Source organism: Lactuca serriola, chromosome 5, assembly GCF_051521515.1.
Source record: "Lactuca serriola cultivar US96UC23 chromosome 5, Lser_US96UC23_V15, whole genome shotgun sequence".
Lineage (NCBI taxonomy): Eukaryota > Viridiplantae > Streptophyta > Magnoliopsida > Asterales > Asteraceae > Lactuca > Lactuca serriola.
In genome coordinates, this window is record NC_136412.1 from 221701566 (window position 1) to 221773654 (window position 72089).

At 38.2% G+C, this 72089-nt stretch overlaps 1 protein-coding gene, 2 long non-coding RNA genes and 1 pseudogene across 4 annotated transcripts; 1 reads left to right on the plus strand and 3 right to left on the minus strand.

Annotated features, from left to right (window-relative positions):
• Nucleotides 1-26470: 26470 nt before the first annotated feature.
• Nucleotides 26471-27317, minus strand: LOC145051461 (uncharacterized). Its single transcript, XR_013683633.1, has 3 exons — nucleotides 27233-27317; nucleotides 26818-27022; nucleotides 26471-26681 (listed from the first exon to the last, which is right to left on the minus strand). It is a non-coding gene; the product is annotated as an uncharacterized LOC145051461 (long non-coding RNA).
• A 24-nt stretch (nucleotides 27318-27341) lies between these two features.
• On the minus strand, nucleotides 27342-28823 carry LOC145050207 (bZIP transcription factor 29 pseudogene; annotated as a pseudogene). Its single transcript, XR_013683379.1, has 3 exons — nucleotides 28318-28823; nucleotides 28132-28207; nucleotides 27342-27506 (listed from the first exon to the last, which is right to left on the minus strand). The product of XR_013683379.1 is annotated as a bZIP transcription factor 29 pseudogene (transcript).
• Nucleotides 28824-28971: 148 nt separating this feature from the next.
• On the minus strand, nucleotides 28972-29462 carry LOC145051462 (uncharacterized). The gene is made up of 3 exons (XR_013683634.1): nucleotides 29363-29462; nucleotides 29184-29282; nucleotides 28972-29017 (listed from the first exon to the last, which is right to left on the minus strand). It is a non-coding gene; the product is annotated as an uncharacterized LOC145051462 (long non-coding RNA).
• Nucleotides 29463-68110: 38648 nt separating this feature from the next.
• Nucleotides 68111-69072, plus strand: LOC145053632 (uncharacterized). Its single transcript, XM_079001703.1, has one exon. The coding sequence runs from the start codon at nucleotides 68219-68221 to the stop codon at nucleotides 68810-68812; it is 594 nt and encodes a 197-aa protein (XP_078857829.1). The 5' UTR covers nucleotides 68111-68218; the 3' UTR covers nucleotides 68813-69072.
• Nucleotides 69073-72089: the final 3017 nt, after the last annotated feature.

Below are 72089 nucleotides of genomic sequence, written 5' to 3' on the forward strand. Positions count from 1 at the left end.
AGAGCTCGAGAGCTTCCTTGAAGTCTGCAACTTTCCTGATGTCTTTCTTGAAGAGCTTCCGGGAATTCCTCCTGAGCGCCAAGTCGAGTTTCGCATCGACTTAATCCCTGGAGCTACTCCTGTAGCTAAATCTCCTTACCGTCTAGCGCCAGCTGAAATGCAAGAATTATCCAGCCAACTCAACGAGCTGCTCAGCAAAGGATTCATCAGACCGAGTTCCTCACCCTAGGGAGCCCCGGTTTTATTTGTGAAAAAGAAGGATGGATCTTTTCGGATGTGTATCGACTATCGCGAAATGAACAAGCTCACTGTCAAGAACCGTTACCTTGTTCCTCAGATCGACAACTTATTCGACCAACTATAAGGAGCGAGCTACTTCTCCAAAATAAACCTTAGATCGGGGTACCATCAGTTCTGAGTCCACGAGAGTGATGTTCCTAAAATAGCATTTCGGACTCGATATGGTCACTACGAGTTTGTAGTAATGCCCTTCGGTCTAACCAACGCACCAGCAGTATTCATGGACCTGATGAATCGGGTGTGTCGTTCTTTCCTGGACAAGTTCGTCATCGTATTCATCGACGATATACTTGTCTATTCCAGAAGTGAAAAAGATCACAGACGCCACTTGAGATTGGTGCTGGAAACTCTAAGGACGGAGAAGCTATACGCGAAATTCTCCAAGTGCGAATTCTGGATTTGAAAAGTAACTTTCCTAGGTCACGTGGTAAGCGAGGAAGGCATACACGTGGTCCCCTCCAAAATCAAGGCGATAGAGAACTGGTCAGCACCGAGGACGCCCACGGAAATCCGTCAGTTCTTGGGTCTCGCTGGCTATTATCGCAGGCTTATCCAGAATTTCTCCAGAATTGCCAAACCTTTAACCACTCTGACACAAAAAGGTATACCCTTTTATTGGAGTGAAAAACAAGACACTGCGTTTCAGACATTGAAACGGGCCCTATGCAGCGCACCTATCTTGTTTCTACCCAAAGGGACGGAGGACTTCGTAGTCTTCTGTGATGCATCCAATCAAGGCTTAGGTTGTGTGCTTATGCAGCAAAGAAAAGTTATTGCTTATGCCTCAAGGCAGCTAAAGGCACACGAAGTCAATTATATAACTCACAACCTAGAGTTGGGAGCAGTGGTCTTCGCTTTAAAGATATGGAGACAGTACCTCTACGGAACCAAGTGCACGATCTTCACTGACCATAAAAGCATGCAGCACATTTTCGACCAGAAGGAGTTGAACATGAGACAACGGCGATGGGTAGAACTACTCAGCGATTATGAGTGCGAAACATGCTACCATCCCGGCAAGGCCAATGTGGTAGCAGATGCCCTCAACCGAAAAGAGTACCCATGTCGCTGTGTGAAAGCACTAACTATGACCATCCATTCCCACTTATCCGCACAAGTCAGAGAGGCTCAGTTAGAAACCTTGAAACTAGAGAACGTGGTGGATGAAGCTCTAAGAGGAATGGATAAAAACTTAGAGATCAAGGGAGACGGAGTCTACTATTTCATGAGCCGGATCCGGACCCCAAAGCTCGGAGGATACAGAGAGGTTGTCATGAATGAAGCTCACAAGACCAGATACTCCGTTCACCCAGGTTCAGACAAGATGTACCTTGATCTCAAGAAACTATATTAGTGGCCAAACATGAAAGCAGAGATTGCTACCTTCATGGGCAAGTGCCTGACTTGCGCCAAGGTGAAGGTCGAATATCAAAAGTCCTCATGTTTGCTTCAACGGCCAAAGATACCTGAGTGGAAGTGGGAGAGGATTACCATGGATTTCATTACTAAATTACCCAAATCTCCGAGTGGGTATGACACCATCTGGGTAATAGTCGATCGATTGACTAAATCCGTTCACTTCCTGCCCATCAAAGAAACATTCAAAATGAAAAGGCTCACATGAATCTATATTCAAGAAATAGTTCAACTGCACGGAGTGCCTATGTCCATTATCTCCGATCGAGATAGCAAGTTCACATCGAGCTTTTGGCAGTCACTATAGAAATCTCTTGGAACTAAGCTGGATATGAGTACAGCTTACCATCCATAGACAGATGGGCAGAGTGAGAGAATTGTAACGCCCATGTTTTTAGGCTAGGCATTAATGATGATGTAATAGTCTAGGTCAACCTTTATAACTCATTTTTGAATAATAAAGATGTATTATTTGATTATTATTTGTTTATTGCTTAATTATTATGATTTAATGAATTAATGATAAAAATAAGCGTCAAAAATAAACGTTAGATAAACCCAATATCTATGAAGAAAGTTCTAGTGGTTGAAACAAGGATTCCAGAGATATAAAGAATACCAATATTCGAGTTATAACGAAGAAGTTATGACTTGTCGAAGTTTCACAATAGAACCAACATGACGTTGTATGACGTGAAAAGTGAATTTACGATAAAGTGCTTTTTAGTCTTAGCGGTCTAAATCAAAGTCGTAGTATTCATTAAACCGAGAGCATGCATAAAGAAATGTTCAAATCTGATTTTGTATGAGGAAGTTATGAAATTTCTAAGATTTGGCATAGTAGTATGCAGCCCAAACTTGAATTTTAGATCGAGTGATTTTTAGCCGAAACAAACTAAACGAGAATTGAAGATCTTGTCAATTATAGTTTAATGGTAAAAAGACAGACGAAAATGGACATCGGATGAAGTAGTTATCAATTTTTAACGGACTTTTTCTGTCCCGGCCTATTAAAATATAACTTTAAAAATAAAGTCAAAATCATCCAACGGAGTCTAAACGAAAGTTGTATGGCATGGTCATACCTACGTGTGGATATAAAGAACGTCAAAACGGAGTTTGTATGTGAAAGTTATGAATTTTTAAATTTTAGGGCACAAACTTTGAGGTTAGTCCGGGGGAGTACGCCCAGCGTACAGAAGGAGTACTCCCAGCATACTCCTGTAAGTGTTCTGAAGTCTGTCACCCTCCCTACTCCTTCGCATGAGAGCCACGTGTCGTAGCCTTGACGCGTTCGAGTTGATCCGCTTCGTACGCCTAGCGTACGAAGTTACGCCCAGCAAAGAGGTGTGCGAGGCAGTACGCCCCGTATGCTAAGGTGCTTCGGTCTCATATAAATAGGAACCGAAGCCAGCCAAATATTGTTAACATAAATTCAATACTTTCACCCTCTACTTTCTTCTATATTGCAAAAATTACCCCAAACCAATTTTATCATCTTAACATCATAAGCAAACCCCGAAGAGCCTGAAGATCCCGAGAAAAAGAGTTTTCGAGCCGAAACTTTGCCAACGTGAAGCCCGGTTTTTGAGAAAACATCCCGGTTGCATCGAAGAATATAATTTTAAGAAACGAAGAATTGCCCGATTATCGTTAAATCAAGTGAGTGTGTAGTTACTTTCATTTTACACATAAAAATGAAGTATTTTCTACAAAATACGTGCTATGTATATATTTATTGGTTATTTATTTGAGCGGGATGTTGAATGAATGTTTTATACAGGTTTTAAAATGATTTATACTGTATATGTATTTTTATCTACAAATATGTTGGGTATAACATGGGTAGATAATATAGTTGGTGTGTGTTAAAATGATGAGAGACCTCGATGTTGTTGTTGTTGTTGTAGTCATCTGGTGGAGTATAGATGACGACCACGGACCTTTCTAGACAGTCCAGTGGAACGCTACCAGGCTCGCAACCTGTAGGTGTTGGTGAACTATATGTTCGCTGGTGTACTCTATCCCCCTCATGGTTTCCTTATGGACATATATGGTTGAGGAATCCCCTTAGCAGTAAAGTCCATCCCGATGATGATCCTTAGGCTAGGTCCCTTATGATAGGTGTTTAGGGACGTAAAGTGAGGATAACGGAAACGGGTAATTAGGGTTATTTTTGGTTGATGAAATTAACAAATTTATTGTTGGTCGATGAAATTAATAAATTTATTATTATTTGTGGGTTGAAAACTCTATATGCTCACCAGGCTCCCAAGCCTGACCCACTCAGCTTTTTATATTATAGGTAGTGGACCTAAAGCATAGTTTGGATGATGAAAAGGGATTTTTGGATTATAGGCCAGTACTTGTAAATAACTGTTGTAAGGCTTATGATGTACTGTTTATGCTTTTGGTCTGTATCGGAACATGACATCCCGAGGTTTTGATATATAATGAAAATACATATTTCTTTAAGAAATGTTTTGATAAATTTTTATCATGTTTTGTTTTGGGGACAAATTCTGCAACATCTTTTAAAAGACTACTCTGATTTTATGTTAAAAGCATAAATTAAATCGGTCTTTTCTGGCTGAGAAATTTGGAGATGTCACAATATTAATGTGCGAGAGGTGGTGGTTAGGCACAGGGTGCTAGTGGCAGCAGTCTTTGACCGGGACATTCGATTCACATCTAGATTCTAGAGGAAGTTCCACGAGGAACTAGGCACTCAGTTGCATTTCAGCACGGCATACCACCCCCAGACAGATTGGCAAAGCAAGAGGATGATCCAGACAATCTAGGATATGCTTCGGGCATGTGTGGTAGACTTTGGAGCTAGTTGGGAAACATACCTCCCATTAACAGAATTTTCATATAACAATAGTTACCATGCTAATATCGACCGACCTCCGTTTGAGATGTTGTATGGTTGGAGATGTAGGACCCCGGTTTGTTGGGGAGAGGTGGGAAACCGAGTCATGTGGAACACCGAAGTAGTGCTTAAGACTATCAGATTGATTCAGTAGGTGCGCGACCGGCTACGAGTAGCACATAGCTGTCAGAAAAGCTATGTTGATCGGTGGCGATCGGACATTGATTTCCAGGTGGGAGACTTTGTGTTACTGAAGGTGTCCCCATGGAAGGGAGTCGTCAGATTCTGGAAGAGGGGCAAGCTAGGGCCCCTATATATTGGACCGTTCAGGATTTTGGCCCGAGTGGACAAGGTGGCTTACCGTCTGGGTCTTCCGAACAAGCTTAGCTAGATACACAACACCTTCCATGCGTCTCAGCTCCGAAAGAGTGTCACAGACGAGGCCTCGGTCGTTTCTCTGGACGACATTCAGGTGGACGAGAGCCTGAACTACATTGAGAGGCCTGTTGCGATTTTGGATAGGAAGACCAAGGTTCTTCAGAACAAGGAAGTGAAGCTAGTAAAGGTGCAATGGCAGCACCGAAGGGGCTCGGAATGGATATGGGAGCGGGAAGAGGAGATGCGAGATCACTATCCGTACTTGTTCACGTTAGCATAATTCTAGGACGAAGTCTAGTTCAAGTAGAGATCATTTATGTGGACACGGGATTTAGATCCTACTCGACGAATCGGAAGGCTCCGACTCGACAAGTAGGCGCTGTAAAGGAAACCCCTAATTTTTAGGGTTTGCACCATATATAAAGGACTTAATCCGCCTCTTGTGGCCTCCCTTACCACTTCACTACCCAGAGAAGAGATCATAAGTTGTTCTTAGCTATTCAATAAACTTTAGAGGCTAACAGAGGGTTTTTGGTGCATTTTGTTGAAGGAGTATGAAGGTTGAGAAGCTTGGAACGGGAAGGAGATTGTAGATCCATCATCTAAGACGTTTGGGCACTCATATGAAGGTAACAAGTTGTTACATTGACCATTCTAGCATTAGATCCTCTTTTTCATGGGTTTTAGCCATTTTTAGTAAGTTTGTGAAGCTTTTTGGATGTTGGGTAAGAGTTGCAACTTCAGATCTTGACTCCTCTAAGTCCTTAGAGTTGTAAAGTCACTAAATTTATCAAGCATTGTCCCTTCTCTTTGGCAAAAACCCCTCCCTTAGCTTGGTTTTGACACTTAAGAGCTTGTATGCACGTAAAGCTTGCAACTTTACATGGAAACCATGCCTTACGAGGCTAGATCTACAATCTGGAGCTTTATGGTAGCTTAAAAAGGTTCGAACACAAAAGGATTAAAGGAACTTGTCGAGTCCCTTAGCCAACTCGACGAGTCGGGTAAGGTTTACCCATTTTTCGAGATTCCAAGTGATTTCTGTGAAGGATTGGAGTATTCGGTCTACATGGGTTTTTGGTTTTCTAGACATTGAGGAACTCGACGAGTTACACGCATAACTCGGCGAGTTGATGAGTTACTCAGGCAAATTGACGAGTTGTTGGATGCTCTCGACGATTTGAGGTCAACATGGACTGTTGACCTTGACTTTGACCAGGGTTGACCAAGGTTGACTTTGAGGATATTTATGGTATTCTGAGATTGTGACAAGTTAATCAGATAATGACTATACGCAGTTGAGTTGGAGCAGCGCATGGGATTTATCTGATCTTAGCTTGTCAGTTCAGCATTCACGAGAAGTGAGTCTCCTCACCATACCATTGGGTCGAACGCATCAAGGCCAACCCATTTTATGATATGTGGTATACTAACTGAATTTATGTTATGAGGCATGATAATTGGTTATGTGCTAGGAAGTATGTTAGTTGTATATGTGGTATGTTTGTATAGAAGACCATCGGAGAGCCCATGACACCTGGATTTAAGACCATACGGAGAGCCCATGGCTTTCCAACAAAAGACCATGGGAGAGCCCATGGCAACCGGAAGTAAAACCATGTGGAGAGCCCGTGGCTTTCCTATTAAAGACCATGGCAGAGCCCATGACACCCTGGAGTAAGACCCTGGGGATGAGCCTACGACATCCCTATATGTTGTATGCATGGCTTATGTGGTATATATAGCTTCTGTAGCTAATATGATATGTGTTTATGTGGATTATGTGTGGGGAATGCTCTGGGGAACTCACTAAGCATTAGCTTACAGTTTTTGGATTTTTTTTTCAGGCGCATCTGAGCCCAAGGACAAGAGCAAGGCTTGATGACACGACATGCACTCTCTCTCAGGCGTTTAATGGGACACTCTGATGATTTGAAATAATATTGTTATTGTGTATTGAGATTTTATGGCTTATGGTAAATTTGTTGACAATTTAAAAATGAAAATTTTCTTTTGAAAATTTGGTTCGTTACATTATAAATATGGTGCATTTATTTTCAAAGCTTCTCCTTGTAATGGTGTGTATGAAACTATTGTGTGCATAAATGAACTTGGAAATTGTGTTTATAATATTGATTCTTCCAGTAATTTGTACAAAGTATCCTTATAGCATTGTCGTCTTGGGCATATAAACAATATACACATTACCTATGTCCAAAAGGATGGAGTGTTGGAATCATTTGACCTAAAATCAAACGATCAATGTGATTCTTGTATATTACAAAATATGACCAAGTATCCCTTCAGTGGTCCGTGTGAAAGAGGTGAATGATTGTTGGACCTAATACATACAGATGTATACAGCCTTTCAGATCCACCACAAGAGACACAAATCGCTACTACGTGATGTTTACTGATGATTATAGTAGATATGGGTATATATATTTAATCAAGCATCAATCAAAAACCTTTGAAAGGTTCAAAGAGTTTAAGCATGAAGTAGAGAATCAGTTAGGCATGAAGATAAAGATGCTCTGATCTGAAAGAGGCTGAGAATATCTTCGTATTGAGTTCAACGACTATCTTAAGGAATGTGGGATTGTTTCAACATTGTCGCCAACCAGAGCACCACAAGCCAATGGTGTGGATGAAAGATGAAATCGGACCTTGCTTGACATGTTTCATTCCATAATGAGTTGTGATTTGCTTCCTATATGATTATGGGGGTATCCCTTAGAGATAGCCACCCATATCTTTAATCTTGTTCCAACCAAGAAGGTTGCCAAAACACCTCATGGGATGTGGACAGGGAAACCTCCCTCACTTGCACATATCAAGGTTTGGGGGTGTGAGGTCTTAGTTAGACACAAAACCCAAGACAAAATGGAACCCAGAGCCGAGAAGTGGATTTTCATTGGTTACCCACAAAATTCATTTGGATAATTGTTCTACAAAACAAGTGACAACGTTGTCTTTGTAGCTCGAAGAGGATTCTTTCGCAAGAGAGGCAGAGAGAAAGACAGAGAGAGAGAGAGAGAGAGTGTGTGTGTGTGTGTGTGTGTGTGTTAATATCCAAGGAGACAATGGGAGCACTATTGATCTGGAAGAGGTTCAAGGGTCACCTAATGAAGTAACCTTTGACGGCACTGGCTCTCAACCTAAGAATGAAACTGTTGAGCCCATTGACAATTCAATGCGTCTTTGTCGGTCTAGTAGAGTTAGCGTGCCACCTTCATTTTATTGTTTCCATATAATGACAGATGGGGACACGATTATCATTGATATTTGATAGTACACTGGTAAATTTGGATGAGCCATCTAACTATAAGGAAGTGATGATACGACACGAGGCTGCTAAATAGAAAGAGGCAATGGATAGCGAGATTCAATCCAAGTATGATAACCAAGTATGGAATTTGGTTGGTCAGGCTCCTGGTTTAAAGACATTAGGTTCCAAATAGATCTTCAAGAAGAAGATCGACATGGATGATAATATACAAAGTCTAGTAGCAAAAGGCTTTACTCAAACCCAAGGGGATGAATATGATGACACCTTTTCACTAGTTGCCAAGATTAAGTCAATTAGAGTAATGCTTGCCATTGCTTCTGATCATAATTATGAAGTCATATGGATGTTAAAACTGCTTTCCTTAATGGGAAACTGGTAAAGGATATATACATGGATCAGGCAGAAGGTTTTGAACATGCTAAATTCCATAATATGGTGTGCAATCTTGAGAAGTCCATCTACGTACTGAAATAAGCATCTCGCAACAAGCATCTCTGCTTCCATGAAAAGGTCAATGAGTTTGGAATTTCAAGAAATAAGGATGGCCAGTGGGAGTATATCGATATTTCTAGTTTTTTATGTTGACAACATAATGCTTATAGGAAATGTCATTCCAACTTTGCAAGAGGTTAAGTCTTGGCTTGGAAAGTGTTTCGCTATGAAGGATTTGGGAGAGGCCACATTCATACTTGGGATAAGAATTAACAGAGATAGGTAGAAACGATTGATTGGACTAAGCTAGAGTAGTTAATCGGATAAGATATTAAAAGGTTCAATATGGAAATTTCCAAGAAAGGGGACTTACCCATGCATCATATTGTTAAGTTGAGCAAGGCTCAATGTCATATTAGTGATAAGGAAATAGATATGACAAGTCAAGTCCCATATGCTTTAGATATAGGATCAATCATGTAGGTTATGACATGTACTCGACCGGATGTAGCCTTTGCTTTGAGCATGGTTAGCAGATATTAGGGAAATCTTGGTATGACTTATTGGAGAGCAGTAGAGAATATACTTAAGTATTTATGAAAGAAGAAATATATGATTTTAGTCTCGTGTAGCAAAGATGAACTTAAAGTGAGTGGATATAGTGATGCCTGTTTTCAAACAGGTCAAGAATGGTGGAGCAGTTACTTGGAAGAGTTCCAAGCAATATACAGTGGTTAATTCTACTTGTGAATCAGAGTACATCGCAACAAGTGAAGCAGTGAAGGAAGTAGAATGGTTAACAAATTTATTGGGGATCTTGGAGTTGTTCCTTAAATCCAAGAACCAATAGACGTTTTCTGTAACAATGAAGGTATGATTGCTTTGACCAAATAACCAAAAGATCATGGTAGATCAAGGCATATCAACAGAAAATATCATTACATTCGGCATCGAATAGAAGAAGGAAAAATAATGGTGAATCAAATATCATCTGATGATAATCCTATCGATCCTCTCACAAAGGGATTAAGCAAGATCAATCACTTAGAGCATGCTAAGAGTATTGGGCTAAGAGACGGTTTTAGATTTTAGATTTTAGTAGTTAGTTGATAATTTTTGAAACAATATAACATTAATAAATATATTTGAATGGTGATTAATTAATGGAAAATTATTTATGTTCAATTTGGTTGAATCTATTTGTCGATTAGTTTAATCTTGTGTTTCATTTTCCAAGTTTTACTTCCTAAGTATTAACTTACTCAAATTACCACAGTCTCCCATACTTGCAGGAAATTGGTACTTATTCAAGACTATCACAAATCGTTTGTAGAATGTACATAGGGATTAAACATTGCATACAGATTGCTACAATATTCATGGGTACTTAGAAAATGGGGATTTTGAGTATTGGTTAAACTTGGGCTTAGAGATTACTTCATGGACATGAGAAGAGTTGAAGAGTGAGCACGAGATGTGAATGACAAGAGATGGGAAAGCATGGGTGAGATAGATTAAGAGTTAAAAAAGATAAGATTACAGTTAAATAATATAAGAAAAGAACTGATGGAGTATAGAAAGAAAGATAAAAATAGAAGTAGAGTATGATTACATGAAAACAGAGTATGATATAACTAACCATACATGTGGTCTGATGTTGTATATTTATCATGTATTGCAGGTTCTAGTAGTAGCCGTTTTATGAGAGGATATAAGAGCACATAGAGTTGCACTAGATGTAATTTCCTTTTAGTATACCATTGTTGTTTTAAATTACGTTTATAATTATATTGTAAACCCTAAGTAACCTGGGATGTTAGTTTCTTTTTAATGTTAGAATTCCACACTTCATAGAAACTCTGATAATCCGTAGAATATTTAGAGTATAAAATTTGGGTTATTACAGTTGATATCAGAGCCATAGTTTAAGAAAATTACGTTTGGTATGTCCACACCTAGACTTTAACTGTGGGAGAAGTAAAGAACCAGATTGTTTAGGACCACTAATAGTGATGAGCACTTAGGTCTTGTATGTTGCCAAGTTAGTGTTGTTGTACATAACTAAGAGGTAGAGTATGAATTGGTTTCATAATAAACCATATTATGAGATTGAGGTACACGATTATATTTATGTGTAGATAAAGAAGCAAATAGTATGATTTAGTAGTTGGACAGCCTGTAAGGATTTGGGTCAAGAATGTTAAGAAGAAAGAATGAATGGTAATTTTTGTGAAATGACATAAGAGTATGGCTCTATATGTAAAGAGATATTATATGTTTAAAGAGAATGAGAACATGTTTATCATGATAAAGAGACGTGTTAAAGATTATGTGTCCTAGAAAGTGGAAAATAGTTAGGTTGTGTGTCCTTAAAGAGATAGGGATAAAGATGTAGAGATAGAGGTAGAAAGAAAGGACCAGGTTGAGTAGAAAGGGTAAAAGAGTAAGTATGCACATAAAATGAGAAAGTGAGAAAAGAGTGGAGAAAGAATATAGGAAATAGATAATGAACTCGTGAATAGAAGAAAAGAGGGAAGGATAATAATAATAGGGAGATAGAGAGAAAACGGTTCAAGAATTCTATGGAAGTAAGATATAGCGCACTTAGTGTAAATGGAAATATGTTGATAATGTGTCCTTAGAAGAAAGTTTAAACAAGTGAAAAAAGAAAGAGATGGAGTTATAACTCGTATAGTAAGAAAATTTTGATCTATAAGATTATGTGGATAAGTGTATGTTATGTAGTATGTACAATTCATTTGTGAGGAACTGTTAGAGAAAAAAGAGAATTGACGCTTATATGTAGTAAGGGATAGTTAAAGAAAGATTGTGAAGTTGCATAGAATAACGAGAAGATAGTGGACTCATGAAAAGAGTCTAAGGTTAGGTATAGTGTCCTAATGGAGAATGTGATGAGCAAGTGTCATATAGAAATGAGAAGGTACAAAACATTAGGAGTGTGTGACGTCCCGATATAAGAGTGTAACATTGTTAGGTCATAATTTGTTGGTTTGGGCTAAGCATCTATCTTTATAAGTCTGATAGGGTTTCGGTCATGTAATAGGTGTTTGCGGCTGGTGTTCACGGTTGTAAGGTGTTCACGGCTGTGAACCCGTTTGCGGTTGGTCGTGTCCTATAAATAGTGTGCCAGTGTATCAGGGTTACTGTTGGCTGTTAGACGAGTGTGTGTGTGTGTGTGTGTTCCAAGTGTACTTGACGTTTACTGCTAATAGAACGTGTGCATTGTTGGAACTTATTTGCTTCTACTCCTTTTAATTCTTATCGTTTTGCATCTTGATTGGGTTTGATCACTGGTTGGTTCACGTTTGTGGGACTTTACAATTGTTTTATAGCTTTCTTTTCTAATTGACCCAACAAACATCCCAAAAATATAGTCCAAAAATTTTGTTTTAAAAATCATTTAAGAAAACCATAACCCATCAAACATCATAATAAAATTGTAAGTTATGTATCTCAAATCATCATACAAAATGTTTTATCAAAATCATGTCTCAAAATATCAGAGTCTAAATATCCCACGCTGCAAGAATGGTGTGTGCACGTCAATCATCCCGAGCTCTTCCCTTTGCTACCAGAAGTACCTGAAACCAAAACTGAAAACTGTAATCACGAAGCTTATTGAGTGTCCCCAAACTACCACATACTATACACATAAACACATAATAGCATACATTAGGCCTTGCCCACTACATCATGCCTCTCCCGACATTGGACGAATCTGGCATCGGGCCTCGCCCGACAATAGACCGAAGTCTGGTATACATATAACATATCAACAAGCATATAACACAAACATATAAGCTAAACCTTCCTCCGGCTTGCCCCGGCATCGGACCGAAGCCCGAAACTTTTAACATATAACATATTAACTTAACATTCCTCGGGCTTGCCCCGGCATAGGACTAAAGTCCAGAACACGTAAACAAACACATGCAAGAATCACGAAGACATAAAGCATAGAACCATTCCACGGGCTTGCCCATGCATCATACCGGAGTCCGGAACATATAATCTACATCGGGCTAACCCCGACATCGGACCTAAGTCTGGCATATGCTAACATACATAAACGGGCCGGCATTGGTGCCTTCGACTCGTTCCTACTGGAGGAAAACTCACCTCTCAACCTGGCTGCTGAAATCTCGAGTGAGGAATCTCTGAAGGTTGTTCCAACGACTCCCGGGCTATAATTTTCACAATAAACACTTAGTCAAAAATTGAGAATCCTTCTAATGGTAAAATGGCTATTTCACCCCTGGTCAAAGTCAACATTATAGGTTGACCCAATTCACCGAGTTGCTCCATCAACTCGTCGAGCCCTAGTACCCTGAAATCGCGATCTAACTCGCCTAGTCACTTCCCTAACTCACCGAGTTCGCTGGCTACTCATAGTCGCGATTTGGCGAATCAACTCGTTGAGTCCCTTCAAAGACTCATCGAGTTCTATCTTAAGCTGAAACGGGACAATACGACTCAACTCTTCGAGTTCCTCTATGGACTTAATGAGTTTTCCTATCTGTTTGGGCCGCCTTAATGGGTTGAGCCCCTACTCTTCAGATCTAAGCTTCTTATTTCATCTACACCCTGGAAATGCCCTTTTAAGGGTAAAGTTTCCAACTTTACCCGCTAATAATCCTTCTTAGTGGGTTTAACAAAAACCCTAGTTCCTTAGGACATAGATCTTTATCCAAAAGCCTTATTACTCCAACCCAAAGCATGAAAACCGAGATCTAGGTCCTAAACACCCAATAAACATCTTAAAGCTTGCATTGGGCTTCCATGGTCATAAAGTTTGCACCTTTATGACATGAAACCCCTTCTAGATCCCAGATCTAAAATGTAAGCCACTTGGGACGTCCATGTCCCAAAGATCAAGATTCTTGAACCAAACCACTCATAAAATGGAACTAAGGAGATCTAATGAACTAATAGCCAAGTTAGATACTTGATTACCAGGAAATGATGAGAATGGAAGGAAGTCTCTGGATCTACTATCTTCTCCTTGAACCTTTTAGCTCCTTCTTTTTCCTCAAGCTTCAAGAACACACAAAGATTACTCAAGAATGGCTCACACACTCACAAAATGCTCTAGGGTTTCGTGGATTAGTGTTTCAGACTTGGAGGCTGAAAATGAGGTCATAATTTAAGGATTAAGATGCTTAAATAGGGTGCAAAACCCCGAAATTAGGGTTTCACTCTAGCAGACCTACTCGCCGAGTTGAGGGATCTCAACTCATCGAGTAGATTGCTTAAACCCCACGTCCAATCATGTTTCTACTCGACGAGTCTAGGGCTTCCAACTCATCGAGTAGCTCTACAAAAATAAATAAATTATAATTAAATGCGCATCAGGAATCAAGTGTTACAAAGAGATGAGTATATATGTTGAAATACATCCTTTGATGTATCAGTTATAGAATTGGTAAAAACTAGTGTGAAAGTGATAGCAGATGGCCTTATAAGCAGCTGATAGTTAGAGAAATAAATACCCAAGAATTTTCATGTAGAGAAATTTAGGTTGAGAGAAAAAAGTTAGAAAACTTTTGAATTGGGGAATGGAATTGTGGAATTGAAACTAAATAAGTATAGTGTGCATGCAATGTATGGGCGCTGCAGACACATGATACCTATTGTGATTCAATGGAATTATAAAGTTACATCAGGATCGAGTGGTTTGGGATGAGAAATTCTAACATGGTGTTTGGAAGAAATTTCCATATCTAGATTGAGACTTTATGTGTTGTGAATAGGAGAGAGATAGAAGTAAAATTTCGGTTCACGAACATTAAGAGATTGTTGAGAAAAAAAGTTGTGGTTCGATGCGACAGTTAGAATGAATGTGAAGTGAGTAGATATGATACTTCACTTAGAACTTAGAATAAAGTTAAAACAATGGTGGTGTAGCCACATGTTGTAGAGTCAGAGTAGCGCAGTGGAAGCATGGTAGGTTTGTAACGTATTTCTTTGAATGAAATGTGTGCACAAGTTTGCACAATAATGGTGTTGGTACTATACTATATTGCATAAAAGTGAGAAATAACGATCTACGTAACCTTGAAAAAGGACAATAAAATTAGGAATGCTAGAAGATATTATAAGAACACTAGTAATAAGCTAGTGAACAAACATTACATCAAAACAGTGGATGAAATAGGATTATGAAGCCAAGAACTTCAACTTAACTTGGCTTTTCTACACCTATTAGAAATCCAAAAAACGTCATGTAGACAACATTATCAAAAAGCAAAGATTTCCTAGGAATAGTCATTCCAAAAACCATGGGATTTCTCATAATCACAGCAACAAAGACCTTATGTTGACCACCTCTCAACGTAACAGAATCTGACCACGTAATAAGCGAATCAACAGAAATCTGATCTGGATTTGGACTCCCCACCAAATAGAATTACGAGAGAAAATATGAATCAGGTTGGTACATCCTAGAAAAAAATGGTCAATTGTCTCAACTGTACAGTAATATATAGGGTATAAAACTGAGTCCATCATAATACCCATGTCAGAAGGTCTCTCTCTAATGGGTATACTAAGTAACCGAATTCTTCATAAAAGAATATTGAGCTTGATAGGAACACAATCATCCCACCGAGTCTAAACACCTACAACATAAAGCATATTACCATCTAGAAAAAGATGAGCAGAAGAGAAGGAGAAAGTATCTCAGACATCTATAATCTATCCCAACCTATCTGGAGTCTATTGCAACTGAAAATTCTGTAAAAGAGAAAAGAGACCATCCTACTGCTCCTACACAACACCACCTCTAGGAGTACGTCTAAGAGTGTCTGGATCCCAACTTGCGGTCATCATATCTCTGACTGAAACATGTCTAATAGCATCCAAAGCTAAAACTCTATGAAAAATGACAGCTAGAGTCTCCTTCCCCCTCCACACATCATTACAGAATAAAGTATAACAACCATCTCCAATCCTAATAGAGCATAGTGACCGAATATCGATACTTCTATCATGAAACTGAGTAAAAGAAGCATAATGGCCATCTCCAAAATGAATTTACAATTAAAGGTCGGACAATTTACCACTAAAGATTCTATATTTTAAATCCATGATTGAAGATTTTGTAGAATATTAACTAATTATGTATTAGTCAGACAAATTATCATTGTATTTTTAAGTTATTTGTTTTTTTTAAATACTAATATCTTATATTTATTAAAATAACTATTATATCATCCTCATTACTAAATAGAATGCATAGAAGAGACAAGTGATTAATGATTTTTTTATAAAAATTTAAATTACAAAAAACTAACCGGAGGCATCATAGCAAACAACATGAACTTAAAAATATTGAGAAAATTCAACCAAAATTTACGATTGTTTTGGAATTTTTCAGGTTTATGAAAACTTGTTAAAGGATTTTGGTTGGATTGGTTCGCTTAGTCAATGTTCCAACATACAAGATGTGTACAACAAATTCCGTTATTTGATTTAGATACAGATCCAAAAACAAATTAACCAAAATAAGTTTTTGAGGGACTAGTTCAGTTTTGTCAATCCAACCGAATTTAAATGGATCACACTCTACATGTTTGGAACCGGATAAAGACTAAACAAGTAAAAGTAATAACGAATAGAACCGGTGAAAATTTGAAAAAAAAAAAATATTGAAAATCAGATTAGACCGGTTACAAACCGCTCACATTGATTCACACTTTCTTAGGGTAAAGCCGGTTTTGTATCATTGTATGCCTCTACTAGTAGACTCTACTATTTCTAATATTTTTTAATTAAACTTTTTCCTGTATTTTAAACGAAAAAGTGTGTTATTCCAAGCAAGTGGGAAATGCAATGCGTTGGCTTCAAGCCTTCAACGCCAAAGGGTCAACTAAAATCAACTTGGCCCTTCAAATACTCTTCTTGGTTGACCCGTTCCACTTTCTCTATTGGCGGACGTCTTTGGAACCTCCTTTATGAACCCTTCCTTTAAGAATGCTTCCATAAGAATCAAATAAAGAAAGAATATTTAGAAATTTTATATTATTCAATTCTATTCTTAATCTTTAATAATAGTATCATTATTATTTTGTTATAAGTTATGACTTAGTTATTAAATATTGAACTTAAAATAGTTGTACCATGTTCTTTTACTCTCGTATTTGGGTGATTTACTTATATTAAAATTTGTTCTTTTTATGAAATTGAAATAAATATGTTTATATAGTGATTCCAATTATTTCATATTCATGAAGTATAGAAAGTTATACAATATTATATGATGATATTAGCTAGTTCGAGAACAAAGCAACAATTCTCATATCGAGAACAATATAGCTATAATGACTTGTACATTAAGTATCATCACTTGTATCAAAAAAATGGACTATGTCAGTGGTCTCCACTCTACATGAGGGTTCCAGAAAAGCACCAAATAAAACTGGGCTAAAACTGCGAGCCTACGAGAAGGGCCCACCAAACACTTTCTATATTTTATCAGAATGAAACTATTCAAAGTTGGAAATGTTTTAATGTTTTAAGTTACCATTATTAAGTTATTATGATGGTGATTATTCTTATATCATTTTAAAAGATACTTCTAATAAAAAATGTATTAATTAATTAATTATAGGACGCAATAAAACAAAATTGCCACTAAAGATGGAAAGATTTTGTAAAGATTTATGTAATCATAACATCTCAGAAGAACATGTAAATAATTTGCGCTTCTATTTAATCTCTCTTAATATGTGCTTGCTTGTTAGGGAACAATATCACTTGTTGCAATAATTAGTTACCAATAATTTATTATTTAATATTATTTAAATGTGTGGTTTGCTTAGATTCCTATGTTAAATGAACGTGGAATTTCAATTATTTTTAATTAGAAAATAATAATAAAAGGGAATATGGAACTTCAATTATTTTTTTAAATAATTAAGCCTTTTAAAATTAAGTTAATGACGTAAGAGGGTAATAAGGTTTTAATTTTGTCCACATTAACTCCTTAAGAATTTTTTTATACATATTATATCAATATAGTTGTATATAACCGTTAAAAAAGGTAATAGGGTTTTAATTTTGTCCACATTAGGTCCCTAAGGTCTTTTTTTACATATTACACCAACATGGTTGTTATAACCGTTTAAAAAATGGTAATAAGGTTTTAATTTTGTCCACATTAGGTCCCTATTTTTTATATTTTTATCATTTCATCTAACTATTTTACAATTTATATTAGTATCTACTTAGATGACTTGATCATTTCATATTCTCACTTTAATCGCCCATCTACCACAACTACGGTTTAAATTGAAATGTTAAATAACAATTTTTTGTCATTTTTACACAAAAAAATAAATAAATAAATAATAATCAAAGTCTTAATGATAAAGATTATGTTTGGTACGCCACAGCTAGCTGATAAGCTGGTTTATTTTTTGATCTTTTTTTAAGTTGACATGTTTGACAAGCTAAAAAGTAGTTTATAAGCTAGCGTTTTAAAAATCTACTTAAACTAGTTTTTTAAAAGTTTTTTTTATTTTTAAATATACCCCTTAATTAATTAAGAAAACATATTTTTTAAATGCCCTATTATGTCATTATATAAATTTCAGATAATTTATAAGAAAACATATAAGTTATCTGAAATTTATATAATGACATAAAATGACATTTAAAAAATATGTTTTCTTATTAATTAAGGAGTATATTTGGAAATTAAAAAAAAACTTTTAAAAACTAGTCTAAATAGCTTTTTAAAACACTAGCTTATAAGCTACTTTTTTACTTGCTAAACATGGCAACTTAAAAAAGATCGAAAAATAAACTAGCTTATTAGCTAGCTGTGGTGTACCAAACATAACCTTAATCATTAAAACTAAGATTATTATTAATTTTTTTGTTTTGTAAAAATGACAAAAAATTGTTATGTAACATTTCAATTGAAATCGTGGTTGTGGTAGATGGACGATTAAAATGAGAATATGAAATGATGAAGCCATCTAATTAGATACTAATATAAATAGTAAAAGAGCTATATAAAATGATAAAAATATTAAAAATAAGAACCTAATATGGACAAAATTAAAACATTATTCCCACTTTTTAAACGTTTATATCAACCATATTATTGTAACATATAAAAAAAAGACCTCAGAGGTGGACAAAATTAAAACTTAATTATTTTTTTAACGATTATATACAATCACATTGGTATAATATGTACAAAAAAAAAATCTTAAAAGCCTAATATAGACAAAATTAAAAACTTATTACCCTCCTAAATTATTAACCCTACATACCATAGATGTTGTACCCTAATAATCTTGATGTACGTTTTGCTAACACCATCCAGCCTTGGGTCATTGTCTTTTTTGACCTATAAATTTTGCCAGGGTCATTGTCTTTTTTCGGCCTATAAACTTTGTGAGGTGACCCGGTGTATACACCATTTTATAATAGATCATTAAGATGTCTCAAAAAAATATCTTTTAAAATATCTTCTCAATTATCTTTGATAATAAATTAACGACAATATATTACTAGCAATGACATTATCGGATAAGATTTTACTAGATTTGTCGCTATTGTTTTGTCAAAACATATAGATTAGGTGTCCATAGTGATGAAATTAACGTTGCTTCAAGCTAAATATTGATATAAACAACCAAAGACTTGATTATTTAAATAACTTGGCATGATTCCCGAAAATATCTGTTATTTTTTTTTTTTCATAAAGTAGAATATTCTAACAATTTTTATGTTTTTCTTTTCAAATGTTTGAATTTAACTAAAAAGTTATTTTTTAATTTCATATATATATGGTATGGTGATAAGTTATTAGTATAATTTACTTTTTGTTACATATTTTTTTTATGCAAGATATATGAATAGATTGTTTTTTAAATGTATTTTCATTGTTAAAAGTTTCATGAAAAATTATGTAACACAAATGAAATTATTTATGATTAAAGTTGACATGAAAAGATTTCAAAAGTCACACGTAGACAATAAATTTTGAACGGATGGGATATATAAATAAAATTGATTACGGTACAAAAGTTTATTTGTATACAAGGAGATTTTTACAATGTTTCAATTGTTTCGCATAATGCCCAAAAAGTATATGTATTCTCCATGTATATGTGCTTTTGAGTTAGAACCAATCAACAAAATGAAACAAGATCTAAAATATTGCACGAACATAGCGAAAAAGGATCGTCTATCCATAGCCCTTCTCATCTTCACTAAAAGGGGGCAATGCGGAGATTTTTTTGTTTTCTAAAGAAAATAAATGGAACATTTTACTTAAAAAACTATGTTTTTTAGTTGTTAATTAGTAAATACTATAAGATATAAAAGAGATTGTTGATTTTGTTTAATCAAAAAGTATCTTATATATTATGTGTTTGATATTTGCATACTTGAAGTTTATTATATTATGTGTAGAACGGATATATTATACGATTAAACAAAAGATTAAATATTAAAATATAAATATTAAGTATTTTTTTTTAAATGAAATAAGGAATGAAGAAACCTATTAATTACAATTATTATAATATTTACTACAATTAATACTTTACACTATAAATATATAAGTATTATGTGGCTTTTTAATTTAAAATTTAAAAAAACCAAGAAATTGACATTAAAATATAATAAAAAGACAAATATCAAAATTTATTAGAGATTGCCACATAGCAAAATAAATATTCATTTATTTGTAGTTGATTGTTGTTTACATCAATAGTAAATCATATATATATATATATATATATATATATATATATATATATATATATATATATATATAAAGGGGTGGAAATAGTTAGGATCTCCTTGTTAGACACCTTAAAGTTAAATAAAATGGTTTTGATAATTTACTTTGTCCTTATTAACTTAAATAATTAATTAGTTTGTTATGTTTTTGTATTGTATAAACTAATCTATTTTTATTTTTTTAAATTCCATTTTGATGTTAGACACCTTAAAGTTAAATAAAATGTTTTTGATAATTTACTTTGTCCTTATTAACTTAAATAATTAATTAGTTTGTTATGTTTTTGTATTGTATAAACTAATCTATTTTTTTTTAAATTCCATTTTGATATAAAATAATCCAATAACTTTTTTATTAAAAAAATGTTTCTATCTCAAACTATTTAAATTGGCTATATAAAGAGAAATTAAATATTACTTTATTTTTTCTTCATAATTATCTTTCCATTCATATCAAATTGTGATAAGTGTTACATTTTGATAATTTAAGACATTTATTATTTCATATAAATTGAAAAATAAATAAAAATAAAAATAAAAAAATATTTACTTTTTTCTATTTTTCAAGATATCAAATCAATATACCAACAAGTTTAGACTCTAGACTTTCATCTTTGTTCCATTAACAAGAGGAGCAAGTTGGGTATGTTATTATCTTGAAGTGGCCAGCTAAGCGGAATTCATGGTTCATTCTATCGGGATGTTTATCCATGTGCCAATAAAATAACATGAAATAAGATATAGATATTTTTAACAATAAATAAATATCTATTTTGTTAATGTTAATCGTCAAAATATTAAAATTGAAAATATATTATTAAGAAATTCTTTTTTTATAACGATCAACATAAAACAACCGCCTATTTTACAAAATAGATTAAAAGAAATTACTCTAATTTGGCAAAATGCTTTTATTTCGTAAGTATGCAAGAGTTTTTGATTTTTACGAAATCATGATTTATTTAGAACAGCTAAAATTATATAAAGCTAGCAAACGAATTAAACAAAGCACAAAATTATAAGGATGAGCATCGGTCGGTTTGGGTCGGTTTTTGGCTAAAACCAAAACCAAACCGTAGAAAGTCAGTTTTTCGGTTTTTAAACCCATATAAGTTCGGTTTTTGCATGGGTCGGTTTTTCGGTTTTACGGGTTAGGTTTATGGGTTTTCGATTTTAAACCGTGGGTTTATGAGCTCCTGTTTTTTTTTCTAGTTTTTGGGTTCAACCCTAGTGAAAATACGTTGCAATAAATAGTATGGTACCCGAACCATAACATCACTCCTCAATCTGCTCCGATGTATGGTACTCGAACCATAACATCACTCCTCAATCTGCTCCGATGTATGGCACTCGAACCATAATATCACTCCTTAATCTGCTACTTAGAACCTTCAGAATACTCACTGTATCGAGTAGGGGTCCTCTGCTTCCGGTAGTACGGTCTCATACTACCTGCCACATCTACCCATACTTTCCACACAGACCATCCCAGAGCTCCTAAGTAGCTGTTCAACCTTCTCGCCCACTAATTCCTCCATGAGTGCTCGCGCCTCAGCGAAATGCTCTACTCCGCCAGCGTACTCATCTGGCTAAGGTTACTCCCTAAGCTCTTCCTTGGTCCTCCTACTCCTCCGCCATCAGCTACTGAAGAGCTCCTAATGATGCCAGTCATCTACCTCTTGAATATCGTCATATTCACTTGGTAGCTGACTCCCATCATCGAGAGTTCCACAAAGCACTAAGCAAGCAGCATTCGGGCATCGAAGAATACATAGAACTTACTCTGGGTGATAACTCCGCTTTCTCTGCTCATCCTCGAAAGTACCACCGAACTCTGCAACTCTACCCCTCACGGGTTCTAACTATTCTTTCGATAAGCACCACGGTGCTCAGTATCGAAGAGGGATATGAGAAATGAGCTAGAGCTTATCATGGTGATGTCTGAGTACACTTCAGGGCGAGCGAACGATTCAGACACTCGAGGACATGCTTTGGGCATGTGTATTAGATTTCGGAGGGAGTTGTGGCACGTATTTACCCTTGGTTGAGTTTTCCCACATCAACAACCATCATTCGAGCATCGGTATGCCACCCTTTGAGCTGTTGTGTAGGAGGAGGTGTCGGACTCCCATTTGTTGGGAAAAGGTAGGGCAGCGTGTGATGGGTAGCACCGAGATTGTGCTTCAAGCGATCGAGCAAATTCAGCAGGTCATACAGAGGTTGCTGACGGCCCAGAGCCGTCAAAAGAGTTATGCGGATAGTCGACAGTCAGAGCTCGAGTTCCAGGTCGGTGACTTCGTACTCCAAACTTGGAAAGGAGTGATCCGGTTCAGGAAGAGGGGCAAGATGGGACCCCCGATATATTGGTCCATTCCGAGTGATTGCGAGGGTAGGCCGGGTAGCCTACCGGATTTGGAGCTACTTGCAGAGTTGGGTCAGATTCATGGCACCTTTCACATATCACAACTGAGGAAGTATATCGCCAACGAGTCGGCAGTGGTACCATTGGACGATATTCAGGTGGATGCGAACCTGAACTATGTTGAGAGACTGGTTGCGATTATGGATCGGAAGATCAAGGTTCTAAGGAACAAGGAAGTGCCCCTGGTGTAGGTCCAGTGGCAACATCGGAAAGGGTCCGAGTTGGCTTGGGAGCCGGAGCGAGAGGTGCGTGAGCCGTATCCAGAGTTGTTTGCGGAGTAAGACTTCGAGGGCGAAGTCTGATTCTAGTGAGGGAGTAGTGTAACATCCGGATTCCTAACTACATTAATTATTCATTTATTTTGGAGATTTTGGAGAGACTCGGCGAGTTGATGCTTAGACTCGCCGAGTAGAGTCGCGATTTTTCCATCCGGGTTAATGATCGGACTCGGCGAGTCGATTAGTGGACTCGACGAGTCTGCGCTGTTTAATGAAACCCTAATTCTTGGGGATTGAGACCTATTTAAAGGCCCTTATGGCCTTCAATTGCGGCTATCAGTCGGTAGAGAGAAACCCCAGAGTGTGTGAACGTTTTGAGAGAGAAAGGAAGCCATTTTTTATCCTTGTGTGGGTGTTTTTGCAAGAAGAAGGTGGCCAAGGCAAGAGGAAACTGAGGAGGGTGCTAATTTGTGGATTTCAGAGCTTAGGGACTTCATCTTGAGGTAAAGATTCGACCCTCTTTCAGTTTTGGTGTAAGCTTTGAGAGTTAGGGTTTTTAGCCCCCTTTTTGTGTATGATTTATGAAGCAAAAGGTCCCTTCTTGTGTTGAGGCTTCGAATCTGGATCCAAAGAGGTCCAGAGACCTTAAATCCTTGATCTTTATTGAGTTTCATTGAGAGATATGAGTTTTGGATGGCATATTGAGGCCATTTCTTCAAATAGAGCCATTGGGTCTTTGCATGGGCATCAAGATCCAAACTTTACGTGTTTATTATGATCAAGGAGGGCAGATCTATGGGTTAGAGGCACAGATCTGACCTCAGGAGGTCATTTCTGTTGAATCATGGCATGAACTCGCCGAGTCCCAAGAACAGACTCGAAGAGTAGGGCTAGGGTTTCCCGTAGTTCACTCAGTGAGTAACTTGCCGAGTTGGGGGAATAACTCGGTGAGTCAGAGGGAGTTAGTGCACTGGAGCTCCAGGTGGAACTCGCCGAGTTGAGTCGGGGTAGCCCCGCGATTCATGCCAGGTGTAACTCGTCGAGCAGGGGAAAGACTCGACATGTCATGCGAGACTAAAGAGATATTGGACACGTATAGACTCGTCGAGTCGCCCAAGTGCACTCGACGAGTCGGGTCAAAGTTTGACCGTTGACCTTTGTTGACTTTTAGGGTTTGGTCAACAATGGAGCCTTTGAGTTCTAAGAGGGGTAAAATAGTCTTTTACCCTTCCGAGGGTGCCAAGAGAAGGTTGAGCCGAGTCTCGAGAGTTATATTTATGAGAGTATTTACTTTATGTGATTAGGCGGAGGCTAGACCATATTTCTACCGAGTCAAAGATCTATTGAGACATCTGAGGTGAGTCTTCTCACTATACGTTACCTTGAGTGGTAGTTATGTGTGACCGGAAGGTCTTATGTGCTTACATTGAGTATTATGTTGTATGTGACATGATATGCATTGTGTCTATGTGATTTATGCTATGCGGAGTTTATAGACCGGACCGGAGGGTCCAACGATTCATGAGGCCGGAAAGCTCAAGCAGACCGGACCGGAGGGTCCAACAAGCTTAGGACCAGAGGGTCCACAGAGTTATGGTACTGGAGGGTCCCATTGAGACACGTTGACCAGAGGGTCAAACAGAGTTATAGCCTCGAGTGGCTAATATGTGTTGTATGTGGTATTTTGGGGAAACTCACTAAGCTTCGTGCTTACAGTGTTGTGTTGTGTGTTTCAGGTTTTCTCAGGATCACGGGACGGCACCGGCTCGATTGTACACACCAGAGGAAGCGTTTGTTTTGAGGATCCTAGTTTATTAATTGATTGAACAAAAGATTCATGTATTGTAATTTAACCAAAAAGGAGATTTTTTATGAAAAGTGTTAAAGAGATAAACGATTTTAAATGAAAATTTTGTTTTAAAAATTTCGATGTTACAAGTAGAGCCCTTCACTACTAGAAAAAAGGCCTTTTACGACGCTCATTGCGCGTCGTCTATAGACGACGCGCATTTACGACGCGCATTTATGACGCGCATTTACGACGCGCGGTTACGACACGCAATGCGTATCAAGGAAGGCCCTGTCATAAAGGAAGACGATACGCATTCGCGTGTCGTAACCTTACGACGCGCGTGTTAATGACACGCAATGCGTATCAAGAAAGCCTCTGTCAAGAAAGGCCATGTCATAAATGAAGATGACACACATTTTTGCGTATCATAATTATAATTGTTTTAAAAAAAATATTCTTTATAGATTTACTAATTTTCAAATTAAATTTGTATTTAATGTTTCATAATAGAAAATAAAATATCATATACAAAAAATAGAATCCATTGCATAAATTTAATGTCATACAATTCTATTTCTTACAATATATAAATTTGCATCTAATCTACTATGTACATCAAATTCCAACTAAGTAAAGTTGCATCTTGCCTTTATATTCAAGTGGCTTCATATTCCTTTCTTCCATCAACTTTACCTGATGCACAAAATACATAGAAACAAAAAAAAAAACATTGTATAGGAAGGGGTAATCAGAATCCTTTGTATCTCCATTTCTTTCTTTAATAACTCAAGACTAAGTCTCAATTGTTTGTAAACCTAGATTGAATATAATGAAAAAATGAGAACCAAGTATTTGAGAAACTTTTTTGGGCAAAAAGAAGCAGAAAACCTTTATGGAACATTAAATGTGACTTACATCTAGCTCTTCAAGCACTTTTTGGCATTGTACTTTGTTTGAACCAGATGTTGCAGCAACAAAGTAAGCTAATCTTGGATAATTAAAATCACCCATATGCTGCAGAATATAAACAATTCAACCAAAAATGAAAACAAAGAAAGAAAAAAGTTAATTCAAACATTAAAGCAAATATTTAAAAGTAATAATAACAATAATATAAATATTAAAAAAAACTTATAACATTTCAAAATGGTTACCCTTGTATGGCCACTATATTCTAAATTGTCATCCACAATCCATTTCCCATTCATTAATCTGTAACAAAATTTAAAAAATAAAAATAAAAAAGTAGCTACCCATATTCACGATATTCTTACTTATTGAAATCGACAACAGTTCTTCTATAGAAACATCCTTCTTGTTCTCCTTTCATGTGTTATGTTGGAATTTAAGTTCTAGATATTTTGTCACCAATCTTTCTGTCATAACATAATCAATGTACTCATATTCTAGTAGCAATATTGAAATTTTAATTCTAGATATTCTGCAAAAACTCATTTTTGTCTCTCAGTACCCTGCAAAAAAAGGAATAAGTTATTCTGTCAAAAAGGAAAATCAAGAATTAAAGATACATTGAAGTGAAAGTCAATTAGTCAAACCTTTTGAAGTTTTTGCAAAACAGAATCTTCAAATGCCTCACCAACAACCTCTTCTTCATTTACATGTTGTTGACCATCAGAATACTTCACAGGCTCACAATTAGTTACTGTTGGTTGAATTCGTATAACCAATAAACAATTTGAACAAGTGCATACCAGTTCATAAGGGAGATTTTTTCTTATGTACTCATCTGAATCTTCCTCCCACTCCATAATATCCTACTCCTAAAGAAGAAATTATTTCAATGTAAACATTATTTACTTGCAGTTAGGATTTTGATGCAAATGCATTTTCAATTAACAACCATCATAATACTTATAATAATAACAAACAAAAATAATAAAGCAATAACTATCAAACCTTTTCATTCATTACTATTGCTGGAAAAATTGCAGACTACAGCAAAGATGAAAAGTGGTGAAACAAGTCTCCATCCCTGTTTCCAGATGATTATAATTCATTTATAAGAAGGAATAGAATGAAAACTCACTGGGGCTATTTCTAGAAGTCGAGATATAACATCAAAAGCTAAAGACATAACCCTTTCTCCCAAATTATCCCGCTTCTGTATAAAAAACACATATTAAATCTTGCCACTACTATATTAAAGGCTAAAGATAAAGTTAGAAGTAGAGATATCAATAAAAAGTCAACCAACACTTTAATAAAGGCTATGATTTAAAATAACATTTTGATAAAGTTAGAAGTAAAAAATGTTGCTTGGTTGATAAACTGGAAAGGAAAAAACCATTAACGAAGGAATGTCATTCCATACCATATGAGACCCTTATTTTTTCATTCCATCTCTTCAAGGAATGACAGTTACCATTTTACCCTTAATCCACTTGGAAGCCAAACACGCGAGGGCTGGTTCGGATTCGGCATCACGGCGCTGCAATTTCGTTCCAGACCCGGTCAACAATAGCTCCAGCAAGATCTTGAGTCATACCCTGAACTTGACTAGTAATTTTTTGGCGAGTAGAAGTTAACTCCTTAATACCAGCATGTAATTGCATAAGCTCAGCACACATAGCTTCTACTCCATGAAGCTGAAGGAAAAATCATATGAATTTTTTTATAATCATATATGTAAATGAATTTGATAATCAGGTTTGCATAGCAATAAACAAATAGTCAATCGGATGAAATAGATCTGTTGCTAGATCCTATAAAAGAAGTAAAAAGAATAAGCTGATTATTACTTATAAATTATAATTAATACAATTAGCTTAAGTGAAAATGATTAAACCTTCCTAAGCTGATTTAGATTAAATAAATAAATAAAATTAAATACCAACTAACCTGTAAGAGTTTAATTAAAGTGGATTTGGCTTGACTAATCCTACCGCTTTTTCAGCAAAGTGAAGCAAATTTCAACCAGGTTTCACTATCCTCGTCTGTAGGAGGAAATACAAGTGACCTAACTACCAAAAGAGCTTGCCAAACCTCAACATGTCTTTTTGTGCCTTTAATACGTTCATTCCACATGTTACGGATGAGTGATCTTCTAACCTCAGCAGCAACAGAGTCGCCAACACATACGCTGAAAATCAATACAACACAGGGACGAAAAGTGTAATTTTTAGTCATGTATTGTATAATGATATAATACTTAAGGATGGTAGTGAGATTTTTGTTTGTTGATTAGGTTGCTTCAGTCTGTAAAGTTTGAACCTTGTGCTCCAATTCTGTAATGTAACGCATTTTCCTCTCTTTTGATCTTGCAGCAGATTGTCGATTTGCCAAAATCCTAAAACATATCACATAAAAAATATATTTGTTTATTCAAATATCAAAATAAATATTCAGATTTCTCCAATTATAATGTAAATATTAATGAATTTGAAAAAAGCTACATACCTTTTGGCTCGTTTGGGATCAGATAAAGCAATCTCTGCAAGTTTCTCATTAGCCATGATTTTCTTGAGCTCAGCCCCTGTAAACTCACCATTTCCAAACTCCAAACTAAACGTATTTGTATTTGAATTTGAGTCGATTGAATTATTTGGGGATAATTGACCAATATGCCCTCCAGGAGAAGGAGGAAGCTTAGGTGATTCATCAGCAAAGTTCATCCTCCCCATAAAACTATCCATTGACACACTTCTATAATGCCTTGTTGTTGGAGCAATGTCTCCACCTGCACTCCGTTTAATCCCTTTATCATTAACACTACTTGTAGCTTCATTATCACTGCTATCACCTCCATTTGTTTTTGTTCCACTAGCTCGACTATCTAAATCTTCACGATTCTCAGTTCCTTGTTTATCGTCAGTTCCAGAAGAGTTTAATGTGTCAAGATTTTCAAGATTCATATAAGCAGAAAACAAATCGTCAACAACTTCCCCTTCGGAGGCTCTTTTAGTTGCTCAGGTATGCCAGCTTTATCCCAATGCAATACCTAGTATGCTAGTTTCCTGTTTTTTCAGAGTCTATACCAACTGGTGTTTGCCAAACCCTATCATGCTATGCCCAATTGAACAGGATGATCTTGGATTTAACATGTGGGACCCACGTAAATGGTTCGGTGATCGAACCCATCTCATGCCCATCATCATTCCTGCATACCCATGCATGAACTCTAGTTACAATGTTTCCCACCCTGGTTTAGGCCCAAGGGCAACTGCCACCATGGAACTTGCCTTACCCTAAAAAAATATATATATATTAAAGTAATTATGGCTGAAATAAAATAAACCAAAATGAAAAAAATTACTAAATCTTACTTGCATAAATACACTTCCGTTTGTGACCAAAGGATGATTGTGCAAATCAGTAGCTGGTGGAAGCACTAATAAATCGGGAATCATGTCATCCTTCTCGACCTATAAAGATTATTATAACTAAAATCAGAAAAATAAAAAAGATAAATTAAATAGGGTACCATAATGTATATTAATGTTACCATATTATCTTTGCTTAATTCAGACACAGCAGTTTCAACATCCAATTTCAGAGTATTGACACGAACATAGCGAGGTTTTTTAACATCTGCTACATAAATGATAAATCATAGATCTCGTTTAATAAATATGGTTGTGTAAATTATAAATAATAAAGTGGAATGTTATTGGTAGAACACACCGAGAATCTTATATTGGGACATTAAATCTTCTATACGTTTTGCTCCCTACTTTAATAAGATCTTTGCAAGAGCTGACTGTAGTTGACTTTTCCTCAAAATAAGGTACTTTTCTAGATCTCCTGTTAGAGATGAATCCTATGAAGAAATGTTAAAATTATGTATATGATTAATTTAAAGAAAATATTATATGATATGGCATCCTAGAAAGTGAAGATACCTGTCCGAAAAGAATGTCATAGGTGATTATGTACATTAATTCCACTTGCCTCTGTTACAAAACGAATAACAGAAGCAATAAATTTCAAATAAATAGTAACGGGAGATTAAAAAAAATTATAACATTCGAATATATACGGTGAGTATGGAATGAAGATCAGGTATCAAATATGTTTTTTGAGGTATTACTTACCTTCCATTTGTTGTTTAATACATTAGCAATCTCCAATACATCCTTGATGATTGGAAGATCTGTGAATAGAGAAACAAGAGATGAAATCAATATGAAATTAGAAAAAATCATTAAACAAAGAAATTAGAAGAAAGAAATTAGAGAAGGATGCGATAGGAGGAGGATTCCCCAATTTGTAATCGTGTTTTAAACAAAGAAGCACAACCCATAAGATGAGTTGATGAGGAAGCATTTTTGTTATCGCTTTTTCTAATCAAATATGAAAAAAATATACTTACACAGTCTGGCATTTCATCGAGCACCTTGAGGGCACCTTGCATCTCCATAACTTCAAATCCCATAAAAACCCCAAATTTTGAAACCCATATGTCAGAAGAAATGGATAGACCTTCAATATTTGTGATACAAACATGAAGTATGACATGATTAGATGGAGCATGTAAGTTCTTCACACTTTCAAGCATAATTGTAACCCAATCGTCGGCTCAAGCATAATTGTAACCCAATCATAGTCACTCAACGCGAAAATATGCGCTTTTGGAACGGCGGAACTCTGTGGCGAAACCGATAGCAGCTTGGAACGAGATTCAAGTAAGCCAAATTCAAGATTCGTGAAATTTTAGGGCACACGAGGCTACATGTTGCCTGAATTTCAGTCTACCGGAGTTCCGACACATAAGTCCGACTTGTATGCTTTCGGAGTTGTACTTCTTGAGATATTGTCAGGCGAAGAAGGCAAGTGAGGAACAAAGGAAGGAGTGTTGATAACTAGGCAAGGCGGAAGTCGAATCTATGGAGGGGGAAGAAAGGATTGTAATTAGGGCAAGAAGGAAACAAAAGAGGAGGATAAAATGAAGGCGGGTGTTCAAAATTTTAGGGATTTCATTTTCCCCCTATCTACTAAACGCGCTTTTCATTAAAATTATAAAGCGACACTCATAGAGGACGCCCATTTAAGATACAGCGCCCTCCGTGTTTTTAATTTTTTCTCGTATGACGCTAATTTAAGGGCACGCAATAATGCGTGACCTAAATCCTTAAATTTTTTGAAGAGATGACACTTTTTTAACGTCACTCTCCATTGCGTAACATAAATCAATGAGTGTCGTTGTTTGCGCGTCGTAAAAGGCTATTTTTCTTGTAGTGCTTGGAAGTCCCCGTTTGGAAATGGTAAGAGATTACGATGCATTTTATCACCGGATTACCTCGGATGGCGTGTGGATTGGATTCGATATGGGTCATCTTGGATCAATTGACCAATAGCGCATTTTAATACGATCCAAGAGAGTATTTCGGTGGAGAAGTTGGTCGATATCTACATTCAGGAATTAGTGGCACGACACAGGGTTCCAGTTTCTGTGGTCACGGATAGGGATGTTTTGTTTACTTCCAGGTTCTAGAAGAGATTCCACGAATAGTTGGGTACTCGTATGAACTTCATCATGGCTTTCCACCCATAGACTAACGGTCAGAGTGAGCGGACTATCCAAACATTAGAGGACAGGTTTCAGTCATGTGTTCTGGATTTTGGCGGTAGTTGGGATACGTATCTTCCTTTGGCGAAATTTTTGTATAACAATAGTTATCACTCCATCATTGATCGACCTCCTTTTGAGATGCTCTACGGGAGGAAGTTTATGACCTCGATATGTTGGGGTGAGTTCAGTCAGCAGGTCATGGGGTGTACGAAGGTGGTACTTAAAAAGACGAAACTGATTCAGCAAGTTCACGGCAAAATTCAGAAAGCACAAAACAAACAGAAGAGTTATGGAGATAGAAGTCGGAAAGACTTAGAGTTTCAGGTTGTTGACATGGTACTCCTGAAGGTGTCACCATGAAAAGATGTCATCCGATTTAGGAAATTGGGTAAGCTAGGCCCCAGGTATATTGGTCCTTTTAGGGTGATAGCCCGAGTGGGCAGGGTGGCGTATAGTTTGGATCTTCCAGAGGAGCTCAGTCGGATTCATAACATTTTTCAAGCCTCTCAACAACAAAACTGTTTGGTTGATGATTCCGCAGTGGTTCTATTGGAAGACATTCAGGTGGATGATCGTCTGAATTATATAGAGAGACAGGTGGCGGTCCTTGATTGGAGGATGAAAAATCTGTAGAACAAGGTTGTCTCATAAAGGTGCAGTGGCAGCACTAAAAGGGTTCAAAATGGATGTAGGAGCCAGAGGACGAATTGAGAGGGAATTACCCCAAGCTGTTTGAGGTGGCAGACTTCAAGGACGGAGTCGAATTCAAGTGGGGAAGAGTTGTAACACCCAGATCTTGAGGTACGTTATTCATAATTAAATTATCATTTTGAGGATTGCCAAAACATGGTGGCGGCACCACCATGACATGGCAAGGTGAAAAGGGTTCACATGTTTCATTTAAGACACCACAGCATGGCAGTAATGGCCATGGTGTGGTGGACGGCTGGCAGTATTGGCCACGACGTGGTAGACGGCAGACATGAAAACCCTATTTTTCCAGGTTTGCTCCATATTTAAAGGAATGAGGAGGTTAGGGTTTGCTCATCCTCGGCCTCCATCAGTCACCTCAATCCATAAAGAAACCTAATCACTTTCCTCCATTATTGAGCTAGTTTTGGTGTTCCTTGAAGCTAAAAAAGGAAGAAAGAGGAAGAAGGAAGCAAATATCAAGCAAGCAAGCCTCCATTTTTCACCTTAGCACTCTTCTGGACCTTTGTAAGTGTCTAAGACTCGATTTTTATCAGGCTAGGTTGCTAGATCTTGAGTTTTATCCCATTAACTTCTTGTTTTTTCTTTTTGAGATGGTGAGATCTCTTAAAGTTTGCAACTTTATGAATCTCTGGGACATTTGGTGTAATTTGTGCCCTGGATCTGGAGTTTGGTTGGGTTTTCAATCCATGCATGAGATTTAGGTCATAAACCCTCATTTTGACCTAATATAGATTGAAGATATGCATTGGATATGCATGTCTATAAAGCACCAACTTTTAGGTTAATTTTGGTGCTAGAATCAATATTGGAAAGGATGGACTTCGAACCTTATGGAATAAGTGCTTATTGGTTAAGATCTTGCATTGTTAAGCCTTTTGGGACTTAGGGAGTTAGGTTTTGGACCTTTTGGGTGGTCTTAATGGATGAAGTTGGAAACTTTATCCATCTAGATCACATTTTGGAACAGAATAAGCTTTGGAGCTCTTGGAATCAAAGAAAACAACTTGATGCATTAAGTTGTTGGAACCCCCACCTACCACAGTGTGGTCCTAGGTCACCATGACATGGCGGCTGAGATTTTCCTGACTGTTAGTCGTATGCGGGCCACGACATGGCCAAGGAAGACCACTCGTGTCGGTCGGCTAGAGTCAACATTGACTGTTGACTTTGACTATTGACCTTGAGGGTTGACTTTTGACTTTTGGATTTTTTTAGCTATTAATGTCCTGATAGGTAGATTAAGGTTTTGCCTTATGTGATTATCTAGGTGGCATTTAGCACCTGCTGTTGACTTTTGAGCTGATGTGCGAGGTGAATTTGCTCACTATACTGTAGGATGCTACAGATTGTATGTGCTTGTAGTCTTTATGACTCTTGTTGTATGCATTGTATGCTTGTGTGCCTGTTTGTTATACATATGTGGGGTAAAATAGACCTGGTACAGCCTTGTGTTGACATGTGAGTTGAAATAGACTTTGATGTACATTTAGGATGTTTATGGATACCCTCTAAATACCTTATGGTTTTGAAAAACATGTATGGTTGATGGTTTATTTAACATAAAAGTAATAAATTTTAGTTCTGAGTTTTGGGATGTTACATCAGAGGTCTTTAACCCAACATGTCATGTTCATATCTGTTGAAACTAAATGTGCCACCATATCTTGTGTTGAAACTGCTAGCAAAGTGTATTCTTCACCTAGAGATATTTGTCTAGTCATAAATGAAAATATTATAAGGTAAGTATGTTATCCCCTCTCTAATCTATCTTTTTCTTTATATATATTTGGACCGATAAGTTTTTTAAAAGCATGTTGTTGTATGCGACTAAATCTCTCTAAGTATCTCATTAGTGAGACCATCTGTTAAGTTGACATTGAGTCACACATTTACACTGATTGTTATGTATTGAAATATCCTTCAACATGATATTGGCTAGTCCAAAAAAAACTATTATAAAGATTGGGTGTTTATTTTTGATTAACTATTTTATCCAGACTCCGTCCTTAGAAGCATGTTTGTCGTATGCATCTAGTCTTATGTTCTACTGAAACATCGAGCATTACCCAGTGGCTTACTCTAATTTCATAGTCATCAAACTAGGTGTCACTTGTCTGGTCCTTCAATGACAAAGGATTATTCATGTCCTTAGCATCCTAGTCTGAGGTATGACATGGTACTAATCTGAATTGACGATGGCTCTTATTCGCCTAGCTCTTACTATCCTATTACTCGATGTTAATGATTGGCGGTGAAACCAACAACTATTAAAACATATGTCCCCCATGTTAATGCTCTTGCTATGAAAGTGATAGTGAATGAGACATGCTTTTCACTGATGTCAAGGACTTTTTGTATTAAACCATAAGGTAAGGGAGTTTCAGCAACCCAGTGTCTAAGAACACAGTATACCATCCATATAATGTGGGATGCATGACAATCAAACTAATGTCTAATAACTGCTATAATAAGACATATAGTTGTGAACATCAAACCATCTCATGGCAAAGAACAACTGTATTACACCATAGAACGTATGAGACATAAACGTCCCACCCTTTAACTTTATTTGATGTTTTATTTCATTTCAAGTTTTTTGTTGTCTTCTATTTAAAAAATAAAAGGCAGTTCTTATTGATGTTGTCAAAAAGAGGGATAAATGTTTTGTTCTACTATGTCGTATCTTGATCATTCATAGTATAGTAGATACTATTGAAAGAAAAAGGTTATACATCTAAGGGGGAGCAAATCTCATCTATCATTCATCTGAGGGGGAGCTAAATCTAAGGGGGAGCAGAAATCAACATTTTACTTAAGATGTAATTAGTTCATTTATTATTCTTTATTAGTTTGGTTTTGACATCATCAAATAGGGGAGATTGTTGGGACACATATTCGTATATATTTTATGTAACACCCTGTTCTAAGAGTAACTATTCCTAGATCCCCGAGACTAAAAGTAAGGGCATTTCGGTCTTTTATGGGCAATGGGTTTTTTTCGGGAAGGCTTCGGGTCAGGGAGTGTTGCTAGAAGCGCAGGGCTTCTCTCCACCTTTTCGTGGATATAAAGTCCGTCAGAAAAGGACTTAGAAAAAAGGAGTTATGACACTTTGAAGATAGTGTCAATATTGGTCCCTTAATGGAAAAAGTTGTCAAAGGAAGGCCATGCATGCATTTGGGACACGCGTGGGTACGCCCAGCGTAATGGAGTAAATGAAATGTGGAGTTCCTCGACGTACGCCCAGCGTACGTCCAGTCCCCAGAAACCCTAATTTTTGTGCCAGCCACTATATAAGGAAAATTATGGTTCCAACCCTAGCCTCTATATTTGCCCTCTTACCCTCAGAAACCCTAAGTAGCCGTTCTTCTTCCATTGTTGTGGATATTTGACCTTGGGGAGCTTGGTTTGGCAAAGGAAAGCCTAGAAGAAGCTAGAAGAAGTTGTCAAGGAAGGAGTTGGGTGGCTAGAGCTTGTAGATCTGGGAAGCCATAATCTTCTGGAGCCCTTTTGAGGTATAAAGTCTCTTGCTTAAAAATTATATTGTGTAGATCTAAGTGTTATGAAGTTTTGGCACCATTTCTTGTCCCAAAAACCCCAAAGTGATGCACGATGCGAGTTGGTTGAGATTAGTTGTCCTTTCAGACTTTAGGAGAGGTCTTGAGTAAGAAAAATGAGGTCCCAATGGCTTTGGTTGTCTCATGTGTGATGTAGGTAGGTCTTAATGGATTAAGACCTTGAGTTAAGAGCTTTATGGACGTCCCAAGTAATAAAGTTTGAGACTTTATGAATCCTAGGCATATTTGGTAAATGGATCCGAAGTTTGGGCTTAAGAGCTTAAGCCATTAAGAACTTATGAGGAATTTTAGTTCAGCGAGATGACGCCCCACGTAAATTGATGTACGCCCAGCGTAGTGGATCAGTGTCCCATTTCCAGTCCGTGAGAATCGAAGTACACCCAGCATACCAAGAGGGGTACGCCCAGCATACTCCCTCTGATGGGCTTTCAATCTTGGGCCTTAAGTGATTGGGTTGTTTATGGGCTGGCTGGGCTTGGGCCGTGACCGAATATTATGGATGGAGTATTTTGGACCCAATAATTATTATGGACCTTGGATCTAGGCCCGTTTGGAAAGGTGGGCCCAATTTAGTAAATTGGGCTTTGCATGAGGATTTGGTTGCGGGTCTTGGCCCAATAAGAGGAGGATGGACTTAATGAGTGTTGTGGGCCCTTGGCTTAGGAAATCATGATGGTTTCTAATATAATGATTTTGCATGTGATAGTTGGGATTTCCGGCGAGTCAACAATCAGAGATTTGTAGGATTCTGGTAGTTGCATGGTGAGTTATCCTCACTGTACCCAAGGGTCTAAGGCACCAAGGCCGACCCTTTGATTTGTTGTTTAGAGCTTATTATGTTGTGTGATGATATGCTTGCTAGTATCCTAGCATATAGGATAAGGACATGAGGATATGCCTTGTTAGCTTAGTATCCTAGAGAAATGGATAGTTGTGTGATGGCTAGTTCTGTTGGATCAGCGCCCTGGTAGTTGGGTAGTGGTTATTTATAGACCGGTAGTTGGTCTTGCCTTATGTACGCTTGTAGGAGGCTACCTGCGGGTTCTGTATGTTGAGCAGTAATAGAGGGTATTCCATCTCGATAGGATGATAGGGACCTAGTATGTTGGTTCTGTAGAGTATTATGTGGTTGCATGTTATGTATGCATGTTTGCTAGTATAGATTGGCATTCCAACCCGGTGGTGGTGGGCCAGGAGTATTCCATCCAGATAGGATGATTGGACTCATAACATGTCAGCATTCCAACCCGATGGTTGAGGGGCCTGGGGTATTCCATCACGAGGGATGATTGGACCCATAGTGGTAGTAGTAGTAGTTACCGTATGTATAAGAGGTGGGGCATTCCAACCCGATGGTTGTGGGCCAGGAGTATTCCATCCCGGTAGGATGATTGGACTCATAGCATGTTGTCATTCCAACCCGGTGGTTGAGGGGCTTGGGGTATTCCATCCTGAGGGATGATTAGACCCATAGTAGTTATTGTTGTACGTATAGGTGTATGGCCATACCAACCCGATGGTTGTGGGCCTAGAGTATCCCATCCCGGTAGGATGATTGGGCTCGTAGTATGTAGGCATTCCAACCCGATGGTTGAGGGCCAGGGTATTCCAACTGGAAGGTTGATTGGACCCGTAGTATGTTGTTCTTTGCTGTATGCGTGTGTTTATTTGTGTATGGGTACTTTGGGGGGACTCACTAAGCTTTCGGGCTTACAATTGTGGTTATTGTTTCAGGTGCTTCAGGAGATCGTGGCAAGGCGAAGGCGTGATCGTACCACTCCTCATGTTTTATGATCTGTGTGATATGGTTCTGGGGGAATACTCTGATGTTTAAACTATTTTGAAAACAAGATGTATGATTTTAATGGTTTTTTAATGAAATAAAATGTTTTAATTTGGTTGAAATTTTTGGTCATTACATTTGATGATGTAAAATATAAAATTTATAGTTATAGTTTTACTGCTCACTGTAGACAGACCGTCTTGTCTAAACAAGCAAGCTGACATGTTGGAGTTTGTTTATTAGAAGATATGTTGATGCTTCTGAAGACTGATATTGAAGATATTTGTTAGTTCTCTACCATCCACTAAAGTCTAGATGTTAAAGACTAAAGACCTGATCTAGGCTACCTTAGCTGATCAAATCTAGAACATTTCTAAAGCCTCTACTGTAGTTTTGGTACCACTAAAGATCATCCCTTGATGACTAAAATACATTGAATGCACTATCATCACGAAAGGTACTGAAAGCACTATCAACATGAAAAGCATCATTCACTAAAGACTAATCAGTGTGTCCAGACACTGATGTTCTTACACTAATGACACATTGATCATATGATACATTGATGACACTGATACATTGATAACACACGCTGATGGTTATACATTGCTGAAGCTGAAGCTGATCAACAAATGTCTTTATGAAGATGACAATGATGCCCTAATCAACGTGACTCCCTGACGTTGATGCCCCTGATCAACATATGAAGTGTTGATGTTGATGTCCAAATCTAGAGCATATCAGAATTACTTGGTGAAAAAGTATTCTGAAAATCTTATTTGATTTGTTCCTTAAAATACCAAAGCCGCATTTATCGTTGAATATTCAATCCCGTCAAATCTAGACTTGATATAATTAGAAGATTTGGTGTATCTACTCAATTTTTATCTCCCATGTTTAGAGTAGTATTTATACTAGCATCTCTCATTAGTTGAGAGTTGATGATTTGTATTGTTTACTGAGAGATAGAGTTCATGTAGACTACATTTAGAGTTCTTGGTGAGTTCTAAATCATTGTACTCATTCTTTTTATGAGAACATTTTTCTTAGTGAAAAACCAGATAAATAATATTGATAATTATTTGTCAAATACTTGTGTTATTATTCTGCGTTTCTATTAGATTCAAACACAGGTGTTAGGGTTATGGGACGAACAATAACATAATAACACATTAAAAGAAGGGTTTTTGACACTGTAGCACATCAATGTTTGGTCAATTTGCACATTTAGTCACTTAAGTTTTTTTGTGCTCAATTGATCCTTAATGTTAGTAACTACCAACTATTTAAAGGAATGTGAGCAAATACTACCGGTTTAAGGGTCATCGTTGACGTGGATTTGCTTATGTGGACAAGCATTTGACCATGTCATCTGTAACGTGTAAACCTTCCTTAATTGAACCTTATATTGAACCATCGAGGATACATTGTTACCCCAAATTAAGTCAGTGCCTCCCTTCCGAAACTCTACACTCAATCGATATAACCAGAACAATGTCTGCCTCTTCCAGTCGATCAATCAAGCTCTTGCGTGTCGGAAACGTTCGTGATGATGATCCCTGTCCACCTTGCGACTGTCAAGATGCAATAAGCGTGGAAAGGACTGCCTGGACCGACGATAATGTAGCTCGCATGTTTTGGAACTGCAAAAACTCTTTGGTGAGTATTCATTTTGTTTACTAACACCGTATTTGTTATTTTCAGCTGGAGATGTACACATTTTCATTAATTGCAACCCTAACCCTAACTCTGGTTTTCCCTTGTAATCAGGCAGCTGAAGGTCCGAAATGCAAGTTCTTTATGTGGTAAGACAAAGAAATGGAGGAGGGTTACCACAAAGAACAGCTTCGCAAGATGAGGTTTGAGCTGAAAAGGAAAGAAGAGTTTAGTGAAGTTTCGAAGGGTCAAAAGAAGTTGGCTAAGCTGCAGCAAGCTATGGAAGCAGATAAGCAAGTGTTTGAGACACAGTTGATGGAGTTGATGAAGCAAAATAGAATGTTGAAGTGTGGGATCTTTGTTATGGTACTTGTAGTCATTGCCATGTGGTTGAAATGGACTTGAATTGTGCAGCAGATCAAATAGATGTTTATGGTTGATGATATATAATTCCAACTAGTTTTTTGGAAAGTGTATGGGTGGATGTTAAAAAGTTATTAGCTTTTTTGGGAAGTGTATGGGTGTATGGGTACATGGTCAAGGTTAGATCCTAGTTGTAATGTATACCCAGGTTTTTGGTTGAATGCTTGTTTGATCAGTGTGTGTGTGTGTGTGGGATGTTAGATGTAATGGAATGTAGATGTAATAGGATGGCAGTACATGGGAACAATTGTAATGACTTTGTGTTGATTCAATGAATGATATGAAATATCCTAGTTAAGATATACCTTGCTGAATTTTATAATATGCATGTGCTCATTTTATAAATTAAAGTGTGGGTACCACATTGTCGGCCATAAGGAACTCACTTGGTCCATTTAAAAGTGGATTGTCTTTAAAGTTCTGTGCAGGGTATATATGGAAAAGTAAGGGTATATGGACCACTGACCACATGTGGTATATAAGGACATAATCAATCATAATTTTAAATTGTCTATATATGCAAATATATTCCCTTGCCATGCAGTTTAACCAGACAAGTCCTTACCATGCATGCAACTTCAAATTAACACAACAAAAAGCTCAAAATAACAATCAACTTAAGTAACACAAAATACACATCACATAAACCAACATAGTTTCATACAAACTAGCATAATTAATAGCAGTTTCATAAAAACAGCAACAATACACCAAAACACATCATTTAACACTACATACCATGTTCATATCACATAAACCAACACTTAAAGTTATTCTAGAGTAATAGGTTTAGCTTCTGAATTCCCAGGTGCATCATTTCCACCAACTTTCTTGCCCAATTTCAACTTGATAATCCTTTCAGATTTCTTCCTCCTGATTTTCTTCAATAGGGTTGCAAGTGGTGTTTCTCTAGCCTCCTGTTCTTGCACATGAACCTGACTAGGTTCTCCATTAGCTGATGCATCAAACTCCAAAGGAGTGAGTTCCACCTCATCATAGTCTTGTTGCACATGCACCTCGTTGACTACTTCTGCTCCATCATTTACTGCTCCTCCATCATTGACTGCTTCTCCACCATGAGTTACTGCTCCTCCATCATTTACTGCTCCTCCATCATTAACTGCATTAGATTGATTACTTTCATCCTCATTGAGAGCTTCAGCTACAGCCTGATTGACCAATATGAAACATTATTAGAAATTTAAAAAGAAATTGTAAAGATTAACCATTTAAATACTTATGTACCTATTTTGTTTTTCTTTTAGCTTTGGTTTTAGGAGGCCTTGTTAAAGTACAAGCTCTTTTGTTGTGTCCTTCAATCTTACAAAGACTACATTTTTGTTTTTTACCAGCCTTGGATACCTTCACCTGCTCCTTACCTTTGTTTTGTGTTTGGGTAGTTGTCTTTGACTTTTTACTTGACTGTTTTGGGGTTTCTGTTGCATCCCTTTTCCTTTTAATTGCAGGTCTCCCAGGCATAGCTCTACGAACAGGAGGTAAAGGTGGGGTGTAATCAGTTGCAGGCCACAAATTACTTCCATTCATAGGTGCTAACCTAAACTTGTATGCCTTCATATAAGTGATGCTACTAAACATTTTGTCCACATATGACTCTACATCCCTATTCATAAAACTAATAGCTGCAACAGAATGGACACAACCGATTCCATTAAGCTGCCATAGCCTGCATGAGCAAGTTCTTTCTTCAAGATCCACTTCATAAGCATCTGTATTACCTCTTACTTCAAACTGATTTAGTCCACTAGGTAAGACTTGGTAATGTCTTAGACCCTTCTTAATGTCATTCACTATTTCTCTAATTGTTGGACAAACTTGGTTGCCCCATCCTAGACCCTTGCATTTCTTCTTGAACACCCTCTCCATCATATACTTCCTCAACTCCTCTAGCATGGTGATAATTGGTTTCTTCCTAGCATCAACAATCACAACATTAAAACTTTCTGACATTCCATTCTCCACAACATCACAACATCTTCCTGGTTGGAAGTAGGCCCTTGACCATGCTTTGGGGTCTTTGTCCATCAGATACTGATGAGCACTTGGGTCTAGCACTTCAAGCTCTTTCATGGCAACCTTAAAATCTACCTTTGTTGTTGCTTTACATGTCTTCCAGAAAATGCTTTCATATTGGGCACCACTATACCTTTTCCTAAGGTTTTGGCTAATATGCTTGGCACACTGCCTATGCTCTACATAAGGAAGGAGTTCTTTCACAGCCTCAATCAAACCCTGTTAACAAATTCTAAATATAGTGAATAAGGATGCAAATAGATAGGAAAATTAATTACAAACAACTAAATTACCTTGTGTTGATCAGATATTACACTGTATCCATAGCCCAAATTAAGTCCTAAGTCATCAATGAGTAAATCCAAAAACCACCTCCAATTTTACTGCCCATGCAATAGGATAAATCCCATTATTTGCATCCCTTCCAACAGCACATAATAACTCCCCTTTACAGATCCCTTTAAGGAAACAACCATCTAAACCTATTGTCTTCTTGCATCCCTCCTTCCATCCCTTCTTCAATGCATCAAAGCAAACATAGAACTTACTAAAGTAGTTCTTCCCATCTGGCATATGATTTACATCAAGCTTCACAGTGCTACCTGGATTTGATCTCCGAATCTCTTCTGCATACGACCATAACTTTGCATAATGTTCAACTAGGGTGCCATCTATTAGTTGGAGTGCATATTTCTTAGCTCTCCTGCATTGACCAACACTAACATGAATGCCAAACTTTTATGACACAACTGTTCTTAGCTTTCTAACACTCATCTTTTGTCTAAGTAAGAACTCTTTTGTATAATGACTCCCTATCCAAGCATAAGTGACCATGGACCCTAACTTGTAGTTCCTTGCACATTTGTGGACTGGCTTTAAAGACTTAATTTGGAAGCTTGCTTCATCACTCATCCAAGATGCCCACAACCTAAATGAGCACTCACCCTTGCAACACTTAACCAACAATCTTTTCCTATCATTTTTCTCAAAGCAAAGTTGGTACCCATTCGCAACAACATAGTTGCATAACATCGATTTTAATTGAGATGGATCTTAGAACCTCATACCAAGTATTGGGATCTGCTTTTTCCATGGAACTAACTCATTAAAAATGGAATTTTGTTGAGTTACATTGGCATCCTCTTCATGCCCATCATGATCATTTATGTTGTTATCATTTCCCTATTCATCTTCGCCACATAATCTATTTAGAAATTCATCACCCTTTGTCCTATTCATAGTGACTATGTCCTCATTAAAGTCCAGATCCACATCTGTTAGGCTATCAATTTCATCCTCATTCTCACCACCATCAATGCAAGAACCATCTACATCCTCCTCTTCTATTTCAGAACCAAACCAATCTTCTATTCCTTGACCATCATGGTCCACATATATACAAATTTTACCATCTGTCCCATATGCATGAAAAATGAAACCACCATAGTCTTCATCATTAGCGATAGCAGTTATCCCATATATTAAGGGCTTACCTGGTTCACAATAGTATAACTTCTTTATACTTTCTTGCATGAACCGTTCGAGAAATGTGATACATTCACCGTATGTCATTCCAGAAAAATCGTGATCATTGAAAGTGAAATTGATACCATGGTTATACGAGAAAGGATTTCTAAGAAAAACACCTTTGAAGTTCAGCTCCACTATAGGGTGGAGTCCATCAAGGTTTGGCGTCGAGATAGACATTGTGGGTTGGTTGATTGCTCACTGACTTCGATCGGAGAAAACTGATGGGTTTTAGGTAAAACAAATAAACTAGAAAACAATTCCTAAGTTCACATGCAACCTACTTTGGATCTATGTTTTATCTATTGAACATACAACTTTGAATTGCAAAACAAGAACCCTAGAGGAGAAAGGCTATAATCGAAATTTACAACCTAGGGTTTAGTAATTACATACCTTTCAATTGTTATAGTAAACAATTGATAATTCCCTTGATCTTGATCTTGAACTTCTTGGAAGCTTAGCACCACAAGTGTAATGCCTCTAATGGAATCACACCCAAACTAGCAAGAAGGAAAGTAGAGGAGAGAGGGGAGAGGGAGTATGCAAAATTTCGGCCCTTAGGGTTTCTTCAAAAGAAAAGGAGTGACCAAAACATGAACCAGGAGGCTCCTTATATAGCTGAGGGATCTAGGGTTTAAGGGAAACTGTGACATCCCCAAAATCTCGGCCAGAAAAGACCGTTTTTTTCATTTATGCTTTTAAAATATTTTCAGAGTAAATCCTTTTGATTTGAAAGAGTTGCGGAATTTGTTCCCAAAAACAAAACATGATAAAACAATGTTTACCAAAACATTTCATAAAAGAAATGTATTTTTCCTTATATAATCAAAACTCGGGGTGTCATGTTCTGATACAGACCAATAAGCATAAACGATAGCATTACAAGTCATTCAACCAATATATACATATACAGACTTGTAAACAAAACAACTGATGGTTCATCCATCTCATGCCCTCGCGCCACTTCCTGTAATAGAAATAAAACTGAGTGGGTTAGGCTTGGGAGCCTGGTGAGCATATAGGGTTTTCAACCCACAATAAATAATCATATTTAATTTTCACCAACCAACAATAACTCAATTACCCATTCCCGTTATTCTCACTTTATGTCCCTAAAACAACTAACATAAGGGACCTAGTCTAAGAATATTTCATCGGGGCGACAACACATGCTTCGGGGGTACCTCAGCAATATAAGTCAAATAAGGCAACCATGAGGGGGATGGAGTACAGCGAATGAACACCCAAGTTCATTAACACCTACAGGTGGCAAACCTGCTAATGTTTCCACAAGATTGTCTAGAATAGCCAGTGGTCGTCATCTAAACTCCGCTAGATGACTAAATCAAACAACAACGAGGCCTCTCATCTGTTTATTACACACCAACTATCTACCCATGTTCTACCCAACATATTAGTAGATAAAAATATACATTTTTATACATAGTTTAAAAACCTGTATAGCATGCTTTAATCAACACATAATCCACATAACAGATGAGGCACACACACACACATAACACATATCTCATAGAGAATAAATCATATCTATGAGATAGAAGAGAGTGAATATACATTCACACATATAACAACAAAATATATACACATAGCACGTATTTTACAGAAAATACTTAATATTTATGTGTTAGAAGAAGGTAACTACACACTCACACTTATAAACAACAATATACTTAATACACTCGAACCAAACTTGTATTATTATCGTGTTTATGAAAGGTAGTATACACTCACTTGATCAGAAGATGATCGGACAGCACTACGACTTGCAGAAGTAGTAATCCTCAGCAGATCTGAAAGATCTTCACAAAAATCGAACTTCTCGCGGGCAGAGCTTCAGCTCGAGAACCGCACTTCTCGGGATCTTCGGGATCTCGGGACTTGCCTCGGAGCTTGAGTATGATACCGGGGCTTCGGGATATTTCTGGCATGCAAAACAATGCAAAACGGGAGAGAGAAGAGAGGAAATTGGCAAAAGACTCGGCTGCCTTCGGATAATGCCGGATTAAAAGATTAAAAATAAATAAAATTTATTTAATAAACTTCGGAAATTAATATCTTCTTCATACGAACTCCATTTTTGACGTTCTTTATATTCACGCGAAGGTGAGACTACGCTCTACAACTTTCGTTTAGACTCCGTCGGCTAATTTCGAATTTATTTTTTATTATTTATTTTTAATAGGCCGCAACAGAAAAACTTTGTTATAAATTCATAACTTCTTCGTTTGACGTCCGTTCTCGCCTAACTTTTTATCGCTTTGATACCAACAATGAGATCTTCGATTCTCATTTAGATTGCTTCGGCTAAAAACCGCTCGATCTCAAATCGAGTATTTCGGGCTGCACACCGCTAAGCCGAAACTTCGATAAATCATAACTTCCTTATACGAAGTCAGATTTGGACGTTCTATATATATTCGGAAACCTCGTTTCAACTACTACAACATTATTCAAAGATATTAAGTTTATTTTACACTTAAATTTTGACGCTTATTTTTATTCTTAATTAATCAAACCACATAATTAAGCAATTAAGCACAAAACACACAATACTTAAATAATACAATCTTATTATTTCAAAACGGGTTACAAATGTTAACCTAGACTATTACATTGCTACAAATGGCAAGCCCGGAAACACAGGCGTTACAGAAACCCTAGTTATCCTTTGCTTAGGGTCTAAGCAAACCCAAGGGCCTTATCCAAGCCCCTATGGACGAAATTATTAGGGATTCCCCTAAAGATTTCATCCACCCTTATCCAAGGGGGTTCTAGAGCCTTCCACTCAACTATTAGATAATTGCAAACTAGTCCCTGCACCTTATAATCAATTATTTTAACCCCAAAATTAATTTTAATTAATTTCTGGCTAACAATTAATTAAACAAAATGATTTCTCATTAATATATTAATCTTTTAACATATTAATAAATTCATTTATATTAATTTATTAATCTTATAATAAATTAATATCTCTCCTTTCATAATTTCCTTGTCTGGTTGCTAGGTTTGAGGGCAACCCAAAAGGACTGTGCTGCTATCAATTCAAGTACATACCAATTATAGTTATGGGCTTAGACACCTAATCCAACAGTCTCCCACTTGGATAAGTCTGTAACTATAATTGCTAGTATGCCTTCTAAATTTGACCAGCAAATTGTAGCTTCCAAAAAAAACTGCTGCCGAACTTTGACCCAGTCAGTTACGTGTCCTAAGATAAGTAATCATATAATCCTTCGTTCTGCTAGATATCCCTAGACAAAAGACATGGAATGCAATCAACCTCTTTGTCCAGAATCTATGTTTCCCAATTCCTGATTTGTGATGATGTAGGACTTCTAATTGAACACATCAATTTAGTCCTGGCTGGGCCCAGCACACAAGTCAACACCAAATCATCGAGGGGCCCACAGATATCGCTTTTCCCGTTAGGGCAAAAGGAACGAATAAACATTGACTCATATGCTTGTATCTTTTACTCATCAAACCATACATGATAATACGTTTTATAACACCAAGTTACTGATGCGTTTTCGTATCACCAATGCATAGCCGACTTGCAAATCACAACTCATATATCTCTGTTTCAAGATTATAAGATATTATCGTCTTAGTATTACTCGTGATGAATTCCATGAAGTAATACTCTGAGCGAGGGTTTATCCAATACTCAAATCTCAATTTCTGAGTACTCATGAACGTTGCAGCAAATACATTGCCATGTCTATCCTTAGACAATCTACAATCCAGTTCATGACAATCTTGATTCACTACTTACTTCCAAAAGTACGAGCGACTGTGGAGTTTGAATAATCTTATTATTCGGGAAGTAAAACATGCAAAAATGAAACACAATAATAAACAATTGACAAAAGGTAGAACCCAAACTTATAAATAATACTTTATTATTTAATCACCAAAAGTCAATTACATTTACTTTGTTACAAGTTTCAGAAAACTAATCTAACTACTAAAACTAATATCATCTTTCAGTCCTATGCTTCGAGCATGCTGAATATGCTTAGCCCTACTCAGACCCTTTGTGAGGGGATCTGCTGGGTTATCTTCAGATGACACCCTCTTCACTATAAGATTGCCTTCTTCTACTCTATGTCTGATGAAATGGTACCTTCTGTCGATATGTCTGGTTTTACCATGATCTCTTGGTTCCTTTGTCAAGGCAACCGCTCCTTCATTATCGCAGAACAGTTCCATAGGCTCCTGGATGGTTGGAACAACTCCGAGATCCCCGATGAAGTTCCTCAACCAAGCTGCTTCTTTCGACGCTTCACTTGCTTCTATGTACTCTGATTCACAAGTAGAATCAGCCACCGTATTTTGCTTGGAACTCTTCCAAGTAACTGCTCCTCCATTTAATAAGAATACCCAGCTTGACTGAGAACGAAAGTTATCTCTATCCGTCTGAAAGTTGGCATCACTGTAACCATCTACTCTCAAAGTATCATTGCCACCAAGTACAAGGACCCAATCCTTTGTTCTTCGCAAATACTTGAGTATATTCTTCACGGCTATCCAATGAGCTCTACCTGGGTTTCCTTGGTAGCGACTGACCATGCTCAAAGCAAATGCCACGTCAGGGCGAGTACATGTCATAGCGTACATGATCGATCCGACAGCGGAAGCATGAGGTACACGACTCATGTCATCTATTTCCTCATCTATACTCGGGCATTGAGTCTTACTCAATTTGGTATTGCTCTGGATAGGTAGCTCTCCCTTCTTGGAATTTTCCATACTAAACCTCTTTAGTACCTTATCCAAGTATGTGCTTTGACTAAGTCCAATTAGTCTCTTCTTTCTATCTCTCAATATTCTAATCCCAAGAATATAGGCGGCTTCTCCTAGGTCTTTCATGGCAAAACACTTTCCAAGCCAAGACTTAACTTCATTCAAGGTTGGAACGTCGTTACCAATGAGTAATATGTCATCGACATATAACACCAGAAAAGTTACTATACTCCCACTAGCCTTGATATACACACAAAACTCATCTTCACTTCAAGAGAAACCAAACTCTTTGACTTTCTCATGGAAGCAAAGATTCCAGCTGCGAGATGCTTGTTTCAATCCATAAATGGATTTCTCAAGCTTGCATACTCTATTGGGAAACTTTGCATCAACAAAACCCTCTGGCTGGCTCATGTAAACATCCTCAGCCAACTTCCCGTTAAGGAAGGCAGTCTTGACATCCATCTGCCAGATTTCATAGTCATGAAAGGCAGCTATGGCGAGCAATATCCTAATAGATTTAATCTTAGCCACCGGCGAAAAAGGCTCATCATAGTCAACCCCTGGGGTTTGAGTGAAACCTTTTGCAACCAGTCGAGCCTTAAACGTATGCACATTCCCATCCGTGTCTGTCTTCTTCTTGAAGATCCATTTGCACCCAACTGTTTTCCGACCTGGTGCACTATCAACCAAATTCCAAACTTGGTTGTCATACATGGACTTAATCTCGCTGTCCATTGCCTCTTTCCACTTGGAAGACTCTGGGCCTGCCATTGCTTCCTTATAAGTGACTGGTTCATCTAAGTTTACCAGTGTTCTGTCACTTATGAATGTGTCACCATCTGAAGTAATATGAAAACCATACAACTCAGGTGGCACACTCACCCTAGTGGATCTTCGAAGAGGTAATGATTTATCAACCGGTTCAACAGGAACTGTTTCCTCTGGTTGAGTGCTAGTGTCATATAAGGTTCCTTCATTGGTTGACTCTTGAATCTCTTCAAGGTCAATGGTATTCCCACTGCCCTTTTTGAATATGAGCTCTCTTTCTAGAAAGACTCCTCTTCGAGCTACAAACACCACGTTTTCACTAGGTCTGTAGAACAAATATCCAAAAGACTGCTTTGGGTAACCAATGAAAACACATTTCTCACTTCTAGCTGCTAGCTTGTCGTGAGTCTCTCGTCTTACGAAAGCTTCACGACCCCAGACTTTAATATGTGCTAACGAGGGAACTTTCCCTGTCCACATTTCGTGAGGTGTTTTGGCAACCTTCTTTGTAGGGACAAGATTGAGGATGTGGCCGGCTGTCTCTAAGGCATACCCCCAGAAGTGAATAGGAAGCGAGGCACGACTCATCATAGAACGAACCATGTCTAACAAGGTTCGATTACGCCTCTCAGCTACACCATTTAACTGTGGTGTCCTAGGAGGAGTCAATTGTGAGACTATCCCACATTCTTTCAGATAGTCATTGAACTTGGTACTAAGATACTCCCCGCCTCTATCGGATCTAAGTATCTTGATCTTTCTGCCCAATTGATTTTCGACTTCATGCTTAAACTCTTTGAACTTTTCAAAGGTTTCTGACTTATGTTTGATCAAGTAGATGTAACCATATCTGCTATAATCGTCAGTGAAAGTCACATAGAATCGATTAGCATCCCTTGTGGTTGATCTGAAGGGCCCACACACATCTGTGTGTATGAGATCCAACAGACCTTCACCTCTTTCACAAGACCCTATGAATGGTGATTTTTTCATCTTTCCCAAAAGACATGTGTTGGGCTGAAGTTCTGTTTTGTATTGCGTCTTTTGGGCTCGTAGATTAGCCTTGTATTCTCCGGTTTGGGCCTGTCCTACCGAGAGCCTTTTATGTATTGTATATAAGTTATCGCTTGCATGCATATTAGGTTAAGATTCAAGATTTCTGTTTTAGTGTTCCAGAGTTTACGATATTGCTCTCTTGTAATCTTCCAATCCTTTACAGTTGATGTTCTTAATCGAGCTCTTCTAAGGATTTTGTTTAATCATTCGACACGTTTGATTCAAGCTGTTTGTTCTTATTATTTCGTTCTGCCTTGTTATTTATATTGTGTTCTTGCAGTTTCGTATTCATATACTTGTTCACGATCTAATCGATCTTTATAGATTAAAAGTTATTATTTTTTAATCTCATCAATTGGTATCAGAGCAGGAGGCTGTGTAATCGATACACTTCTTTTCTGTGAAAAAGATTTTCATTAGGGTTTTCCGCAATCATCGATATTTATTGAGCCGTCATCTTAATTGACGTATCTTAGTATTTATTGTTTTGCCCTAATCTGCTTTATTACAAGTCTGATCTTTGAACAGGTTATTACGATCATTATGGACGCAACGCAATCAAACCCTATTAATATTTCCAACAACATTGGTTCGACGACAAAGATTCCAATCTTATACACCCATGACTATGAAGTATGGGCACATCATTTTGAAGATTACGTGATTGGATCGAAGGACAATGGTTTTCTCATATGGGAATCCATTATCAATGGACCATTTTCTCATTCCGCGACATCCAGAGTTATTAAGACGCAAAAAGAATACAACGATTTGCTCAAGGACGTGACGAATATTGCGCAGGATGAGAAAGATAAATTCCAGTGCAATATTAAGGCACTAAGGTTGATCAGATTCGCCCTTCAGTCCGACACATTCAGACTAGTCAGCTCATGCACTACGGCGAAGGAAGTGTGGGATAGACTTCGCGAACTGTATTCAACAGACGAAGATCTTGAACACTCCATCCAAACCTTGCTTCTATCTGAGTTTGGAGAATTCAGGCAAGGGGCCGAAGAAACCGTGACCCAGACGTTTGATCGCTTCAATCATCTTCTCAGCAAGATGATCAAACACGACATTGAAAGGAAGCTCATCGAACAAAAGGTTACTTTCTTGAACGGACTAAGATCGGAATGGAGAGCAGTAGTTTCTACAGTCAAAGCCCATGAACAGTTTAAATCATACTCTTTGGCGAAACTGGTGGGTATTCTAAAGTCCCAAGAGAAGATTGTTGTTCAAGAGAAGAACGTTGTGTCCAGTCTTGGTTCGTTGGCCCTCCTATCTAAAAGTAAAGCCGTGATGGAGGATGAAGAGCTCAACTTGGAAGAATATGACCTCACAACTGAGGATTATGCCATGATGGTATCCAATCCTAAAAGGTTCATAAAGAAGAGATTCCCCAGCAACAAAAACCGAAACTGGCAGGGGAGTTATAGCTCTGAAAAGGCAAACAATGAACCGAAGGCTGAGGAGTCCAAGAAGGAACCGAAGGCAGATGGCGATTCCGGAGTAAGTTGTTTTTACTGTGGTGGCAAGAACCACTATGCTAAGGACTGTGTTCTTAAAAAGATGGCTGAAAAGGATGACGGAAAGGATGAGGAAGCCGTACTGCAGAAGAGGTTGGATGAGTTGAGGAAGAAAAAGTCTACCGCTAACCCTTCTATTAATGCTCTTATTGTGCAGGGTTCGGTTAATAACGATGAGTTCGGTAGCACCGAAGTTTGGTCTACTGACTCAGAAGACGAAGAAGTGAGGAAGCCTACTCATGGAAAGGCTTATATGGCTAAGGAGGAAAGCAGTGGTGGAAAATGCTTCATGGTGTCAAGCGCATCTCAAATGAGGGGATACAATACCGATGAAGGAAGCAATGGACCGAAAGTGCAAGAAGATATGTGCTTCACAGTCAAACCACTCAGCCAACAGTTCAATGAGCTTGATGAACTGATAAAGAAGGTACAATCTGTTTTTATTTCATCTAAAGTACCATCATCCTCATATGAGAAAGAACTAAAAAACGTTAGCACAAGAATTTCTCATTTAGATAGTAGCTTAACTCAAACTAGAGTCACCAATTCTAACCTGACTGATCAATTAAGCAGGGTGGCGTCGAAGAGTGAGGAGCGACGTATGTGGATTGAGTTAAAAGAGTCGGAATTAATTAAAGTCAAAGACGAAAACATTTATTTGCAGAGAGACAATTTGAAATTGTTAAAACAACGAAATATTTTTTGTTTAATAGCTAAACGTTTATATTCCAATATTACTCAGCTGCACTTGGACTGTGAGATAGGCAAAAAGATCCACCGTATGATTTTACCATTCCTAGAATTTAAGGAGGATGAAATTGATGCTGAAGCTTACAATTGTGAGAGTGTGATTTCGTCTGATGATGTCAACCCAACTTATCAAATTGGACTGGACAAAATTGAGTCCTTCATTAAATCCAAAGACCATAAGGACATGCTCAAAAATCTGTTGGACGAAAATGATAGACTTAAACTGAGAACCGAAACCATACAAAAGTTTGACTCTCTAAATGCCAAAGTAAGCTCAGAAAATAAAATTGATGTTGAAAATGCATCTGAGCTTAACGAGGACGAAAACATGAGTGAAATTTCTGTAGAGGATACGGTTGACTGCTCAGAATTTGTGAAAAGCGAAACTGAAAACCACAAAAATCTTGTTTCTGAAAATTCTGTGGAATTCGCTAGATTGTCCCAACAAAAGTCCCCGAAATTAGTAGAAAAGGCTGTTGTCTATCAAAAGGTCAGAACCACTCCGAATCAGGTATACAAAGTGACTGGAGTAACCGAACATCAGACAGCTGAACTCACGGCTATTGTTAACGAAGACAATGCTGATGGCTGTGATGAGTTCTTCTGGGAAGCTCCTATTGACAATGGAAACGAAACCGTTGGCCTATCTGAAAGAACCTCTTGGATGAAGAAAGGGAGATACATACCTGAACCCTTGAACAAGCCTGATAATTTCAGTGAACCAAGCACAAGTGGTACAAAAGACACTCCTCAAGAGGTTGATCATTCAGTAAAAGAAGACATTCCTTCAACGCCAACAGCTCGAAGTGAAACTTCATCAGATACTCCTTCCACTTCCTCAGGACAAACTGAATCTTCTTCAGATATTCCCTCTGCTCCCTCGTTTCAAAGAAAAACTCCTAAAGTTCAAAAGGAATCAGCAAAGGTTACATCAAAAGCGAAAGCGAACGTTCATCATCAACCTAAACAGATGAGGGATAAAAAGATAGAAAGGAACCTAAGATACAGGAAAAACCTTTCTGAAAGGAAACAATTCTGGCACTCCCAGAATGCATACTATTCACACAAGGACAAAAATCTGAAGTATGAAAATAATCTCGTAAGAAAGCACGATAATTCCAACAACCGAAAGCCAAGGTTCGGTTCGCAAGAAGATACCAACCGAAAGCCAAGGTTCGGTTCGCAAGAAAATTCTAACCGAAAGCAAAGGTTCGGTTCTGAAAAGGATTTCAACCGAAACCAAAGGTTCGATTCCAAGAACAACTCCAACCGAACTCAGAGGTTCAGTTCTGAAGTCAGAAGAGAACAAGACTCAAAAGTTAAACCCACCAACGATCAAAAGCAAAAGGGTCACCTACAGTCATCAGCAAGGAAGACACCTCCATCCAAATCCAAATCCTCTCTTCCTAATTCTTCTTGTTCATCTCCATCTTGCTCTAACACTAATTCCATGGGTTCTCAAAAACCACGTCCATCTGCTGAACAGAAGGAAAAGCAGAAAGTCGGTGAATTCAAACCTGAGTCTAAAGCGAACAAATCCAATCCTAACAAAATAAAAGTTTTCACCATTAAAAAGAAAGATGAAACAACTTTAATTAAAAGAACATATCTCGTTGATATCTCTCTAACTATTCCTGTTCCCATGAAAACCTCACATGGACCAAAGAAACTTTGGGTTCCTAAATCTGCTTAATTTTTGCAGGTTATAAGTGACGAGCAGTTTGACGAAGAATGGTACATCGACAGTGGCTGCTCGCGTCACATGACAGGAAGGAAGGAGGAACTCAGGGAATACAGATCTCTTGCAAATGGTGGAAACGTTAAGTTTGGAAATAACTCTTACGGCACCATAAAGGGATATGGGATGATAACGAATGGTGATTTTACCATAAGAAAGGTGGCTTATGTGGAAGGACTTCAACACAACCTCATCAGTGTATCTCAGCTTGTTGGAGGTACAGGTCTCAAAGTTTCATTCGATGATGAAGGTTCTGAAATCATAGAGAAAACAACAAAGAAAGTGATTCTGAAGTCAGAGCGAAAGGGTGAAATGTTTCCGCTGAACATGAAACCCATCAAAGGAAACCGAGCAATTTGTCTGCTATCAAAAGCTCAATACGAAGAAAGCTGGTTGTGGCACAGAAGACTCTCTCATCTCAATTTCAAAGATATCAACCGACTTGTCACTGGAGGTCATGTTAGGGGTCTTCCATTGCTCAAGTTTGACAGAGAGCATTTATGTGCTGCATGTGAAATGGGAAAGCAGAGTCGTCAAAGTCACCCATCCATAGTTAACACAAAAGTTGTTGAACCACTCGAATTGCTTCATATCGATTTATGTGGTCCTTCATCTATTGAAAGCATCGGTGGTAGCAAGTACATTCTTGTTGTCGTTGATGACTTCTCTAGATTTACATGGGTGTTCTTTCTAAAGCTCAAATCTGAAGCGACTCAAAAGCTGAAAGTGTTTATCAAGCAAATTGAAGTCCAGCTCAAGAAGGTCGTTCGCAACATCAGGAGCGACAATGGTCTCGAATTCAAGAACAGGGAGTTTGAAGCGTTTCTTGCAGAAAAGGGAATTAGCCATAATTTCTCAGCTCCCTACACACCACAGCAGAATGGAATAGTCGAAAGACGAAACCGATCTCTGTGTGAAGCTGCCCGAACTATGTTAAGTTTCGCTTCCTTACCTCTATATTTTTGGGCTGATGCTATTTCTGCTGCTTGTTATACACAAAACAGGTCCTATCTCAACAAGCGATTCACGCTCACACCATATGAGATACTAAACAACAGGAAGCCCAATGTGAAATTTTTCCACGTTTTTGGCTCAAGGTGTTTCATCTTTAACTCTAAAGAACACCACAACAAGTTTGATGTCAAAGCCGACGAGGGAATCTTTCTGGGATACTCACTCACTTCAAAGGCGTACAGGGTCCTAAACAAACGATCAAGAAGGATTGAAGAAACATACTATGTGACCTTCGACGATAGCTATGTCAAGAAGCTACAGGCCATAGATGACACTGCCAGGGAAATCTTCCCTCAAACTGGTCAAGTCACAATCTCAATCGCCAATATGTACGAGAATTTTCTGGATCTCTTTGATGAACCGGAAAAAGCTTCTCTCTCAGAAGCAGGGGCAGCCGACAACAAAATAGATCATATGAAGAAGATTGTCGAAGATGATGCAAGAAGAATGCATGAAGGAGAATCGCCTACTGATGAATCTCCAACCAACAATGCTTCAGTCGAGGGGGAGCCAAATTCTCTTGTCGAGGGGGAGCCTAGCTCACAAGTCCAGGGGGAGCCAAGCTCTACTACTTCAACCGAAGGTCCTTCATCAACCGAAGATGCACCTCCTCACGAAGGTCCTTCAATGTCTGAAAATCCAGCACCACAAGAAACCCCTGAACCTCACGTTTGTCAAGACTCATCAATTGAGGGGGAGCATGATGATATGACGCTTGATTTTGATAGCCAATCCGAGCCTGAAGAGATGATCAACGCTGAACTAGATCCATCCTTTGATCCGAATTACCCTCCTCTTACAAAATGGACCAGAGATCATCCTATCTCTCAAGTAGTTGGTGATGTATCTGAAAAGGTTCTGACCCGATCTCAACTGAAGGCAAAACAGACATCCTTATTCTCAAAAGTTGATTTTTGTATGTTTAACTCATTTGTATCAAAAGTCGAACCGAAGACAGTGAACACTGCCCTCGATCACTCTGATTGGGTTCAAGCTATGCAAGACGAACTAAACGAGTTTGAGAGGAATAAAGTCTGGCGTCTCATTCCAACTCCTCCGGATGCTTCAGTTGTTGGTCTCAAATGGGTTTTTAGAAACAAAATGGACAAGGAAGGTAATGTCATAAGAAACAAGGCTCGCCTGGTTGTCAAAGGATACTGTCAGGAGGAAGGGATAGATTACGAAGAGACGTTCGCTCCAGTAGCTAGGCTAGAATCGGTTAGAATATTTCTGGCCTATGCTGCTCACAAAAACTTTGAGGTCTTCCAAATGGACGTCAAGTGCGCATTTCTCAATGGAGAACTTGAAGAAACGGTGTATGTGGAGCAACCTCCTGGGTTCGTGAACGAAAAGTATCCACATCATTGCTACATTCTGGATAAAGCTGTGTACGGCCTCAAACAAGCTCCGAGAGCCTGGTATGAAACGCTTACAAAATTTTTAAAGATGTCCAAATTCAAACAAGGTTCGGTTGACCCCACCTTCTTTCGCAAAAAGGAAGGTAACCACCTTATGATAGTTCAAATTTATGTCGATGACATCATCTTTGGCTCTACGAATCCCAGCTTAACAGCTGAATTCAGAAAGTTGATGGAGACTAAGTTTGAAATGAGCTCAATGGGTCCTATTAATTTTTTCCTTGGTTTAAATATAAGACAGGGACCCGAAGGCATCTTTATCAATCAGGAAGCATACACGAAGACTCTCCTAGCAAAGTTTGGCATGATGGGAGACTCAAAAGTCAAAGTCCCTATGGCATTCGGCACCAAACTTACCCCTTCACTAGATAAACCGGCCGTCGACATCACACTCTATCGTCAAATGATAGGCTCACTGATGTATCTAACTGCTAGCAGGCCTGATATCATGTTTTCTGTATGTTATTGTGCTCGATTTCAGGCTAACCCACGCGAACCTCACCTGCTGGCAGTGAAGAACATCCTACGCTATCTCAAGCGAACCGCCTCCTTGGGTCTATGGTATCCATCCAACTCTGGCTTCTTCGTTCAAGCCTATTCTGATGCAGACCTTGGAGGATGTGGACTCGACCGCAAAAGCACAACTGGTGGCTGTCAATTTCTTGATGGGAAGTTGGTCAGCTGGCAATCCAAGAAACAAACATGTGTGTCGCTGTCTACTGCTGAAGCGGAATACATTGCCGCTGCATCCTGCACATCACAAGTGATTTGGATCCAGAGTCAACTTCGAGACTATGGACTCAATATGAAGAAGATCCCTCTATATTGTGACTCTGAAAGTGCAATTAGGATCTGTCATAACCCGGTGCAACACTCTAAAACCAAACACATAGCACTGAGGTATCACTTCATCAAAGATCATGTGGAAGATGGAAATGTCGAAGTTCACTTCGTAAGAACCACTGATCAACTGGCTGACGTCTTCACCAAAGCTCTTCCAGAAGCCTCATTCAATAAAATTTTGCAAGGACTAGGTATGATGGAATCAGAATCAGTACCTCACACTACCTCTCAATCTCAAACGTAAGAAGCGAAACCAACCGAACGATCGGGTTCAGTTCAACCATTTCACTCGCTCATTACTTCATAGGTAGTTTTTCTCTGTTGTATTTTCTTTATGTAAAAAGTTTTTTTATTGCATATCTAAACTCCTTGGTTTCTTAAAATTTTCAAGAACCGAAACCTCCAGAAGGTTCGGGTTCGGTTTTTCAAAATTTTCAAAAACCGAAACCAACCGAAGGTTCGGGTTCGGTTTTTCAAAATTTCCCTGAACCGAAATCAACCGAAGGTTCGGGTTCGGTTTTTCAACTTTTTCCAACCGAAACCAACCGAACGCTCGGGTTCGGTTTTTCAATCTTTTTCCAATTTTTTTTAATTTTTTTTTTACTCTTCTATAATTTTTATTATTTTTAATTTTTTATATATATAAATTTAAAAAAAAAAAAAAAAAAAAAAAAAAAAAAAAAAAAAACTACAAAAATATTTTCTTTTATTTTTCTTTGTGTGCTCATTTGTTTATGGGAATATATTCCATGCCTTACTTAAGTGTCCCTAGAAGCATGCTGCTGTATGTGTCCCAAGCCTCATAAGATTTTGAATAATAGCCTTCATGACCTGGTAAACACAAACCTTGTCTTCCCAATAAGGCTAACTTATTTATTCTAATCGTGAGCTACCTCACTCTATTCTCACACGAGTTCAGAGTCTCCTGCTTGGTCCTTATGTTCGCAGCAGAGGTACTATGTCTTCTTCCACCATCTCTATTACAATTCTCCATAACATTCGTTTCATCACTGTAACCCTTGAGACTCTCAGCAACTTCCACTGGGGTTTATGGTTACACAACCTCTGTGTTTATGATCTTAGTTTCGTGCCACTACGAACTCAGTGAAACCCAAAATTCAACACCAACGAATTGACGGTGACCAATTAACTTGATCAAGTTTTTACCAATGAATTGACGAATGTACCTTCATGAAATCTCAATTTCTTTTCTTTTTGCGTGGTTCCAATGAAATTGTTACACACCATAACATTTCTTCCCAAGGGATCCAGTTTTAAATTTTTATCTGAGATTTCATATTCATCCAAGCCACTACAGAATCAACTCCACCCTACTTGTTCAACAGACTACACTGGTCTCACAAGTACTTTGTTCACATTCGTTCTTATATCAAGAATTGAATTGATGAATCAAAGCGAAACCACCCTTAATTTGCCTTATTAAAAGAAGCCTTTCAACATTTATTAATGAATGTTTGATCGTAATTTAACGGGATTCCACACTAACACTTTGCGGTCTCTCTTGACCGTGAAGGAAGAGATTCATGCCCGGGATCATCAGTTTTGTGTCATCATTGACATCACAGATTATCCTAAAAAGAGTTGCTTTATTTCTTTATTCATTTTACACTCTTTGCACGAAAATCCTAGATATTCAAAAAAAAAAAAAAAAAAAAAAAAAAGGACAGCAGATTAAAAAAAAGGGGAAGCGACAAAAGATGCTGACGCGGCGAAAGTTCAAAGGATAGAAATTCAAACGACGGTAAAAGGCGGGCGCGTGAATTTGAAGAGGCCGCGCTTTTTCTGACACTATTGGACGCGTGTGCAGTATTGAAGCGTCATCCATCTGGCATTAATGGCGCGTGTGGAAATGGAAACGGTTCTTCTCTCTGAACCGGCGCTTCTTGGGCGGCGTAAACCTAGGAATCTGACACTCTCTCTCCTACGTGATAATCACACGTCTCAACTGTCACCAATCAGTCACCCAAAAACCCTTCCGTATTTCCATAAGAGATTTGAAACGATTTTTCTCTCTCCTATCACCTACTATAAAAACCCATCAACACCACCTTTTACCTCTTTACTGCCCCCATAATTCCTAAAGCGAAATTACTCCCACAACTCTCTCCCGGTCATCTTCTTCTCCACACCTGCAACAATGGCTGAATCTTCATCCGTTCATGCCACCTCTCAAATTCTTCCCATCAGACCTCAACAATGCCTTGTCATTGATCTGAACCCACTAGCCTATGATCCCTACATGTCGCCGGTTATTGAATGCCTCAAGTACTCCCAACTTGCTCCGGCATTGTCCAGAATTGAAACGGTGCCAATGGTGGCTCTATCTCAGGTCTATGCGACGGCCTACTACGACAAGGGCGTCGACAGGATCTTTTTCGAAGTGGCGGAACACAAAACGTCGATTTCTCGTCCCCGCTTCTGCAACATGCTTGGGTTTGCTGCAGACCCATCGCGCATTAACCCGGAGACGATTCCGGTTGGAATGTTATACAGCATGTTCTACAACATGGGCTACACGGAAGTTCTTACCTCCGTCGCCAGGTTCAAGAAGTCATGCCTACCGCCACTGTGGAATGGGTTATTTACAGTTCTCTTCAAGGGACTGTCTGAACGGAGCTCAGGCTCGGACGGGGCTAGTCGTCTTTTCCTATCAATCATGTATGGGGTGTACAACGGGATCAACCTCGACTACGGGTCTGTCCTTTGGCAACAACTGATTCAGAGTCTTTCTTCCACTTCTCGACACTCTGAAGTGTCGCTGGCCCGGTTCTGGATCTTGATTACAAGATGGGCTATGGACAGGTTTGACGTCCCAACTGCTGACGGTGCACCGATGTCTTCTGTTGGTACGTTCCATACCAAGAAGATCATCGTATCCGATGCATCAAAATTCTCCTTCATTGGCTCTATCCCGGAGTCGATGTATGGCAGTGTGCCATCAGACAGCAGTATGATCAAGGCGATCAAGGAGTTAGGGCCATCTGGTCCGAGGGAACTAACACCGGACATGCTGCGATCAATTCATGATGCTGACAAACCAGTGGCAAGGGGTAAGAAGGCAGACAAGGGGAAGAAACCATCAAAAGCCCCAAAACCCACTCCCAAGAAACGCAAACAACTGAAGGCTGCTTCCTCTCCAAAACCGAAAAGGAGGAAGACCCAACCGAAACGGACGCTCGTCCTTTCCTCAACCTCCAGTGAATCCGAAGGTAGGAGTTCGGACTCTGAGGGGTCACAAGGAGACGAATCTCCACAAAGAGGCAACACACCCCCTCGGTCCCCAACCCCGGAGATGGAACTTCACCAATCCCCAGTTCCTTCCCCTCCACCCACAATTCCTATTTCCATTCCCACCATAACCCCTACTATACCACCAACCTCATTCACTATACCACCACCCATATTCACCACATCAACCGAAACCCCACCTGTAACCGAACCTCCACAAACCGAAACCCATACACAATCACCACCCGAAACTAACCCCCCACCCACTCAACCTGCACCAACCAAACCAATAACACCCCCAACTTCCCCACCACCTCCATCTCCAGAAGACGCCTCCGATGGCGATGATCAATACCTCGGTGGTGACCATCTGAACTTTGATTCGGTATACTATAGTCCGTTTCAAGTTCAAAGTGATGAGGAGGATGATGCTCCTGTGACAAAGAAGCATCTCCGCGCACTGAACGAGAAGGTTGATCAACTTCTCGCCTCCTCTTCCAATCAGCAGTCATCATTATCTGAAGCTGCCCTTCAGAGAATTGTTGATGCCTTCTCTAGGGCTCAACATGACTCAGTAGCCTCTGCTACTGCTGCAATAGACGCCTCCACCCGAGCTTGTGAGGCAGCGACCGAAAAAGTCGATAAACTATTCCATGACGCTACAATCCTAATGCAGTCTATGCAGGAAAGCGCCGAAGCCACCAAAACAACACTGGAACCACTTGTTAATCAATTGGCCCAGTTTGTAAAGACGGAGTTATCCTCGTTCGCTACCCTCAGACAAAACCTTAGCGACGACAACTCGGCACTCCGTGTCTCCATTGAAGCCCGCTTGGCAAAGCTACAAGAGGATCTTGCGGCTGAAAATAAACTGATGGACGTCCTGGCGAGTAAGACTACTGCCCTCAAGGTCAAGAGCACCCAACTTTCCAACTCCGAACAACAATTGGAGGCTCTTCGATCCGAAAGGGAAATCATCAAGACGTGTGTTTCGGATGTCCACGCCGCTCTATCCAACATCCTGGAAGCACACGACCCCATCCTCAACCACTCGGTGAGGCGTACCCTCGCTGAGAAACTCTCTCCGGCCATGGCTCTCTTGAGTAAAATTGAAGGCCTACCCAGTTTCGTGTCCATTCCGAAACAAGGGGGAGATGAGAAGAAAGGATCGAAACCACCTCCTTCCTCAAAAGCAACTCACACAACCGAACCACCCCCAACTGGTCATGCCTCGGGTTCGGGTGTGAAGGACAAGGGCAAAAACATTGCAGAGGGAGGAGATGAAGATGAAGATGAAGATGAAGACAAGGAGACTATTGCGGACATGTTAAAGAGAAAGAACAGTCGCAATACTGATGACGATGTCAGTCGTGTGGCACGTGAAGCTGAAGAAGCCGAACGTAAACAAAAAGAAGCCAACGATCTCCTTGAGAGCCGAAAGCTGCTCTTCCCTGCCTGGACCAGGGATCGACTGATAAAAGAGGCCATAGAGACTCCAAGTATACTATGGCTCGAGCCGGTGATATCATTCGACTGCATCAACTCGGTCGATTAGCAATTTGATATGCCGCTGACTCGAAAGGCGTTCATCTTCCACGTCTTCTCCAACATTTTCGAAGTCCCGCATCCGAACGATGAGCTTGACAGGGAGCTCATTGACTTTTATCTGGAGGCCGCTCGCCCTCAATTCCTTACATGGAGCGCCCAAAAGATTGTCAATGTTCGGGTGATGAAGCCATTTGCTGTGGGGAGATTCACAAACATCAAGTTCAAGCTTATCCGAGGATCTGCAAGAACTGCTCACATGATCTCTCTGGCGGATCTGCCCAATCTGAACCCTCATGATTGGATAGTCTTGTACAACATCTTGCTGACAAACGAAGCCGAATATGGTCCCATCTTAGACCATGTCAAAAGGATGCTGGCATGCTATATCATGGAGGTGGCCCTAATGGATCAGGAGGTTGCCACAGTGTTTAAGAAGAAACCGAAAGTCAAGCCTGTGGGATCGGCCAGTGATCTAAACACGATGAAAATGGGCAAGATAGATTCGAGGCGAAACTCTGTGATGTTCACCAGAGCCGAAGGACAGAAATGTCTGTTCGCGTTAGCTGACAAGCACCTCTACACCACTACCTGCTTGGAACACGTCCTATCTATCGTCAAGCGGTGTAAGGACAATTCGGCTGATGACATCAAATATTTTGAAGATATGATCAATTGGTACATCCGGTTTAGACAGACCATCCTTTCCATAACCAAGTGTCTGTTTAGTACCGTGAAGAAGAAGGTACTAGCTTCAGCCGCCGGCCCAAGTAAGAAGTGATGGTCTCGCTCCAAATTGACGCAAAGGGGGAGATTGTTGGGCTGAAGTTCTGTTTTGTATTGCGTCTTTTGGGCTCGTAGATTAGCCTTGTATTCTCCGGTTTGGGCCTGTCCTACCGAGAGCCTTTTATGTATTGTATATAAGTTATCGCTTGCATGCATATTAGGTTAAGATTCAAGATTTCTGTTTTAGTGTTCCAGAGTTTACGATATTGCTCTCTTGTAATCTTCCAATCCTTTACAGTTGATGTTCTTAATCGAGCTCTTCTAAGGATTTTGTTTAATCATTCGACACGTTTGATTCAAGCTGTTTGTTCTTATTATTTCGTTCTGCCTTGTTATTTATATTGTGTTCTTGCAGTTTCGTATTCATATACTTGTTCACGATCTAATCGATCTTTATAGATTAAAAGTTATTATTTTTTAATCTCATCAACATGATTCACACATATCATCTGATTTTAGGTCAAATGATTCCAACACTCCATCCTTTTGGAGTTGGGCTATGCGTTTCTTGTTAATGTGTCCAAGACGACAATGCCACAAGCATGCCTTGTCTACACTATTAGACAAGTCAATATTAAGTACACTATTTCCTAAGCTATCAACACAAGTCATTGTTTCATACACACTATCACAAGGTAAAGCTTCAAACACAAAAACACCATTCTTATAAACAGAAATTGAACCATTCAAATCATTAAAAGAATATTTAAAACCTTGTCTGAACAATGCATGAAATGAAATAATGTTTCTCGTCATCTCAGACGAATAGCAACAATTTCTTAAATCTAATCTAACATCATTACGGAGCAAAAGTTGATAAACTCCGATCTTGGTAACTGGTGAAGACTTTTTGTTCCCCATGATCAAGTTTATTCTCCCATGCTCTATCTCCTCACTTTCCCTTAGCCCCTGCAAATCAGAACAGATATGAAATCCACATCCTGTATCAAGGACCCATGAACGAGAAGATAATGAGTTATTAGCAAAAATAGTGTAAATACCTGCCGAGCATGGCTTCACTTTGTCATCCTTGATATCTTGCAGATATTGTGGGCAAGATCTCTTCCAATGCCCCTTTTGATTGCAGTAAAAGCAAATGGCCTCTTTTGGATCTGAAACATGGGGAGTGGAACCATTGGGCTTAGCCTTCGGGCCATTACTAGATGACACAGCTTGATCCTTGCTCTTCCAATTTTGCTTGGGAGGACCTTTCCTCTTCTTCCCCTTTCCCTGTCCAATGGCCAAGACAGGGGCACTTGCAGGTGTGGAGGGTATACTTTTACCCTTCATCCCTGCCTCAGCTGTCTGCAACAAGTTGTGCACTTGGGCCAAAGTCTGCTCAGTGTTGTTCAAATGGTAAGTTAAGATAAACTGACCATAACAATCAGGCAACGAGTTCAAGACCATGTCAATGGCCAATTCCACATCGAAGTGAATGTTGAGCTTGACCAAACGCTCTATGTAGCGTTGCATTCTTTGCACATGAGATACAACCGATTCCTCCTCTTTCATCTTGCAAGCCATGAGTGACTTGACTACCTCAAACTTTTCTTGACGAGCTCGCTTATGGTACTTTTCCATAAGGTCCTTGTTCATCTCAAAAGGCCAGTAGTCCTCATAGTACCTCTGCAATTCTGGGGACATGGTTGCAACCATGATGCATGCCACTTTGGTAGCATCATCATAGTGTTTCTTGTAGGCAGCATACTCTTCGGGAGTGGCTTTTGACTCATCAAGTTCTTTGAGCTCCTTTTCAAGGACATACTCTTTGTCCTCGAATCTAAGCGCCATCTTGATGTTACGCATCCAATCGTTATAGTTGGAGCCATCCATAACGACTTTGGAGCAGATGTTTAGTAGAGAGAAGTTGTGGCTGGAGGATGATGAAGCAGAAGTGTTTCCAGGAGTAGACATCTGAAAAGAAAGATAGTTTTAGTTAGATTTCAAGACACCTCAATATAATAACCCAAAGATATCATATCAAGGTTAGGACCCCACTATGACGATTTACAACTTAGAAATGGGACGCCGAGATCCAAGTTCAAATCTCATAAAGGTAGGTGAATGACGATTCACCAATTCCACCATTAGACAAAATAAACGAAGTGAAATTCCTAATTCTTTTTGAGATACATTAAAACTATTTAATGGCATGTTTTAATCTCGGATTATGCTCTACTATTTGTGACTGGGATACCGAGGATCACAAACTAGATGTGAATAACCATGCAAATGTGCTTGGTAACCTTATTGTCTTTATCATTACCTATTGATGTGCCGGTAAACCACACACGCTCCATCAAAATGATAATTATAAGATACCCATTACTACTCTTTATTAGTGCCTTTTAGTGTGCCGGTTAACTACACACGCTCCACTAACGACCAATAAAGCATAATGTGCAATTTCATGGATTAGCATACTTTTCACATTTTTCCTAAAGTAACTAGAGTTGGGATTTTGAAAAATAGTGTTCTAGTACTTTCTTTAATAGCATTATACTTTTAATGGGAAGTAGTTGTCCTATCAAATTTGTTCTGCTAACGACCCTCCACTAATCAAGGAAGCGGTGGGTGAGAGTGGACACCCATTCAACTACCATTTTATAGGCAGTTTCCTTATACCCCCCTTATAGACTAGCTTCGTGAATGAGGCATACTAGCGATTTGACTGACCATATTCTTATACATATATAATATTTAACTTTTAATTATAATATATATATATAAGGTGTGTTTTAATAACATTTTAAAACTTCAAGGGTTTATATAAAATTTTTTTTTCGAAATTTAAACTATTAAATTTTAAATTTAAATAAACCAATTAATTAGATTTAATATTTATCTATTAATTAACTTTTAATTAATTTATTAAATCTTGTAAGGATTATCTAATTAAATTAAACAATTAATTTAATCCTAATCCATATCCCTTCTAGATTTCGAAAATATGGGGATAGGATAATTTCCTTATTTTTTTCAATTATCCAATAAGGCAACTATTATCCAAAACAAAGAAACCCTAATCTTTATAGCATATTTCGAAATTTTCAAGGGAGGAGGCTAGGGTTTTCAAAACCCTAACCCTAATTCCGATTAGGGTTCTTTGGAGGCTAGGGTTTTCAAAAACCCTTTGATCCACAACCCTAAATTTCGAAAAAAATTGGCCTTTAGGGTTTAATAGCTATAAACCCTAATTTGCAATTCAACAATTATAACAATTCAATTTAAAACAAACAATGGCTCTGATACCACTGATGGGTTTTAGGTAAAACAAATAAACTAGAAAACAATTCCTAAGTTCACATGCAACCTACTTTGGATCTATGTTTTATCTATTGAACATACAACTTTGAATTGCAAAACAAGAACCCTAGAGGAGAGAGGATATAATCGAAATTTACAACCTAGGGTTTAGTAATTACATACCTTTCAATTGTTATAGTAAACAATTGATAATTCCCTTGATCTTGATCTTGATCTTCTTGGAAGCTTAGCACCACAAGTGTAATGCCTCTAATGGAATCACACCCAAACTAGCAAGAAGGAAAGTAGAGGAGAGAGGGGAGAGGGAGTATGCAAAATTTCGGCCCTTAGGGTTTCTTCAAAAGAAAAGGAGTGACCAAAACATGAACCAGGAGGCTCCTTATATAATTGAGGGATCTAGGGTTTAGGGGAAACCCTAGTTATCCTTTGCTTAGGGCCTAAGCAAACCCAAGGGCCTTATCCAAGCCCCTATGGACGAAATTATTAGGGTTTCCCCTAAAGATTTTGTCCACCCTTATCCAAGGGGGTTCTAGAGCCTTCCACTCAACTATTAGATAATTGCAAACTAGTCCCTGCACCTTATAATCAATTCTTTTAACCCCAAAATTAATTTTAATTAATTTATGGCTAACAATTAATTAAACAAAATGATTTCTCATTAATATATTAATCTTTTAACATATTGATAAATTCATTTATATTAATTTATTAATCTTATAATAAATTAATATCTCTGCTTTCATAATTTCCTTGTCTGGTTGCTAGGTTTGAGGGCAACCCAAAATGACTGTGTTGCTATCAATTCAAGTACATATCAATTATAGTTATGGTCTTAGACACCTAATCCATCAAAAATGACTTCGAACCCTAGGTTTAGTGCTTCGTATTCACTGTAAGATGAGAAAAAGAAAAAAACGAAAGAGTGTTCTAGCTAAATAAATGTGTTTATTTTGACCTCTAAATCCTACATGGATAAAATAAATGAATTATATTATGTAAACGTATTCCACGTAAGCAATATCATCGGTTGTTCCGTTTACCGGGGTGTATAAGGGGGTAATTAGCCGGTAGTTACTAACATTAAGGATCAATTGAGCACAAAAAAACTTAAGTGACTAAATGTGCAAATTGACCAAACATTGATGTGCTACAGTGTCAAAAACCCTTAAAAGAATAACATTCGAGTAGTAGATCAAGATACGATGCTTACTTGAGTTTTTTTGACTTCGAACCCAATTTTCCATAACTTAAATGTTTCATTGGTGATGAAGAATGGAGTTCAAATTCTTAAAATTAGAGTGGAGTTAACAATAAGATTTTTTTTGGTGTTCGATCACAGTAAGAACGAAAGAGGAGTAGGAGAAGGTTTTTTTTTTTTTTTTTTTTTTTGTAGCAAAGCTGATAAATCAATGGAATCGATTAATCGAACTACGGTGTTCGATCACAGTATGAAGCGAGGATGCTAGGGCGATGACTTCAGCTTTAATGGTGGGTGGGAGTGTGTGTGTGTGTGTGGGGGGGGGGGGGGGGGGTGTTAAACTTCGATCGATATTGGCTTATGGGCGGATACATCAATACACAGGATTAGAGTGGGTGGATACGATCATCGATCAAGTGATTATTCAATTTCCTGGTCAGTCTTTTTGACTCGATTAAACTTTTATTTGGATAATCCAAACTAAATAATTCGAGAACCAAATTAGACTAAAATACATATCTGAGAACCAACCCAAATAACTTATTGAGTTCTAATACAGTCCGGTCCAAATTTTGGTTTTAAATACTCGTTCCAAATACACATTACTAATTTTTTATACTTTCAAAATTTTGATGAATTTATTGAGAAAATAGATCTTATTGTTATTTTCTCTTATTTTATATGTCGATGTCGCCAATAATATGTCTGTTATTTTTTTACTTTTTCCTAATCACCTCGTATTCCGCGCTTAATACGTGGGAATCTAAATGGGCCTTGTCACCCCACCTTTTGAGCGTTCATCGTGTACGTGGCGCCCCACCATTACCATACTAAACCACAGCCGTTTTAAAACGGCTTTTACTATTGTCGTTTGGCGCCCACTGTAAACAAACTTATTTCTTTATTTCTTTCTTTAAAATTTAAACACACCCACCGTAAACAAACCTAACCACTGAAACCAGAAATTAGTATTTATTCCTTTATTTATTTATTGAAGAATTAAAACCCACTTTTCCGGCCCTATAAATACGTTCCTTGAGGAAAGCTATGTTTGCCAATTTACACACACAAAGCAGTCTTCAAAAAAAAGATCCTCTCTCTTCTCCTTTAATACAGTTACTTTCTCTCTCTACTGTTACACAACAATGGCGGTTTCAACTAGAAGAACAACCGGACCGGTGCTAAGATCTCACTCGCCGGCCGGAAGATTCTACAACTCATCTTCGTCGTCCTTTGCCTCAGCCAGCTCCGCTTTCTCATCCAGATCCACTTCGTTTTTTGAACAAAGATCGGCGTCGCCAACTCCGGTGAACGTATTCGGAACATCGTCGTCGTCCGTACGGTTTTCCTTCGACAACCGTCCAATTTCTCCAAGCAGATCAATATCTTCGCTGCCTAGGAATCATAATCAGGCGGTGAAGAAACAGGAAACTCCGAAGAGGACGTGTATGTGTTCACCTACGTCGCATCCAGGATCATTCAGGTGCAGCTTGCATAAGAACACCAACAACAACAGTAACCACCACAATACGGCGACGTATCCTTCAAATCGTCTCAACGCGAGGAGGTCTGCGATGACTAACTCGCTTGTCCGTATAGGAACTGTCGAAGGTGGTGATTTGGTCAAGAGAGCTCTTGCGGCGTTGATCCGGCCTTCATCTCATCAGCAGCGACGGAGAACCTCGTTTCAGGCTAGGCCGAGTCGGCTATCAGTCATGTCAAAGGCGGAGGAGTTGTAGATTTCAAAAGTTTCGGTATGTTCGTTGATTACACTACACTCTCAACTATCCGGCGGCGTCGACGGTTAACAACAGATCGTGGAGAAATCGGAGATCGAAGAGATCTGGATGAGCAATTTTTTTATGAATTCAGGGGAAGGAAGCAAAGCCTTACATGATAAATGACCTCTTTTCATGTGTATATAGATATAGATGACAATATATAAATATCATCCGTTGATGCCATTAATGGCTAATCAAGCAGAGCTTCAGCTCCAAAATCCAATCTAATCACCCTCATCATTAAAACATAACTCAATTCAACTACAATCACCTCAATCTGTATACAGTGAGCTTTCGTTTGTGTTGATCATCTCGATTTCCATCGTTGATTATCTCCGTTCCCGTCAAGTTCAGTTTCTCAGATTTCGTTCCATTGAGCTCAGTTCCGTTCCGTTAACTTCCGTTACGTTCCGTGTTTGGCATACGTGATATTCCGTTTCTTCGCCGTTCCGTCGTCTGGTAAGAATCTATTTTCGTATTTCAATTTTATTATTATTATTATTATTTTTCGTTTTTTCCTTAATTTGCAAGGTACATAATTTCTTCATTGTAGACAGGCTGGACTTTTGGATACAGAGGTGTGGATCGTTGTGCCACTTACGACTTTGATTTTGGTGTCGACTATATGGACCACTTACCTTTGCTTTGGATGATTCTAGGCATATCAATTATTGGCACCTAAAAACAAGCGATTATTTGTCTCTCACCATTTAAAAACTAAAAAAATAAAAAACAAAACAAAGCATAAACTTGGAGCTGATATGGTGAACTACTTGGGGTCTTATTTTAGATACATACGGATGCAACTAGAAGTATGGAATTTGGTGAGTGGTAGCTAGCTGTTTTAAAGAACGAGAAGCATCGAATTTAATATATGAAAATATCTTAACAACTTTAGTTTAATTAAACTAATTAGGTTTACTGTATTATAACTAGGGATGTTCTTCGGGTCGGAATCGGATAGAACCGATGCGAACTTGAATAACCCGAAAACCGAATAAGGATAATTGCATGAACAGAAAACCGAACCGATTAACCAATATGGGTTTGGCTCGGTTCAAATATTAATTTGGTTCGGTTGTTATCTGATTAAAGATTTAATATAACCGAAAAAAAGAACTTAATAAAACGTACTAGAATTCTATAACCCGAATAATAGAATAACAATGTATTTTTATACATTAACATAAAACATTTAAAGACTAACATAACACAATAACAACAAAATAAAATTTATATAGTAGATTAACATAATAAGAATAAACTTCTTACTTGTTTATTGAGTTGGCTTAATTTTTCATGACTAGACAAAGTATAAATTCGTAAATTCTTAAAGACAAAAGTGATTTCAAATTTGGAAATAGATGAGAAGATTGGTTGATTTTAAAACAATGAGAACGAGTGTAAGAGTTTTTTTTTCCTGTTATGAACGATGAAAACAAAAGTGTGAATCGTGATTTTGATTTCTATCGATATGAGAAAGGGGAGGAGTAATGCTTATTCAGATCGGTATTTAGAATCGAATAAACTCTTATTTGGATAATTCGAACCAAATAATCTAAGAACCAAATAAGCATAATATAGATACCCGAAACCCGAATCGAATCATTTATCCAGACCTAATTCGGTTCAATTCGGTTTAGATTTCGAGCATTCAGATTTTCGGACTAAATTCTCATCCCTGATAATAATTATAGTGAGAAGAAAAGAATCTAGTGATTTCCATAAAAATATGAGAATTTCGCTGCTTTTTACAAAGGAATCTTACTGCGGGGTAAAAACTAATTTAAGAATTTGGTCAGCTTTTTAAAATGGAATCTGACCTATTATACTGATACGACACACACTTCTATAAATTTGTTTAAAACAGAGAGAATAATATTTTGCTAAATGTATTAGAAGTGCGTAAGGAATTAGGTAACTGCAAATATTTTCTTTTAAAAAAGTAATGTTTTGAATAAGAAATGATTGTGGGTTGTGGTTAAAAATTATCAAAAATTCTAACAATAACAAAAATTGCTAAACCTGGTATGGTAAAGCTTTAGAAGCCAGGAGTGATAAGTTGGCTACAAAAGGGAGATGGCTTTCCTAAAAGACTAAAAGTAAATCACAGAGTGTAGTTTCCACTTTGTTTTTACATTTGGGAGTTGGGAGGTGATTGTTGTCAATGGTTAGACTAACCGGTATACGTAGCACGAAGCGGACCGTGGTCTAGTTGGCCACGAACCACGGCCGTGCACACCACCCCGGTGGTTCGTGGTGGGTCGTGGTCGTGGCCTTCCGTGTCCCGGACAACGCCCTTAAACGACCAATGAGTTCCGATGCAAAGAATTCGACCGTTTCTCTTTTTTGTGTAGCCGTTGTTGAACGGCTAGATTTAAAAAAAAAAAATAAACAATTTATTTACCTATAAATACCATATTTTTACTCCTTATTTTTTACACCATTCTTTTCTTTCTCTATACACAAACTACACACTACATCTTCACAACAAAAAATCATGGATCCCAACCAAAATACCCCTCCAAACTACCGAAATCGCAAACCCGATAACGCTTTTGCGTTAGACACAACACCTCGACAATTCCCGACGATGGAGTCACCTCAAGGCGGTTTTATCAATCTACTTCAAAGTGGTTCCCCTATCTCAACCTAACCGTACTATGTCAACATATGCAACAGATAAACATATAATCAGGAAACAAATAATCATGCAGATCTAAAAGATCACTACAATATATCAACATCCTATATACTATGATACATAACCTAGTGGGTCGGCATTGGTGCCTTCGACCCACAAGTATAGTGAGGAAAACTCACCTCACAATCTGAATTATAGCTGATTGGTCACTGCTCTAAACACTGGCTCTACGGATCACCTGTACCACACATAACGACCAAGCCTTAATCTACTAATCATAGTATCCCAATGACCTAAAGTCAAACCTGGTCAAAGTCAACGGTTAACGATCAAAAGTCAAAAGTCAACCTCCAGCTAGTTGCCATGATGTGGCTATTAAATGACAATTCAGATGGGTTTCTACCCAGTCGTCACGTCGTGTCAACCTAAGGCCACACCGTGTGGACTGGTCTGGACAACTTAATCTGTTAAGCCATTTTCCCCACAACTTCCACAGCTCTAAAGCTCATATATGTTTCTTCCCATGGTATTGATGGATAAAGTTTCCAACTTTATCCATTAAGACTCCTCAACAAGCCAATATCTCAAACG

Coding starts and splice junctions, on each gene's coding strand:
- LOC145053632 (XM_079001703.1), top strand. CDS start 68,219: ATGGCGGTTTCAACTAGAAGAACAACCGGACCGGTGCTAAGATCTCAC.